Consider the following 60948-nt stretch of genomic DNA (forward strand, 5'->3'; position numbering starts at 1 on the left):
TGATCATGTCCAATGGCCATGTGTGGAAAGAACAAAGGAGATTTGCCCTGACAACTCTGAGGAACTTTGGTTTAGGAAAGAAGAGCTTAGAGGAACGCATTCAGGAGGAGGCTGCCTACCTCATCCAGGAAATAGGAGAGGAGAATGGTAATCAGGTCCTAGGACAGGTGCACTGACTATGGTTTATTCATTCACTAATCAGACGCTCAGTTAGAGCCTATGTGCCTGTCCTGTGCCCGGCACTGTGTGGGCCACTGAGGGAATGATAGTGAACAGCTAACCATGACCTGCCCTCGTGGGGGTCAAGAATGAAGAAGAAGAAGAAGATGGGTATTAAACTTATTATTGGTTTTAAATCCTGGTCATCACTTTGACTTCCCAGACAATGACTAAGTACTTGCTGTGTGTCAGACCCTGTGTAGAGGGCTGTGGACACAGTCTCAGATGTGATTCTGTAGTTAATGTGTCATATGTCACATAGAGTAGACTCTCTGGAAAATAGAAACCTATCTGAAGGCTCCATCTCTTCTTCTGACTCCAGGACAGCCTTTCAACCCTCACTTCACAATCAACAATGCAGTTTCCAATATTATTTGCTCCATCACCTTTGGGGAACGATTTGACTACCAGGATGATCAGTTCCAGGAGATGCTGAGGCTGTTTGATGAGGTCATGTATCTGAGGACATCAGTGTGGTGCCAGGTAAGCCTCTTCTCACTTCCTCTCTTGGATAAAGACTTTGAGCTAATGTCAGATACAGATGAGATGGTCTTCCTTTTGTTTTAGGGTAAAATGCAACCTTTGAAATTGACTTCACCACAAACTTGTTTACAATCATTCTGTTGACTTTAGTGTTTTTGTCCCTGGAGATGGTAAAAAAATCTACCTGCAATGTGGAAGACCTAGGTTCAATCCCTGGGTTGGGAAGATCCCCTGGAGAAGGGAATGGCAACCCACTCCAGTATTCTTGCCTGGAGAATTCATGGACAGAGGAACCTGAAGACCTATAGTCCAAGGGATCGCAAAGAGTCAGACACAACTGAGTGACTAACACACACACACATTAAATATTTACTGTTGATAAAAAACATTTCTTATGTTCATTTAAAGTACAGAACTTTTTATGATATACACATATGCACTTACATTCTTTTCCTTAAAAAACAGTATTGCCATCACTTTTGAGTCTCTCCTCTCCACGTTCCTCCCTAGCTCCACACCTCCATGATCCTCAGATGTGTATTTCTGTGCCTGATTCCCACTCAGCACATTGCTTTGATTCATTTGTTAGTTCCTCATTTTATTCTGCATAGTTTTCCACTTCATGAATGTGACACTGATTGTTATTCTCTTGAATAATGGCTTGGGGGATTAATAAACACATTTCTAATTAGAGGGATTTCTAATTTGAGGGATATTATGAATAAAGCTGCCATGAATATTCTTGTTTTATGCACACTCAAAGATACACACACACACACCAACACACTAGAGACAATTGCCATGAACAAAATAATAAAACAATATAAGGGAATAGGAAGAGGGTCCCAGGGGTGCTGCTAATTAGAGGATACCAGGTAAGACAGGTCCAAGTAAGTGACACTTATGTGGACATGAATGAAGTAAAAGGCTAGTGTTGTACAGATTTCATAGGAAGACCAATCTGATTGTATGAATAGCCAATGCAAAGGACTAAACATTATCACAGAGACCAATGGGGCTGGACTAGAAAGACAGAGAGAGTAAGATGGCAGCAAGTGATAGCAGAAGAGGGGACAGGAGGGTGAGAGGCCAGCTCATGTGGAGCTCCAGATCAGAAGGATGTAGAACTTGTCTAAATGTCATGGAAAGTCAGTGAAGTATTGAGGGATAAGCAGTGATATGATTTATTAAACTGTTAAAAGATCCCTCTGGCACCTCAGTGGAAAATTGACTGGGAAGGGGGTTAAGGAGAGAATCAAGGAAAATGGTGGAGACTTTACAGCATCCAGGTGAGAAATGTTGGTGCTTTGTACTAGAATGACAAATACATGGAGTAGTGAGAAGTGGTCTGAAATTGGTTATATTTTGGAAGAAGTGCTAAAATACTTTGCCAAGAGAAAAGAAGAGGATTGAGACAGAGAAGATGAATCAAGGGTGGCTCAAAGGGTTAAGTGTAAGCAAAGAAAATATATATAAAGATACTATGGTTTCTTAGTCTTCAAGAATGAAAAACTGGCACCCTCTTGTCTTCATGACTGTTTTGTTTTCTCCATCAGCTCTACAATGTCTTTCCAAGGATAATGAATTTCCTTCCAGGTCCCCAGCAAACACTCTTTAGTAAATGGGAGAAACTTAAAATGTTTGTTGCTAATATGATTGAAAACCACAAGAGAGACTGGAATCCTGCTGAAGCAAGAGACTTCATTGATGCTTATCTCCAGGAAATAGAAAAGGTGAGAGAACCTAAGTGTTTTCCTGAGTAGTGTTCTTAAAGAACAAGTGAAAGGATTCTGGTTTCCTATATTGCTGTAACAAATCAAACTTGAGGGGCTTAAATAGACCCACATTTATCAAGGTAAGGTGTTGGCAGGCCTGGCTCCTTCAGTGGCTCTAGGGCAGAATCTGTTGAATCACTTCTCCAGCACCTAGAGGCTGCTGTACTCCATGACTCAGGGCCCCTTCCTCCATCTTCCAAACCATTGATGTATCTTCTCTGCCACCATCCTCATATGGTCTATGTTCTTGCCTCCTCTTATAGAGACTGTTGTGATTATAATTGAAACACTGGGATAATCCAGGGTAATCTTTCCATGTCAAAATCCTTAACTTCATCATTTCTGCAAAGTTCCATCTGTCAAAAAACATTCACCAGTTCCAGAGATTAGAACATGGACGTTTTTGTGGCTTATTTTTCAGCCCACCACAGGGGAAGGATATAGAGTTTAGAAATATCATGACGTCAGAATTGATGATACAATTAGAAATAAAAATATTAGTTTAAGAGTAATTGACTTAAGGTCTTTGAAAAACCCAAATACTGCCTTTTCATTTTTCAATCTCTCTCCTCTACCTGAGTGTGAAGTACCTATGCACAAAAGGAAAGAGAACCATTGTCTCACTATTACTTGGGCCAGTACCCAAACTCCTACCCCTTTCTTTAGCTCCCTAGTGCAGAACACAAAAGTGAAGCTGAGTCAGAGGCCAGAGTTAAGCCTCAAGTGGAGGGACATTTGCCTTCTTCCCTCATCCTCATGTCATCCACTTTCCAATATTATATAGGAGAAGCAAGAAAAAGGCCAAATTGGTTGTATATCATTTAGCATGGTGAACCCGCTGGTTATTACTCATCACTGCATCAGTGTTATCATTTTTGTCTCATTAGATTGTTCATTTCTTCTCCTGGAGTTGAAAGAATGGTGCATTTTCCCATCTCCTCTCTTATTTCATCTTACTCTTATAACGTTAATAGAGGCACTGGCTCTTCCTGAGAGAAAGAGACTTCACTTGCTGTGAGGTGTGCGGGTGTGGGATCCCACACAGGGCAACACTGGCACACTGCAGCTCCTGGAGGAAGGTGGTGAAGAGGCTGGAGGGCCATGAGGAAAGGCTGTGAGAGAAGGTTACCCGGGCGATGTGAGAATTGTTGTACACTAGAGAAGTACATTTTATTCTCTCTGGTATCAGTACACACATTTGTTGAAAATTTGTTATGTGCCCTTTCAACTCACATAATTTATAATATAACTTTCAGGGGTGAGTGTTGTTATTTCTATTTTATGAATCAGGAAAGTGAAACATAGACAGGCTGATAAGTTTGAGGTTTAGTAACCTGGCCAAGTTGTACAGGTAGTGAATGATGTGGCTAATATTGGAACTCAAGACTGTTTTTCCAATGTAATAATAGATTCTCCCAAGTTACGGAAGTAAAATAAATTTATTGTCTCGATTTTCATCCACCAGAGCTAACAGAAGATTCTAGCACTTGGGGCAGGGGGATGCTAAGTATACTGGAGTAATAAGTCTCTGCCTCCTAAGATGACCAAAGGGAAAGCCATTTCTCCTGGGGAGGGGGTGGTCTCTCGTTTCATGTTTTGTCTAGGATGAAGCCCCCTGTGTTGTGGCAACTAAGAACAGTCTCAATAAACCAATAATCACTGTGCTTTCTAGCATAAGGGCAATGCTGCTTCATGTTTCCATGAAGAAAACCTTATCTACAATACCCTGGACCTCTTCTTTGCTGGAACAGAGACAACTTCAACCACCTTGCGCTGGGGTCTGCTCTACATGGCGTTGTACCCTGAAATCCAAGGTGAGCACATCAGGGGGTAGGCCTGGGTCAGATCAGAATACTTCCCTAAATTAGTTCATGTAAATCTCAGTATTCCTAAATGGTGCTATTTGATCTATCCTCACTATTAAGAAGAGGAACCTGAGACTCTAAGAGCTTCAGAAACTCACAGCAGGAATGTTGTCGAGCAAGAATTTGCCACCAGATTTGTCTCACACCAGGGCCTATTTCCTACTCACATAACCTCCCTGAAGAGCTAGTCTGGATAACCTAACATAGCCATTTTGATCCTGCTTATTCCATTCCTTAGCTTAACGAGGCTTAAGAAAAATTGTGGAATATTAGAATAATACAACCTCCTCTTATTTTCCAGAAAAAGTCCAAGCTGAGATTGATAGGGTGCTTGGCCAATCTCAGAAACCGAGCACGGCCGCGCGAGAGTCCATGCCCTACACCAACGCTGTCATCCACGAGGTGCTGCGAATGGGGAACATCGTCCCTCTGAACGTGCCCCGGGAGGTGGCAGTGGACACCACCCTGGCCGGATACCACCTGCCCAAGGTAATTAGGGGCTCTCTCATAGCCTCAGGTCTCCAAGTTCATATTTGTAAATGGTTGGAGTCTCATTGGGAAATGTGAAGTGTTTTCTTGTCTTAGGAAAGCACTTAAATAGGGAGAGAGATATATTAATATTATTGCTGATGTCATAGAATTTTTTCTTCCTGTCAGATTTTTAGAACGTTAGTTCAAGAAAACGTGAATAGGTGTTGTGGGAAAATAAGGGGATTCCTAGGTGAGACATATTTAGGCAGAGACTTGCTGTTTTAAATTTGCGATGTCTCAGTGTTTTAATACCTGACGTGCATTGTTAACTCCCGTGGGGATACAGCTGCAGCAATTCTCAGTCAGCCTTTGCCATGAGGTCATTTTCTTTGCCTTGGGAGAACTTCTCACAGGATGGGGACCTGCCACACTTGGGTTGGAAAATTCTGCTTCACAATCCTGGTAGTTTAGAATATTGAAATATGAATAAATATTTGAGACCATCTGAGCCAAAATCACATTAAAGTGATGTTTGTAGCGTAATATCCCCAAGTGTATTGTTCCAGCTTTGAGATACACCCCTTTGATGGGACTGCTTCACAGGGGAAAACAATCCAAGTCCATGCAGTACTAAATATCAGAAAAGGAGAGAAAGGAACCAGTGCTTTTGAAACAGTGATTATGTGCTATCGGTCTTCCCTGGTAGCTCAGATTGTAAAGAATCTGCCTGCAATGCAGGAGACCCAGGTTTGATCCCTGGGTTGGGAAAATCCCCTGGAGTAGGGAATGACAGCCGACTTCAGTATTCTTGCCTGGAGAATTCCATGGAGAGAAGAGCCTGGCAGGCTACAGTCCCTGGGGGTTGCAAAGAATTGGACACAACTGAGCAACTAACATACATGCACTATGTGCGATTGACTGTTCAGGTTCTCTCAAAATATCTTTATTGGTCCTCAGAATAATGTTGTTATCCTCATTTTACAAATTTGAACTTCAGGCTGAGAGAGTTACTAGTCTTTTAAAGAGTTCTCAACTACAAAATGACCACAGTTGGGTTCCAGAAACAGAGTTTTTCTGATTCCCAGGCTCATCTTTTTCTGTTCTACACAAAGCTCTCTCCTCAGGGGTTACTTTATTTTGCCTTTAAAAAAGACTCCCTGCCATTGTTCTCTGTGGGGCCCTGTCCTCACAAAGACAATTCTGCTCTCATTCTGCCCACCACCCTTAGGGTCTCAGCAGACAGCTCTCCTGTGCCCCCGAGTGTCCTCTCTGCATTCTGCACATTCATAGTTCTTTCCTTTCTCACCCCTTGGTCCATCTCTGTGGATCCATTGCAGTTTGTCTGAGTTTCTCTGTGTGTGGAACGTGGGGCTGATATCAAAGCAAAACAGTAGGGACTTCCCCACTGCGTTTCCCCTTTGTCCCCATCCTGCAGAGCTGGGAAAAGCAGCTATTCCTGCAATGATTGTATTTACCATGTTCTTGCTGATTGACCATTTTGTGGGTGAAATCTGAAGCCTAAATGACTTCACAGGGTATCTTTGTATATTCATAGCAATTAATTTAGCTCCCAATAACCATTCTAAGTCAATAGACTGGTTATAACAAGTTTTCTTTTCTAATGTAGTATTCTGCAGGCCCAGGGAGCCAAGTAAAACCGATTTTTAATAGCAGCTCGAATAGTCACCCTGAGGGATGGCATGTGCAGTGCTTCTCCACAGAGCCCCAAGCTGAGGAGTTTTGAAGTGCTGGCTTCCAGGCCTCCGCATGCAACCCTCTATGAGAAAGTGATACTACACTAAATGCAGAGGAAAAGAAGATGGGGCACTGGGTGCTGAGGAAAGGCAGGTACTTGCTGAAGGATACACAATGAGAATGCTCCTCAAATTGGGTAAAACTTAGGTCACAGAAAGCTAGGTCCTGGTTGATTATTAGCTCACGATGGTGGAGTAGAAGGGCTTGAACTTAACCTTCTTATGCAAACACAAAAACCACAAATATCTTCTGAACAACCATTGACCAAAAGAAAAAAAAAGGAAGCCTACCAAAAAAAGATACCGTACATCCAAAGATGAAGAAGCCACAGCAAGATGGCAGGAGTGGCGCAACTGAGATTAAGTCAAGTCCCTTACTCAGTGGGTGGGCAGTGTGCAAGCAGGAAGACAATTACATCATAGAAATTCTGCCACAGAAGTGGAAGTCCCGAGCCCCATATCAAGTGCCCCAGCCCGGGGGTCTGACAACAGGAGGATGTGCCCCCACAGAATCTAGCTTTGAAGACCAGCAGGGTTTGAGTACTGGAATTCCGGGGGTAACAGAAGCCCCACTCTTGGAGGGCACACACAAGGTGGTGTGCACACTAGGACCCAGGGGGAAGAAGCAGTGACCTCGTAAGAGGCTGGACCAGACCTACCTGCTAGTATTGGAGGGTCTCCTGGAAAGGCGAGGGGCAGCTTTGACTCACAGCAAGGACAAACACACTGGTAACTCCAGCAGGTACTCATTGGCATGAAGACACCCTGAGGCTGCCATGCAAAACAGCATGGAAAGGAGTGGGGACACATGACAGACTGAGAAATTGAAAGAGGCTTGATGCAGTGGAAGAGCAGGTAGAAGGACGGTGGCTCCAACAGGGGCAGGTGATGTGTCCTTAGTCTAAGAGTGATGGGAGCTCCTGAAGGCTATCTGTCAAGTGCCAGGTGTGGTGGGTGGAAAGGACTAGCATGATTAAATCACGTCCAAAGCTAACTCTGCTTTCATTGTGTTGAGAACAGTGAAGGGGAAGAGAGGATATAGAGCTGTAGTCAGAGCTACCGTATGAATGTGTGGACAACCAAGGTTGCCCTTGGACCTGACAGTGGGGGGCATAATGCAGGTGACAGAATCAAGAGAGATTTCAAGCAAAATTGACCAGCCTGCCTGAAGGACTGGAGGAAGGCAAAATGAGGAAAAGGGGGGCACTAAGGAGGACTCCTGGGTTTCTTGCTGTATACTAAAAAGGATAGTGGTCCCTTCCACTGGGTGACCTATCATTAAACCTTCTGTGGAATGTGCTAGAAAATGGAGGGAAGAGAATGGAGGGAGAAACTTAGACGAAGGAGACATTTTTTTGTTATGCAAACTGCCATAGTTACCACTTCACTGAGCAGTTGGGTTGATTTTGATCCAGAACTTCCTGCCTACTGTCACATGATTCATACATGTTGCATACATGTTCACTGATTCATATGTGTTCCCTCCCAAGTTCAACACTGACACGTCCCTGCAGAGATACATTCTGCACTAAGAGTAGTCATACGTTCCTGATCAGATTCCCAACAGACAATTTCAGTCCACAGTTTTAAGCTGACTCACAGCAAAGAGCTGGATCATAGGGATTGTACTCTGAAGTTACTTGGTTGGGGAGTTTGAGGGAATTTGGGATGCTATCAACATTAATGTAGGAGCCTGGGGGGCTGCTGCCCCATTGCACACGTGTGTTGTGTGTGTCATGTCTTGCACGAGTCTTTTCTGCCTTCTCCAGGGCACCATGGTCACGACCAACCTGACTGCACTGCACAGGGACCCCGCAGAGTGGGCCACCCCTGACACCTTCAATCCAGAGCATTTTCTGGAGAATGGACAGTTTAAAAAAAGGGAATCCTTTCTGCCTTTTTCAATAGGTGAGTAGCAAAAAACAGGAGTGCGGGAACCCAGAGTCTCTCTCTTTACCCTTCCCTACTCTTCTGCTTGTAAGGCTTTGCTTTAGTTGGAATGTCTCTAGATCGCCCTGCCCAGCGTGGCTCACTCTTGCTGTGGTTGCATCTTAGGATTCCCTGGGTGGAGCATCACCAGGACTCATGCCCTCACTTCCTAAGCCCTGGCTTGACTTGATGGAGATTTCAGCATCAAGTTGTTCTGTCCCCAGAACACCAGAGACAGAAGCTTAGCCTCTGCCTGTTACCCACAAGGAAGGTTGGAACCTCACCATCTTCATAGAGCTACAAATGTTCCATGATCCTTTTAGGGCTGCCCACTCGCATAAAAATAAAGCTATTTCCTAAGAAAGGCGTGGAGGAGGTTCCAGTAAAGGGGCTGCTTCCTTATCATTATGGTTATCACAAGTGACTCTAGGTGCCATGGACTTAACTAGATGAGGTTCTACTCCATCCATTTTCTGATGAGGTCCCTTTGACTTTTAAAATTCTAATAACCCTTTAAAAATCTAGTTAATACATTTACATGGTGCACAACTTGAAATGTACAAAAGCAAATGCAGAGAAAACTCTTTCTTTCATGTTTCCCAGCCTGCCTGTTGGAAAAGGGTGTTTTAACTCATAACAATGTGAAATAAGTAACAAAATTCTCCATATACCAGATAACAAGTATGCTGCTAAAATCGTTTCAAATAAAAATTTCCCAAATCCTTAATTCTATAAATGTTTCCTGAGCGCCTATTTTGTGTCAAACATTCAGCCTGGAGGATATGATGATGTTTAGGTAGGGGGGTAAAAACAATGCAACTCTCATGGACCACCTGTTGTAGTATAACCTTACATGGTTCAAATTCCTATCACCACATTGGGGATAAGGAAGGAAACTGAAGCTTAGAAGGGTGAACTGTGGTATCTACAGTAATAAAGCTCATAGAAGCAGAGCTAGAACTCAGTGTTGAACATGTTTATCAAATACTGAAGCCTGTGCTCTTCCTAGCAGTGTCTTCTTTAAAAAGTAACTAAATGCTAGTGAGTTAACACTCTGAAATTCATAGTAGTTTTCTAATCAACAATTTAAAGTAAATATAGATTGATTATCTGCAACAGTATAATTTTGCTTATCATGATGCAAAGGCACAATAAGGGAGGGACTGGAATTTGAACCCACATAGACGTGATGCAGAGCCCAGGTTTCCTGCTATAGGACTCTGTCCTACGTGTATCTAGACTGATTCTGATTAGATCTTCTATGTCTTACTCTCATTCTATGCTACCGTTGCTCACTTTGACAAGTCACTTTCTAACATGAAAGCAGACATGAGATGTGGGGAAACCTTTCAGTCTTCCTGTCTGCAAGAGCTTCTGATTTCCTATTATAGTACAAAGCTGCAGATGCTTTATTTAAGTATAAAATTATTCTCTCCTCACTGGTTTTGTTGTTACTGTTGTTTTTATTCAAAGTTGTACTACACCCTTCTAATTATAGATTTCATTGGCAAGCAAATTGTTTTACTTACTACTTACAAAAACCCAATTATTAGCAGTTAAATATAAAGGGATCAGTATCTAACTCTCAATGTAAGGAAATTAGGATTCAGAGAAAGTTGTTTCTCATCCAAGGTCATCTGCCCAAGGAATTGGCAGGAAAGGGCAAAAGACTCAAGTTTCTGGTTTCTTTTTAAATTTTTATTGATGTATAGTTGATTTACAATATTGTATTAGTTTCAGGTGTATAGCAAAGTGGTTCCGTGGTACATCCATGTTTACCTTTTTTCTCCTTACTGGTTATTACAAAATATTGAGTGTAGTTCCCTGTGCTATACCGTAGGTCCTTGTTGGTTATATTTAAGTTCTAATCTAGTGCTCTTGCTAACACAATTAGAACGTTACTTATATTCCTAAAGTAACTTCCATTTTAAGATTCACTGAGTTCATATTTATATGTATTGATCATTATATTACTACATAACAAAGTCAAGAACTCAGTTACTTAAAATAATATGTATTATTGCTCCGAAGTCTACAGTTGAGCTTGGGAGCTCGATTGATCTTAGCTGGGCTTTTTTGCCTGTTTGGGAGATCAGCTGGCTGAAGGCTGATCTAAGATGACCCCGGCTGGGACAACAGGGCTCTTTTCCAGGTTTTTTCCTCCAGCAGGTTAGCCCAGTTGGTGTACTTGTAGAAGATACGACCACAGGTGGGAGAACAGAAGCACACACAGTGCCTCCAAAAGGCCTCACTGGGAACTGGAGACTGTCACCCCCACTGCCTTCTGGTGCCCATGCAGGTTATAGCCCCAGGTCAAAGGAAAGGGAAAACGGCACAATTTGAGGGAAAGGGCTATGAAATCACATTGCAAATGACGGGGGTATAGGGAGAGGGTGGAACTTGGAACCGGTGTTGCAATGAAGAGTTCCCACAAGCTGTCTTTCTGCCTAAAAGTCAAGTCCAGAAATAGGCAAGCATTTGGGGGATACTCTCAGCTATTACAGAATGAGGGCTGGCCGGACACAACAGGATATAGAAACCTGAAAAATGCACTGAGTCAAAAAGTCAACACAGCGTCAGGTTTTTTCCCACCCCACTCCTGTCTTCGGCGCACTGTTGCTTTGCCTCATTCTTGATCCAGCACTTTGTAAAGAAAACGTCATTGAAGGAATGGGATGTGGAAAGCTCCTTCCCTTCTCTTGGAAAGATGATCAGGTGTGGAATTAGGATGTATGCACAGTCAGGGGCAGATGCCAAAACTATTATTGCAGACTTGTATTTTCTTCATGTGAGGTTTTCCCCTTTGATCCAACAAAACAGCAAACAACTTCTTGAAAAGCAAGAGACTGAATCCTCATTTTCAAAAAAGAAATAACTGGATCATAGGAGATAAGATTAGAAAGATCTTTTTTTGAAAGCCCTTGGCCGGTTCTCTCATTCCTAATGAGGCAATTGATCTGGTTAGTGATGGCCAGCTGACGGAAGCACCAAGGAGAAGATCTATGTTTCCTGTAGTCCAGGATGAAAACTTGAAGTAAAGTAGCCCTACTTTTCATGATTTGTAAATCATGTCTCCTGTCTTACTGGTATCCTTTCCCAGCCACATACTGTGATTAGGAGAAAGATTACTTCACAAGTTTGACAAGTGAGAATTATTTATGTCAGTGAGAATAAACGATTTACTCATAGCCCAGAGTGGGTACTGATGGAACCAGTACTGTAACCCTGGTTCCTGACTCTGTGGGTCCAATTTTGTCACAATATCTGGATTCTTCTAGGAAAATCTTAGGTATTTACAATACAACTGATTTGGTATCATTTGAACCAATTTCTTCACTGTTCCATTAGTTATGGATAAAGAAATCAGAATGAGAGGAACAGAAATGATTAGGCATGTGCTGGTGGGAAACATAGAAACAGAATTATATAAAAATGGCATAATTCTGAAGCATATTTTGGTTTATTAAACACTTTTGCAGCTACTCTCTAATTTTATTTCCTCAACAAGTTGTTTCAGGCAGAGGACACAATGGAAGCATGCTACATTACTGCTTTCCAAGAACACTTCATTACTTGAGGAAACATGAAAAAGTAGCACCCAGAATTAACTACAGAGAGTAATGCCAGTGAGGGTGTACAGCAGAATCTTTTCAAAGACAGCTAGGCAATATGTCAAAATGTTAACAAGGGTTTTGTCTGGGTTATAGGATTACAGACATCTTTTATTTCTATTTTTCACACATTTTCTTCATTTTTGCAGTAAACATGCATTACTTAGGGAGAAAATAAGTTATTAAAACACCCACAAGAGAGATGGTGGTAGAGCCCTGTTTGGGGTGTTGTAGCCCAACTCAGGGAGGAAAACATCTTGAAGGAAGGGGGTGGGTGAGGGAAGCCTGGAGCAGGTGACACAGGTGGGATGAGATGGAGTCTTACTTTTGTCCTATGGGCAGTGGGGGTGGGGTCCTATGGCAGTGAGATTCCCAGTTATTAAGGCAGGAAACCTGCCACAGGGAGAAGGTGCCTCCTGCTTGAGAAACTTTGACATTCATTTGCTTATACTTTTCATCAGTCTTTTTTTGAAAATTGAAAAAAATAATGCAAAATTTTGCTTTTTGTCTGCTTTTGTCCTTATCATTTGCTAATGGATTTTTGAAAGATTTTTGACTTGACAACATTTGTAGGTCGACCCAACCCCTCACTTGTTTCATCACACCCTGTACCTTCATCCTGTGCCTCACCAGTCTGACCCTTGAAAGTACTGGAGTGTGTGATTGTGGAATGAGCTTCCTGGACTTAGGATACACCAGGTGGTTATGATCAAATAAACAGTGCATAAAGCCCCAGAACCAGGCAGGCCCTCACCTTGCTCAGGTTTTACAAGATGTGGTGGAAGATTTCCATCCTTTCAGGGCACAGATACCATCTGAGGAGGTAACTCATCTTATATTTTTGTCTTTTAGGAAAGCGGATGTGCCTTGGAGAACAGTTGGCCAGGACTGAATTGTTTATTTTCTTTACTTCACTTCTGCAAAAATTTACTTTCAGGCCTCCAGAGAATGAGAAGCTAAGCCTGAAGTTCAGAATGAGCATGACCCTCTCCCCAGTCAGCCACCACCTCTGTGCTGTTCCTAGGGCGTAAAGTTGTCGGGAGGGGGAGAGAGAGGGGGAGGAAGGCAGGAAGAATGGGCGTGTCCCCCCAAGGCAGGGAGCCTGCTCAGAAGTGAGGGAGCAGCATCCAGTGCCTCTAGGACAGGTCACAGGAGCTGGACTCAGAAGGAACTGGATCCAAACCCCAGCTTTGTCATCTTCAGTGAAGCCTTAGGAAATCAGTTACTTTGTGAGTGATTTGCCATTTCATCTAGGAGATTTAATCAATCTTGAGCACTCTTTGGAAGGACTGATGCTGAAACTGAAGCTCCAGTACTCTGGCCACCTGATGCCAACTACTGATTAATTGGTCATTGGAAAAAACCCTGATGCTGGGAAAGAGTCAGGGCAGGAGGAGAAGAGGGCGACAGAGGATGAGATGGTTGGATGGCATCACTGATTCAATGGACATGAACTTGGGCAAACTCTGGGAGATGGTAAGGGACAGGGAAGTCTGGCATGCTGCAATCCATGGTGTCTCAAAGAGTCAGACACAACTGAGTGACTGAACAACGAATAACAACAACTAGGAGATTTGAAGTGGACAACAATTCCTTAGCTAAGCAAAAAACTGCTATTAAGATCAGAGGAGTAAGGAGGAGACTTATGGAGAAAGGAGGTGAAAGAGAGGGTAGAACTAATTGAGGAAGTAGCATTGCCATATATACACGACCATGTGAAAAATAGATATTGGGAAGATGCTGTATAACACAGGGAGCTCAGCTGGTGTTCTGTGACCACCTAGAGGGGTGAGATGGGGTGGGAGGATTGAGACTCAAGAGGGAGTGGATATATGTATATCCTTGGGACTTCCTGGGCAAGAATACTGGAGTGGGTAGCCATTCCATTCTTCAGGGGATCTTCCTGACCCAGGGATCAAACCCAGGCCTCCTACATTTCAGGCAGATTCTTTACCATCTGAGCAACCAGGGAAGCCGTATATATCTGTGTGTGTGTGTGTGTGTGTTTATGTCTGATTCACACCGTTGTATAGCAGAAACCAACATGACATTGTAAAGCAATTTTGCTCCAATTAAAAAAACAGATCAAGGAAAATAATGGACTTTAAGTGGTTTGTAAATTGTAAAGCACATCATAAAAGTTATAATCATGATCTGCTTTTCTGTGCCCTTCCTGAGAGGGAAATTTGCTTCTGGCCTGTTGAGATGGCCTGGGTCAAAGAGGTGCCAAATGATGGATATGAGTTTCAAGTTGGGCCTTGGGGCAGCCACGGAGGTCAATCAGAAAGGCCCTCATACTTGGTAGCCCTGGGCAAACTTATCCTGCTTCTGCCTCAGACTGGCCCCTGGAAAATCAGTAGGGCAAGGAGAGTCTTGATTTATAGGCAGATTTCTATGGAGAAGCAGTTTTACTGGTTTACCTAAGAATACACTGCCTTGGCTTTGGAAACCAGAGCCAAGAAGGACATCACTACATATAACCAAACATGGAAATCAATTTATGGAGAAACAAATGTGGGAATATTTTGTAATTATATTGTGCCTACTTACCTTAAATCCTCTCATGCATTTATACCTAACCCCCTTATTGGTATTAACAACATGGTAGTTGTGATCTTTTCTTATCTATTGATTGTCAGCTTTTGACTGACAAATATTCCCAGCCTAAACACAACTGATGAGCTCTGGTAAAGTATAGTATAGAAGGAAACAGAAATGCCAGAATCCTGATAGCCCTCCTGTATGTGGTCGCTGAGGGGCAAAAATGGCATCAATGGGAAGGCCAGGTCCCACTGAGAGTCCATGGGGTTTTGATGCCAATCCCCATGCAGACAAACACCAGCAAACCTGGTAAACTGGACTAAACCTTGTAGTTTATTTTTCTCATGTTAGAATTAAGAAATTTAAAATATCTCAGAACAAAATGGAACTTGAGAACATGGGCCTTTTCATCCCTGTTGCTTGGGATTTAGAGAAAAGCTAAATCATGGCACCATTAGAAAGGGAATCAGGAAGAGAAGGCAAGAGGAGTGAGAGAGTCTGGCTGGAGCTAGCCTGAGCCTGTCAGAGTCAAGAGTTAAGTCTGGGAGAAATGGTTGCGTGTCCTGAAGAGCAGGGAGATGATTTGCTCTAGAGTAGAAAATGAGAACCCCAGCTGCCCACCAGAGTGCCCTTTCTCTGTATCCTCTTGAAAAGTTGCATCTCTAGAAAACACCCTAAATGATATTTCTGAAATGAAACCAATCAAACCAGACCTTGAACTTCCCGAGCATCTGAGCCCTTGTCATCTGCTGTGTTTTCCTGCAGTCAGATCATCCTCATAGGAGACTGAAAATTGGCCAAAATACTTTTGCTTATCTACTCAGTCTCCTCAACTGTTAAATGAACTCCATTGAGTCATCTCCAAGGTCCATTCATGCTCTGCTGTGCATTTTCCATGATTTACTAAAATCATGTATACTAGAGTCAGTAGGGCAGGCATTTACCTACTCCCTGTGGAATCAGTGGAAAACTCCTGGACACTCATCCTGCCCTAATAGAGGCAGTGGGACCCAGACCCAAGTATCATGTGATCGCAATTAACCAGAAAGCTACAGGACACAGGGCTGGGAGTAGCTGAATTTCTGAACTTGCAAAATGTCTCCTTTTTTCCTCAAAGCTCATATTTCAGAGACCATTAAATATGAATTCTCTACTGTAAAAGCATTACACAAGGATTTTGTTTTCTGTCCTTTTGTAGCTCTTATTCCTCATCTATTTTGGAAGCTCCAGGTCATCTTTCCCTCTTCCTTTGTGTCTGTATCTGAAACCTAGTGTACCAGCATATGACATGTTCTGTGACGTCATGGATGAGATGCAGATTTTACTGGAAAGCACCCAGGCTGTGAATATTCCCTTCACCCTTGTCCTCCCTTAGAGACACTGACATGCACAGGCTGCTGTGTTATTTAAAGTCAGGTTGGAGGCTGGCCTTTTACAAGGAGACGAGGAGCAGAGCACTCAGGATACCCTGAGTTGCATAGAAACATATTCAGGTCAGGCATGACTGGAGGACATGCACCAGAGAGGGGGCCCAGCAGAGGAGCCACTTTCCATGCCCCTATGTTTACAGACAGGAGGCAGGAGCTGGCAGATGACTAAAAAACAAGGACAGTGTCCTAGGTGAGTTTCTATGTTTGCCCTGGGAACCTGAGAGCCTACCTCCATGACAAGCTCTTCTCCCTGTGATCTAACTCAAACTTGCTTATTGCTAAGCTACCAAGAAGGAAGGAGGCGGGCACTGAGGATGAGTGTCCAAGGACATCGGTCCATGTCAATCATCCCAAATTCCAATGTATTTTCTCTTCTTAGCAAGATGACACTACTGTGTTGCAAATTCTCTCACTCTTGTAAAGGATTCAAGTCAGTCTTCCAGGGAGCCACTTATGGTTCATATTTAACATATTTTGTTTAATATAATAAATATTTATATATATAATATATATTAGAAATAAATTATATATTATATAAACTTTTTTGTAGTATAAATATATATGTAATATATCTATATTAAATCAAGTAACAGTTTACTTTGCATATAATACACTAAAGTATAGTTGTAGTCTTAGAAAAGTACAACCCACCAAGTATGAACCAGAACGAAATAGAAATTATATACAGACCAATCACAAGCACTGGAATTGAAACTGCAATCAAAAATCTTCCAGAAAACAAAAACTCAAGGCCAGATCGCTTCACAGGCAAATTCTATCAAATGTTTAGAGAAGAGCTAACATATATTCTGCTCAAACTCTTCCAAAAAACTGCAGAGGGAGGAATACTCCAAAACTCATTCAATTAATATGACGCCATGATCACCCTGATACCAAAATAAGACAATGATACCACCAAAAAAAAAAAATTACAGGCCAATATCACTGATAAACATATGTCAAAAATCCTCAATAAAATACTAGCAAACAGAATCCAACAACACATTAAAAGGATCATATACCATGATCAGTTGGGGTTTATCCCAGAGATGCAAGGATTCTTCAAAATATAAAAATCAATCAATGTGATACACCATATTAAGAAACTGAATGATAAAAACCATATAATAATTTCAACAGATGCAGAAAAAGCACTTGACAAAATTCAACATCCACTTATGATTAAAAAAACTCTCCAGAAAATGGGCATAGAAGGAACCTACCTCAACATAACAAAGTCCCTATATGACAAACCTACAGCAAACATTATTCTCAAAGGTGAAAAACTGAAAGCATTTCCTCTAAGATCAGGAATAAGAAAAGATTGCCCACTCTCACCACTGTTATTAAGTATAGATTCGGAAGCCCTAGCCATAGGAATCAGAGAAGAAAAAGATATAAAATGAATACAGATTGAAAAAGAAGAAGTAAAACTAACTGGTTGCAGATGAGATGATGCTATACAAAGAAAACTCTAAAGATGCCATCAGAAAATTACGAGAACCAATCAATGAATTTAGTAACACTGCAGGATACAAAATTAACATAGAGAAATCCCTTGCATTCCTATACACTAAAAATGAAAAATCAGAAATAAAAATTGAGGAAACAATCCCAATCACCATTTCAACAAAAAGAATAAAATACCTAGTAATAAATCTAAGGAGAAAAAAGACCTGTATGCTGAAAATTATAAGACATTGATGAAAGAAATCAATGATGACATAAACAGATGGGAAAATATAGCATGTTCTTGGGTTGAAAGAATCAATATTGTGAAAATGACTCTACTACCCAAAGCAATCTACAGATTCAATGCAATCCCTATCAAATTATCAATGGCATTTTCCACAGAACTAGAATACAATTTTACCATTTGTGTGGAAACACAGAGACTCCAAATACCTAAAGCAATTTTGAGAAAGAAAAATTGAACTGGAGGAATCAGGTTCCATGACTTTAGGCTATCCTACAAAACCACAGTCATCAAGATACTATGGCATAAAAATAGAACTGTACCTCAATGAACAAGATAGAATGCTCAGAGATAAACCCACATACCTATGGACACCTTATCTTTGACAAAGGAGGCAAGTATATACAATGGAGAAAAGGCAGCTTCTTCAATAAGTGGTGCTAGTAAAACTGTACAGCTACATGTAAAAGGACGGAAGTAGAACATGTACTAACACCATACACAAAAATAAATTCAAAGTGAATTAAAGATATAAATGTAAGGACAGAAACTATGAAATTTCTAGAGGAAAACATAGAACACTCTTTGACATAAAGAGCAGCAAGATCCTCTTTGACCTATCTTATAGAGTAATGGAAATAGAAACAAAAGTAAACAAATGGGACCTAATTAAACCTGAAAGCCTTTGCACAATAAAGGAAGTTATAAATAAGATGAAAGACAACTCTCAGAATGGGAGAAAATGATTACAAATGAAGCAACTGTCAAAGGATTAATCTCCAAAATATACAAGCAGCTCAGGCAACCCAATATCAGGGAAACAAACAGTCCAATCAAAAAATGGACAGAAGATCTAAGCAGACATTTTTCCTAAGGAGACACACAGATGGCAAATAAACACATGAAAATAATGCTCAACATTGCTTATTACTAGAGAAATGCAAATCAAAACTACAATGAGGTATCAACTAACACTGGTCAGAATGGCCATCATCAAAAAATCTATAAACAATAAATGCTGAAGAGGATGTGGAGAAAAGGGAACCCTCTGGCATTGCTGGTGGGAATGTAAATAACACAACCACTAAAGAGAACAATATGGAGATTCCTTAGGGGAAAAAAACTGGGAATAAAACTACCGTAAGACTTAAAACTCAACATTCGAAACACTAACATCGTGGCATCCAGTCCCATCACTTCATGGCAAATAGACAAGGGGAAAATGGAAACAGTGACAGACTTCATTTTCTTGGGCTCCAAAATTACTGAAGACAGTGACTGCAGCCATGAAATTAAAAGATGCTTGCTCCTGGGAAGAAAAGCTATGATGAACCTAGATGGTATATTAAGAAGCAGAGACATCATTTTGCTGACAAATGTTCATATAGTTAAAGCTATGGTTTTTCCAGTAGTCATGTACAGATTTGAGAATTGGACCATAAAAATGGCTGAGCACTGGAGAATTGATTCTTTAGGACTGCAGTGCTGGAGAAGATTCTTGAGAATCCATTGGACAGCAAGGAGCTCAAAAAGGATCTCCTTTGGTCTGACTAAAGGATTTCCTTTAGTCAATCCTAAAGGAAATCAATCCTGAATATTCATTGGAAGGACTGATCATGAAGCTAAAGCTCCAGTACTTTGGCCACCTAATGCGAAAAGCTGATTCATTGGAAAAGACCCTGATGGTGGGAAAGATTGTGGGCAGGAAGAGAAAGGGGTGACAGAGGATGAGAAGGTTGGATGGCATCATCGACTCAATGGACATGAGTTTGAGAAAATTCTGGGAGATAGCAAAGGACAGGGAAACCCGGTATGCTGCAGCCCATGGGGTGGCAAAGAGTTAGACAAGACTTGGCGACTGAGCAGCAACAATAACCCAACAAATGCCCGGTCCTGGGCATATACCCTGAAAAAAACATAATTCAATAAGACACATGTACCATAACGTTCATTGCAACACTATTTACAATAGGCCATGGAAACTATCTAGATGTCCATCAACAGATGAATGGTAAAGAAGTTGCAGTGCATATATACAATATAATATTGCTCAGCCATAAAAGGAATAATTTGATTCCATCGAAATGAGGTGGGTGAATCTGAAGGCTGTTATACAGAGTGCAGTAAATCACAAAGAGAAAAACAAATATTATATATTAATGCATACATATGGAATCTATGAAAACGATGTGGATAAACCTATTTGCAGGACAGGAATAGAGACACAGATATAGGAAACGGACTTGTGGACACAGCTGGGGAAGGGAAAAGTGGGACAAACTGAGAGTAGCATTGATATATATACACTACCATGTGTAATATAACTTCCCAAATAGTTACTGGGAAGATGCTGTATAACGCAGGGCACTCAGCCAGTGCTCTGTTACAACCCTAGAGGGGTGAGATGCAGGACGGAGGCCCAAGAGGGAGAGGATATATGTATAATATAGCTGATACATGCTGTTGTCTGACATAAACCAGCACGACCTTTTAAAGCAATTATCTATTTAAAAATAAATTTAGGAAAGAAATCACAAAAATCTGAGCAGAAATAAGTGAAAAAGAAATGAAAGAAACAATAGTAAAGATTAATACAACTAAAAGCTGGTTATTTGAGAAGATAAACAAAATTGACAAGCCTTTAGGCAGACTCATCAAGAAAAAGAGAATAATCAAATCAATAAAATTAGAAATGAAAAAGGAGAGGTTTCAACAGACAAGGCAGAAATACAAAAGATTAGAAGAGACTATTATGAACAACTAAATGGCAATAAAATAGATAACCTGGAAGAAATGGACAGATTCTTAGAAAAGTTCAATCTTCCAAGACTAAACCAGCAAGAAATGGAAATTATGAACAACCCAATTACAAGCACTGAAATTGAAGCTGTGGCCAAAAATCTCCCCAAAAACAAAAGCCCAGGATCAGATGGCTTCACAGGAGAATTTTATCAAACATTTAGAGAAGACCTAATGCCTGTCCTTATTTTAGCAAACAGAATTCAGCAACACATCAAAAAGCTCCTACATCATGATCAAGTTGGGTTTATTCCAGGAATGCAAAGATTCTTCAATATACACAAATCAATCAATATGATACACCATATTAACAAATTGAAAGGTAAAAGTCATATGATCATCTCAAAAGATGCAGAGAAAAACCTTTGACAAAATCCAGCACCCATTTATGATTAAAACTCTTCAAAAAATGGGCATAGAAGGAACTTACCTCAACATAGTAAAAGCTCATATATGATAAGCCTACAGCAAACATTATTCTCAATGGTTTGAGAATGAAAGCAGTCCCCCTAAGATTAGGAACAAGACAACGATGTCCACTTCCACCACTATTAATCAACATAGTTCTGGAAGCCCTAGCTACACCAATCAGAGAAGAAGAAGAAATAAAAGGAATCCAGTTTGGAAAAGAAGAAGCCAAGCTCTCACTGTTTGCAGATGACATGATACTGTACATAGAAAACACTAAAGGTAGTATCAGAAAATTACTAGAGCTAATCAATGAATTTAGCAAAGTCACAGGATACAAAACCAATATACAGAAATCACTTGCATTTCTATATAATAACAATGAAAAATCAGAAAGAGAAATTAAGGAATCAATCCCACTCACCATTGCAACAAAAACAATTAAATATCTAGGAATAAACTTACCTAAGCAGACAAAAGAACTGTACACAGAAAATTATAAGACACTAATGAAAGAAATCAAAGATGACATAAACAGATGGAGAGATATTCCATTTTCCTGGGTAGGAATAATTAATACTGTGAAAATATCTGTATTACCAAATGCAGTCTACAAATTAAATGTGATCCCTATCAAATTACCAATGCCATTTTTCACAGAACTAGAACAAAAATTTTCACAATTCATATGGAAACACAAAAGACCCTGAATAGCCAAAGCAGTTTTGAGAAAGACTGAAGGAAGAATGGAATTGTAGGAATCAAGCTTCCTGACTTCAGATTACACTACAAAGCTACAGTCATCAAGACAGTATGGTACTGGCACAAAAGCAGAAATATAGACCAATGCAACAAGATCAAAAGCCCAGAAATAAACCCATGCACCTATGGGTACCTTACTTTTGACAAAGGAGGCAAGAATATACAATGGGGCAAAGATAGCCTCTTCAATAAATGGTGCTGTGAAAACTGGACAGCTACATGTAAAAGAATGAAATCAGAACACTTCCTAACACCATACACCAAGATAAACTCAAAATGGATTAAAGACCTAAATGTAATACCAGAAACTATAAAACTCTTAGAGGAAAACATATGCAGAACACTCAATGACATAAATCAAAGCAAGATCCTCTAGGACCCACCTCCTAGAGTAACAGAAATAAAAACAAAAGTAAACAAGTGGGACCTGATTAAATTTAAAACTTTTGCACAGAAAAGGAAACTATTAGCAAGGTGAAAAGACAACCCTCAGAATGGGAGAAAATAATAGCAAATGAAGCAGCTGACAAAGAATTACTTACCAAAATATACAAGCAGGTCATACAACTCAAAGCCAGAAAAACAAACAACCCAATCAAAAAGCAGGAAAAAGACCTAAACAGACATTTCTCCAAAGAAGACATACAGATGGCTAACAAGCACATGAAAAGATGCTCAACATCACTGATTATTAGAGAAATGCAACTCAAAACCACAATGAAATATCACCTCACCAGTCAGAATGGCCATCAACAAAGTCTATAAACAATAATTGCTGAAGAGAGTGTGGAGAAAAGGGAACACTCTTGCATTGTTGGTGGGAATGTAAGTTGATATAGCCACTATGGAAGACTGTGTGGAGAGTCCTTAAAAAAACTAGGAGTAAAAACACCATGACCCAGCAATCCTACTCCTGAGCATATATCTTGAGGAAATCAAAATTGAAGAAGACACCTGTATCCCATTGTTCATTGTAGCACTATTTACAATAACTAGAACATGGAAGCACCAAGATGTCCATTGGCAGATGAATGGATAAAGAAGTTGTGCTACATATACACAATGGAATATTAGTCAACCGTAGAAAGGAACACGTTTAGTCAGTTCCGATGAGGTGGATGAACCTAGAACCTACTATACAGAGTGAAGTGAGTCAGAAAGAGAAAGATAAAATATCATATTCTAACACATATACATGGAATCTAGAAAAATGGTACTGAAGAATATATTTACAGGGCAGCAATGGAGAAACAGACATAGAAAATAGACTTATGGGCATGGAGAGAGGGGAGGAGAGGGTGAGGTGTATGGGAAGAGTAATGTGGAAACTAACATTACTATATGTAAAATAGATAGCCAGCAGGAATCTGCTGTATGCTCAGAAAACTCGATCAGGGGCTCTATATCAACCTTGAGGGGGCGGGATGAGGAGGGAAAATAAATAAATAAACAAATTTAAAAAGTAAATAAAGTGTAATTGTAATGCTGTAATACTGTCTCAGACTTAGCCTTTAGTTATTTCTATACCTTTTTTCTATGCCATTTGATCTCTTCCTCACTGGGTTCACAGAGCAATTACTGTCCTTCCTATAGACCATAGGAAATGGAGGTCTTAACCACAGTTATCTGAACAGTTACTCTCTGAAGGAAATATGGCATACACTTCCTTCAATATTCAAAAGTGCACTTGCAGATAAGTAGGATTTTTTAAATATTAATGAAGTATAAATTAATTTTTTATTTCATAGAACATGCATTTGGTATTTATTGAAAATCATTGACAAGTGCTGGATGTCATCTCGATGTTTTCTTATGTTATCTCCTAGGAGTTTCTGTTTTTAATTTTACACATATGTCTGTGATCCATTTTGAGTCAACCTTTGTGAAAAGTGTAAGGTATGTGTCAAGATTCATTTTTGCATGGGCATATCCAGTTGTTCCAGCACCACATGTTATGAATATTACCCTTTTTCCATTGAACTGCATTTGCTCCTTTATCAAAGGACTATATTTTTATGAGTCTGTTTCTGGGGGTTTTATTCTTTTCTAATGATCTATGTGTCTATTCTTCCACCAGTACCACATGCCCTGATAGATGCAGCTTTATAGTAAGTCTTGAAGTCAGATGGTGTCAGTCTCCCAATGTTGTTCTTCTTCAATTTTGTGTTTACTATTATGGGTTTTTGCCTTTCTAAATAAACTTTAGAATCAGATTGTCAATTTTGTTTTACAAATTTACAGAAAAAACAAGTGAAAAGTAGAAAGTTCCCATATACCCTTTCACTAGTTCCCATACATTCTTCGCTTACTCTTAATATTTTGCATTGAATAGTAAGTTTTAAATTTCAAACTCCAATTATTCATTGCTGATACTTAAGAAAGAAATTACCTTTTTTTGTGTTAATCCTTTTTTTAACTAGTGCTTTTATAGTATAATCCAATATTCTGTCTTACAACCTTGAAATCATTGTTCACTATTTCCAGGAGACATTTCATTAATTCTTTGTAATTCTCTACATAGACATTTTGTTCCTTTCTTTGTAATATAAATATAGCTTTTGTTTCCTTGTCTTTGACATAGGGTATTAGCTAGGACTACAGGTACAATGTTGAATAAGGTGGTGAAAGAGGCCATCTATCTTTTTACTGATCTTATGGAGAAAACACCTGGTTTCTCAGATTTGACTATGATGTTGGTGGTGGCACTTTAGTCGCTAAGTCATGTCTTGCAACTCCATGGACTGTAGCCCACCATGCTCCTCTGTCCATGGGATTTTCCAGGCAGGAATACTGGAGTGACTTGCCATTTCCTTCTCCAGGTGATTTGCCCAACACAGGAATCTAACCATGAGTTTTTTGTAGATATTCTTTTCTAAGTTGAGGAAGTTTCCCTCTATTTTTCATTTGCTAAGAGTTTTTATCATGAATGTATGTTGGAATTTGTCAAATACTTTTTTTTGCATCTATTGACTTGCTGCATCTATTGACCCTGTGAACAGTATGAAAAGGCAAAAAGATAGGACACTGAAAGATGAACTCCCCAGGTCGGTAGGTGCCCAATATGCTACTGGAGATCAGTGGAGAAATAACTCCAGAAAGAATAAAGGGATGAGGCCAAAGCAAAAACAACACCCAGTTGTGAATGGGACTGGTGATAGAAGCAAGGTTCAATGCCGTAAAGAGTAATATTGCATAGGAACCTGGAAGGTTAGGTCCAGATCTTCCAGACCCTGAGACTGACCTGGGTCTCTTTGCATCTCCTACATTGGCAGGCTATTCTTTACCTCTGTGCCACCTGGGAAGCCCATCTTAGTATCTAGAAAACTCTAATGATTATACACATACAAAAACTGTTACAAATAATAAATGAATTCAGCAAAGTCTCAGGATCCAAAACCTACAAAAATCAGTCATGCTTTTGCATCTTAATAATGAACCATCTGAAAGGAGTCTCTCTCTCTCTTTTTTTTAATGGACTCTGACAGTCTTTTAACAAGTGTGTTCAGAATATAAATATTTAATGTGGTTACTGATACAGATTATTATCTATCATAGTCATTTTTTTCTATTCATTGCTTTTGATTTGTGTTTCTTTTTTGTCTTTCACACTTTTTCTCTCTCCTTTGGTTTTAACTGAGTATTTTGTATAAATCCATTTTCTCTTCTGTCTGAGCATACAGTCAGTTATATTTCTTTTTTAAAACTTCAGTGGTTGCCCTATAGTTCACAGTATACATTCCAACTAATTCAAATCCACCTTCAAATAATATTACACTGCTTATTTAGAAGTTCAAGTACCTTATAACAGAATTTTCCTAATTCCTTCCTTGTCTCCAACCAACATTGCATCTTTCATATTACCTATCTATATGCTAAAATTACCAAATTGTTGCTATTTTTTGAACAAACTTTTATTATCAGCTAAATTAAGAAAAAGCAAATAAGACTCAATATGCTTTACTTGTTTCTCTAATGTTGTTTATTTATATTTGTGTTTCTGACCTATATATCTTTCTTTCTGAAGACCTTAAATATTATTAAGGCAGGTCTACTAGCAACAATGTCCATCTAGTCAAGGCTATGGTTTTTCCAGTGGTCATGTATGGATGTGAGAGTTGGACTGTGAAGAAAGCTGAGCACCAAAAAATTGATGCTTTTGAACTGTGGTGTTGAAGAAGACTCTTAAGAGTCCCTTGGACTGCAAGGAGATCCAACCAGTCCATCCTAAAGGAGATCAGTCCTGGGCATTCATTGGAAGGACTGATGCTGAAGCTGAAACTCCAATACTTTGGCCACCTCATGCGAAGAGTTGACTCATTGGAAAAGACCCTGATGCTGGGAGGGATTGGGGGCAGGAGGAGAAGGGGACGACAGAGAATGAGATGGCTGGATGGCATCACCGACTCGATGGACATGAGTTTGAGTAAACTGCGGGAGTTGGTGATGGACAGGGAGGCCTGGCATGCTGCGATTCATGGGGTTGCAAAGAGTTGGACAAAACTGAGCAACTGATTGAACTGAACTAGCAAGAAATTCCTTCAAACTTTGTTTGAAAAGATGTTTACTTCTCCTTAATTGCTAAATGGAACAAAGAATGAATCTGCATAATTTTGTCACTGAAGTAATTTATACAAAGAGAAGAGTTCAGTCCCTTGTTAGAGAGTACCTCACAAGAAATGTCTGGTTCCGTTGTTGGCGGGGCTCCAATCCTTTGGTGAGAAGGTGACTGAAAAACACAAAGCTCAAGTGTCTGTGGAGCTCTCTGAGATGCAATGAGACCATAAACCTTAGTACACCCTTGGTCTCAGACTGACAGACTCTCTAAATAGAGCAAAACAATAAACAAAACAACAAATGAGAATTGGAATATTTCCTGTTGTGTTAGTAAACAAAGTATGTCAAAGTCATCAGCGACTGCAGTAACTGCAGATGGTGAGCTGATGATCCTTGAGGGAACTCAGGAAAGAAAGAATACTTGCCACCTAGGAGCCATCAGACTGCAGCTACGTCCTATGTTGAGCCCTGAGAAAACTCAGAATGTGATGACACAGGATACTGGCCCCAGATAGGTGAGGTGCCTATCAAAGGAATCATTTCAGTGAGCCCAGATTCTTGCATCTTCGCATATATAGAAAAGCGCTAAATTCCTTAACTTGAGATATCTGGTTTTACTTTAATTAACAATAATCTTTTGCCACTCAGACTACCTGTCCGCCCACCAACTCCTCTGAGCAGTTCTCTCACTGTTACTTGAAATGCTGCCACCGTAGCTGGTGACTGAAGTCATGAAATTAAAAGACGCTTGCTCCTTGGAAGAAAAGCTATGACCAACCTAGACAGTAAATTAAAAAGCAGAGACATTACTTTGCTGACAAAGGTCCGTCTAGTCAAAGTTATGGTTTTTCCAGTAGTCATGTATGGATGTAAGAGTTGGACTTTAAAGAAAGCTGAGCTCCAAAGAATTGATTCTTTTGAACTGTGGTGTTGGAGAAGACTTGAGAGTCCCTTGGACTGCAAGGAGATCCAACCAGTCAATCCTAAAGGAAATCAGTCCTGAATATTCATTGGAAGGACTGATGCTGAAGCTGAAACTCCAATACTTTGGCCACCTGATGTGAAGAACTGACTCCTTGGACAAGACCCTTATGCTGGGAAAGATTAAAGGCAGGAGGAGAAGGGGATGACAGAGGATGAGATGCTTGGATGGCATCACTGACTCAATGGACATTATATGAGCAAGTTCCGGGCACTGGTGATGGACAGGGAGGCCTGGCATGCCACAGTCCATGGGGTCACAAGGAGTCGGACACGACTGAGCAACTGAAATGAACTGAACTAACTTGAAGTCCTAAACTTCTCATGGAATAAAACATAACTCTCCATGTTTAGGTTGTGAGTATTCTTTCAGTGCACACAAAAAACCTCCCAGCCTAGCCTTTTCTCAGATCCAAGTATGTTCTCCAGGGAATCCCATGCCTGACATCTAGTGGGTAGCAGGCAGGCTGGGCTCCAGCCCAGAGAAGGACAGATACAGGTGGGGGAAAGTTGGGGCGAGGGGAGGAGGAGGCGGGACTTCAGGAAGAACAAGGAGAGGTAAGGGGGACCAGGTGCCACATGGAGCCAGGGGTGGGGCTTAGCGGAGCGCTGGGGGAAGGGAAGAGCAGTGGTGGGAGGAGGGAAGGGCCGGGTGAGACGGTAGGATGGGGCGGGGCCTGGGAACGCGGCTGAGCGCACAGAGGCACAGAGCCTCGGGGACTTTTGCCGCTCAGAGCACAGAAGAGGGACAAGACATCGCAGCCATGTTGGAGGTACTGGGCTCCCTGGCGGCGGCGCTCTGGGCGGCTGTCCGTCCTGGCACTCTCCTCCTGGGGGCTGCCGCTTTTCTCTTCATTGCTGATTTCCTCAAAAGGCGGCGTCCAAAAAACTTCCCGCCAGGGCCTGCGGGCCTGCCCTTTGTAGGAAACTCGCTCCAGCTGGACCCTGAGAAAGTGCACCTGACGCTTCAGCAGGTAGGCCTGGGTGAAGGTGTCAGAACCGCGACCTGACCCTACCAGCAGGACAAGGGCCATCCCGGGTACCGAGGACTGGAGCATGGGGGTTTCTGAAAGGGAACCGGGTACACCCTGCTTTGAGCTTCTCTTTCCTCACCATCAACTGGAATGATTCCAGCTGCGCTTTCTAGGGATGAACTCTTGTTAACTGTTTACTATTTAAGTGTCCCGACACGATCTGCTTTGGGGGAGGTAGGGGCTGCAGGTTTATTGTACAAAACAAAAAGTGTTTCTTGATCCATATAGCTGATGGAAAAAAGTGTAAATATTGAACCGTAGCTCTCATCTGAAGCCTCACATACTTCCAGGAGCTTAAGCATCTGCGTATTTTCTCTCATGTCAGGGATCCTTGGATAGAATATGGTTCAGAATCCCCTCTATATGCTCACTAAATGTTTTTGACTGGCCAAGTGACTCTTTGTCTCTTCTGTTTCTTTTATTAGAGTCTGGAGTGTGACAGACACATATTTTAAAGTCATTTCAAAAATAATAATAATAAAATAAAGTCACTTTGTTGTGTCTGCTTACATACTACTGGGACATTCTCTTTATAGTATGATCACTTGTCTTTTCAATCATTTTACTCTTGACGTGGGTAGGGGTGAATGCTGTACTTCCCCTCTTGGAGGTTCCGTTTTCCATATGTAAAATGAGGATGTATGTTCATGTGCTTAGTCGCTCAGTCATAGCCAACTCTTTGTAATCCCATAGACTGTAGCTCACCAGTGTCCTCTGTCCGTGAGATTCTTTTCAGGCAAGAATACTGGAGTGGGTTGCCATTTCCTTCAGGGGATCTTTCAGAATTGGGGATCGAACCCGCGTCTCCTTTGCCTCCTGCACTGCAGGTGGTGGACTCTACCTGCTGAGCCATCCTACCTAAATCCTCACGATTTTTCAACTGCATTGCTTCCATCCACATAAGGACAGAGTTCCTCATCTTCAGGTTCCTCCATCTGCAATTCACTCTCACTAAAGTATTCATTTAAGAATGTCATCCTCTGCCTAGATTGTCTTAGTGCTTTCTGCTGCTTGCTAGAGTTCCTATTCCTTAGGGAGCCACATGGATCCCTTCTTGTAGCCTCTTTCCACTTTATAGTCATATCCCATCAAGGCTCCCTAACTGTGGCCGTTCTGAACTCCTTAAAATTCACTTCATCACTCAACACTGTCTCAAGAATCAACTGCCTCCCTGCCTCTCAGCACAGGCACCTTCCTGACTGACAACACTGTGGTAAGTGGTTGTGGTGATTAAATAAAAGGAATGCTCAGTGTTAAAGTAGCTTATAGTTGGTGCTCAAAAAAAGTAGTTCTAGTTCCTTAGAAATTCCTGGAGCACTTTCAACACAAGCCTATATTACAAACTCAAGCTCAGATGGAGATGGCTTCATCACTTTCTGGGAGAAACACCCAGTTGGTTGCACCAAGTGATAGGATGAGTATATAGAATTTTAAAGCTAAGATGCCAAGATTCTAAACATGTGCCTTTCTTTAAGAATTGTGCTGTTTAATTTCCAAGTTTTGGAAGATCTTCCTGATTTCTTCCTGTTAATGATTTACAGTTGGCATTCATTAGGGTCAGAGGATATATACTGTATTTCAACTTTGAACTGATATATAAAGATTGGTTTTATGACCTAAAATGGAGTCCATGCATACTTGAAATAATATCTTCTGCTGTTGTTGTTGGAGCATTCTGTACTATATATCAGACAGACTTGAAGAGGTGAGTGTATTGTTTAGTGCTTCTATACCTTTGTTGACTTTTTATCTGCTAATTCTGTCAATTATTAGGAGAGGCATGTTAAAGTTTCCAACTGTAATTAGAATTTTAATTATGTGTCAAATCAGTTCTGATAGTTTTACTTTATATATTTGGCAGCTCTTTTTATTTGGCTCATGCCCATTAAAATTGTTACATTATCTTGTTGAATTGGCTCTTTAGTTATTACATATTCTTCTTTATCCCTGATGATTTTCTTTGCCTGAATGTTATCTGATATAATAGAGCCACACCAGCTCTCTTTTAATTAGGATTTGCATACTATATGCTTCTCCATTCGTTCACTTTTAACCTACTTATATGATTATACTTGAAATGAGTTTTTATATAGAACATATAGGTGGGTCATTTTTTCATTGTGCCAATATCTCTTTTAATTGGTGAATCTCGATCATTTGTATTTAGTGTAACTTTTGATGTCTGAGGGATTCCCTGGTAGCTCAGCTCTCCTGCAATGCTGGAGACCCTGGCTCGATGCCTGGATCAGGAAGATCCCCTGGAGAAGGGAAAGGCTACCCACTCCGGTATTCTGGCCTGGAGAACTCTATGGACTGTATAGTCCATGGAGTCACAAAGAGTTGGACAGGATTGAGAGACTTTCACTTTGATGTGTGAACACTTAACTATGCCATTTTACTACTCACTTTCTATTTTTCACTCTGTTTTTTGTTCCTCTATTTCTCCTGTCTGGTCTTCCTGTGGGTCACTTGAACATTTTTAAGAATTCCTTTCTAATTTAACTGTAATGTTTTTAGTACATTTCTTTGTTTGGTGCTTTAAGTGTTTGCTCTAAAGTTTACGTGCTATGCATGCACAGCTTATTGTATCATCTGAGGTTGTTTCTCCATTTTAAGGCTAAGGAAACTGAAAGTTAAGTGGTTTGCCTAAGTTACTCAACACTGAAAATGGCCAAAGAAGGACTTGAATCTTAATCTGGTCTCTACTTATGCTACTTGACATTTCATGATATAGTTAGCAGATGATTGATTTGTCCAGGGTTGCATTTATCCAACAGGCATTTAGGAAGTGCTTATCATATGACAGCTGTAATACAAGAAGAGTATATGGTGAAATGTGTGGTATAAATTTTTGGTAACCAAATGAGATGTCATTAGGTGGGTTCATTGTGAATGGGAATCCACAGGGATACCCTCCATAGAATGTTGAAATGAATTTGGCTGAACTTGAACAGAGGTAAGTGGCTCTGTGGAGTAAAGTGGACAGGAGATTTTAAATTGGAGAAGCAACTTGAGCTAAAACAAAATAGGAAGGCAGTGAAGAAATGAACTGATGTGTTTAGCATGATTTTTCCCCCATTTTCTCAACATTCTCTACCATAGCTATCTGGCTTATTATAGAACATTCATGTGAATAAGAAAAATTTCTTATTGGACTAAGAAGGGAAAATGGTAGATAAGGTGGTTAAATGCACTGTGAGGGTTTATATAGAGTTGCTTGTAACAAAAACATTCCAAAATACACTGGTGTAAAAAAGATTGAAATTTATTTGTCTCTCACAAGTTGAGATGTAGGCAGGAAGACCAGGATAGAAAGACTGCTTTGCTTCACAAGGTCATCTAAAACTACAGTGCTTCTGTCTGATTGCTATGGTCCTGCAACAGTGTCATATGTAAGTTCTGTGCCATGAAAAGGGGAAAATGAGAGGTGGTGAGAAGCAACTTTCCTTTAAGAACGCAACCCAGAAGATGCACACGTCACCACTACTCATGTCCCATTGGATTCACGTGAAATTAAGTGAGGGGTAATGTGACCAGTTAATCATTAGGGAGTTCCATCACTCATCAGAAGAGAGAGAGAATGTGCCCATGCTTTCTTTAAGGATGAGACATACAGAGCAAATTAGAAACAGTCCTACTTTATGCCCATCAGCTATGCACTATATCTCTGTGCCTCTTTTTCTGAAAACTGGGCATACATTATAGAGTTGTTATAAGAACCAAATTAGTTGGAATTATCAGCTTACTACCAGGGTGCCTAGCATACAGTTGATGCTCAGTTTATATATCTAACTCCCTCCCCCTCTCTTCAAACATTTATAGTAACCAATTCAAGAAAAAAAAAAGTTTTTGATTGGAAATGAGGCATCACTTCTCTGGCCTGATTGCTGCATGGGCTCCCTTCATACACTCTCTGGCCACTTCCCCTTCATTTCTTTGTCAATATCTTACAAGAAATCTTTTGCTAAAATACACTCCCAAATATATCAATAAAAATACATAATTTTATTATTAACCTTAGTATTATGATTACTAACCCCAGAATCCTAAAGATGAGAATTTGTAAGAGCCCTCATTTTATATATTTGGAAACTGAGACAGAGAGAAGTTAAATAACTTGACCAAGTATCACATAGAAAATAACCAGTGGAAGCTGGATACAAAGGGATTTTTATGCCTTCAAAATCCAAGTACTAAGCACTCACCTTATCTCTCCTATTCAATTTTTAATTGCAAACAATACAAGATATAAAGTGTTTCACTTGACATTAAGACATCCTTGGTCTAGCTCATAGTACGTTTCTGGCCTTGTATCCCATCTCCCTACACAAATGAGAGGTATTCTTTCCAGGAACCTATCCTAGCCCCAGGACCCTTATGTGTGTGTGACACACTCAGACACTCTTCCTTCCACTCGCACTCTTTCTCTCCTCTCCCTGCCCCGTTACTCTCATTCTCAGTTTATCGCTGTCACATCCAGTAAACTCTAAGTTCCCAGTGCTATTTCAGCTTTATGTCGTTGTCCTTAAATCTTACAAATACCTCCAGTCCTTATATCTTTGTCACTTTGGCTGAGTTACTTCTCCATGACTCATTTTCCTTACTAAAACATGAATAATATCATTACTGCCATAGGGTGGATGGATGAGTGGTTAAGAAAATGCACTTCCACCGCAGGAGGCATGAGTTTGATCCCTATTCAGGGAACTAAGGACCCACAGCTGTGTGGTGCAGTCAGAAAAAGATAATCTTCGTCTAGCTTCCCTAGTAGGGAACACACACCGTCATAGGGTGGTGTGAGGGAAATGAGACAAAAGGTGGAAGGTGGTTAACGTGACTCCCGGTAGATGTGGTTGTCTGTGGCCACCAGCGCCTTCCTCCTGTACATCAGCCCTTTGCTCCCTCCTGTCTGCCCCCTTGAGCAACTGCACCTATGCTCCTTTTCTCACGGAGCCCATTCATTCCCCAGAGTCTAGAGTGGCTGTCTGCCAGTATCAGAAAACAAACTGTCTTTCCCATTGCTATTCTCTTTCTTCCTCACAGAAATTTTCTTTCCCCTTTTTCGGGGCTGTAGAGAGCACACTGCCCTGCTTGTGAGATTTTAGTTCCCCGTCCAGGGTTAAACCTGTGTCCGTGGAACTGAAAGTCCAAGTCCTGACCACTGGACAGCCAGTGAATTACCCCTCCCAGAAACTGTAAGCGAAAAATCGTTTTCTCCCTCTTATACATGGGGAGTGGAGGCTCAAAAAAAAAGTGAAACAACTTTCCCGATCTCACAGCTAGCCAACCATAGAGTTAACATGGCTCCAGCTAGTGAGCTCTTTTTTATGACTGGTCCTAGCCCTGTAATGAGATTTTTTGCCACCTAGAACCTGATGAAGAAGGGGACACTGTCTTGTGGTTAAACAGATATGATTTTCTATGAAGTCCATATTTTCTACACCAGACATTCACTAAACATATCTCTGCCTTCTCTGGTGAGTCACATGGGCTGAATTCTCTTCCTTCACTAGACTCTGAGATACTTGAGGTTAGAGACCTTACTTATTTTATTGTATCCTTATGCCTTTTTCTCAGGATACATATGCTCACTCAATCCATGTAAGATGAACGTATGTATGAGTATTTATAATGAATGTCTACATCCTGTAGTGGATTGAACTGAAGTCAAGTTGACAGCAAGAGAAATGGAAACAGGCAGAAATATTTCCAACAGCCCAAGGTACACACACACACACACACACACACACACACACACACACACACACACACACACACACACACACACACACACACACACACATGATTCCCCTCAATATAATCTCCCACAGCTCTACATACCCTCCATTCCAGGACACACAGACATGTGCATATATAACTGTGACTCTTCTACTATTTTTCAGTTTGTGAAGAAATATGGCAATGTTTTTAGCTTGGATTTTGGTACATTTCCTTCTGTTCTTATAACTGGATTAACCTTAATTAAAGAAGCACTTGTCCACCAAGGCCAAAACTTTTCCAGCCGCCCCATAATGCCTCTCCAAGAGCATATCTTTAACAATAAAGGTAAGTTCTTACATTGGTTAGCATATGTTTGATATTCTTATGGTCTGCAGAAAGTATCTCCAACAATCCTAGGAACCAAGCTCCCCATAAGGAACCTGAGTGCCCGCGTTTCCCTGTTGAAGACACTCCCTCAGGACACCTGGCAGAGTCAGCTCTAATGTCAGGGATTTGGGAGAAGCGACATCACCTGCATGAACTCACTCTGGATGTTTTGATAAATAAGTATCCTCATCACTCAGTGATGTGATGTGTTGTTTAAGCAGAGAAAAGGCAATGCATCCTCAGGTTCTCTTTCTGCTTTCCCACTCAGATCTCTTACCATAGAAAACGACGTGGATCAGCTTGTTCCTGTTGATTAACTGATTCCCTTCTTGCCTCCAGTTCCTTATGCTCTATTATTAAGGCTGTGCCCCAAAGGTATCTCAAGTCTTCTATCTATGTTAAAAGAGTTTGGCATCAATAGTTAGCATGGTCACTAAATTAACTTATATTTTCAAAAAACTAAATGAAAAACTTAAATCTATACTTCTACAAAAACACCATTTTTTCAGGTATTTCTCAATCCCTCTTTGAAATACTTCACCCATTATTCTACATCCATTCACTCGATCATCTGCCATGAGAGCCTAGGACTAGAGGCACCAGTGACAGAGTAGTGAGTAAAACAGAAAAAAATTATTGATTTTTGTGTAATTTACATGCTATTAAGAGAGACAGTATCAAGTACACTAAAATTTAACGCCTCAGCTTTATGAAGATAAGAGCAGGGTTCACTTAGTATGGGTATCAAATCTGGTCCTGAGACTCAGGAAAAGCTATTTTAAGTAAATAACAAATAATAAAATGAAGAAGCAATCCACTAGAGGGGATAGAATATGAAAAGTTTCTAAGATGGGAAAAAGGACAGTGAACTGAAGAATTGAAAGGTATCCAGTGTGAGAAGAACAGAGTTTAAATGGAGATAATTAAATGAAGATGAAGATGCTAAGTTTGGCCAGAAATAGTTCATGTTTAAGGATATAGCTTTTTATCCTAATCACAATGCAAGCTTCTGAATGTTTAAGTAGTAAAAGGAATCAATATACTTACATGGTAAGTTTTAAAGACTTCTCTAAGCTTCAATGTCAAGAATGGATTAAAAGGACCAAAAGACTATTGTAGAATTTTAAGGGAGAAGAGGTGGTGGCCTGAACTAGGGAGGTGGCAAGAAATGGCAGTCCAGTAGATTACACTAGGAGAGTGACTGTGAAGACAAGTTGATTTAAGCTATTCAGGAGGCATATTCAATAGGACATGATGACCTAGATGGAGGGAGAATGAGGTAGACACCCAAATGGGTAGGTAAAGGAAAAAAGGAGGATGTGGAGGAGAACAAGGTGTTTGTTGGCCTGGGTGGTGAGTTGTATAGAGCAAATCATTAACTGAGTCATGAATATGCTGAGTGTGAAGCCAAGAGAGTCAAGCAGAAAATTGGTTACATGCCTGCTGCTGAGGCACAGATATAGACATTCACATCAGTAGATGTCATTTGAAATATTTGGAGTTGCTAAGATTTAGTAAAAATGGAGGATAAGGGTAAGAAGAGAAGAGGCTTTGACCCAAGCTTGAAAAGGTCCATCATTTCAAAATTTGACAGGAGATAAGTTAACTGAAGGTATGATGATTTCTGTGAAGTCAGAGAAATAGCAGAAGAGTCTGGAGAGCGTGGTGTCCTGAGCACCACTGGAAAAGACTTTTAAGAAAAAAGCGTCTCATGCTGTTGACACATCAACCTGAGGCTGAAAAGGATCCTGGACTGAACAGCGGGGAGGGCCACTTCACTAAGGTGGTGGAAGTGAAAGGGAGATATTGGAAGGAGTGGAAGAGTGTACTGGAATGAAGAATTGAGAGGGTGGTGGTCTCCCCTGTGTTATAAAATAAATGAAGTTCTCTGCACCCCTCATGATGGATTTTTTTATCCTTTGCCTGTGATTTTCTTTCTGCACACCATTCACAATTCTTTGTTTTCTTGGGTGATTCATCTATCTTTTTATATCTTTAAGCACTTTCTCCTTATGAGTTTTGATTTTGTCTAGTCAATTAGTGCATACTTAGTATGTAGCATAACAAATATAGTATGTGACAAGTAATCAAAGCATGGGCATCAGAGTCAGGCTGACTTGAAAATAAATGCCTGTTCTGCTGCTCCACCTCTGTGACCGTGCAGAGTGTACTTTTATCTCCTGTGCCTCAATTTTCTCATCAACAAAATTGGGGTGCTGGTTTGGCAGTAGTGATATATATAGAAGTATATCAGAGAGTAAGTACTAAATCCCAGAATGCATTAAAAATACTGTCACCAGCATTGCAAGCAATCAGTAAATTCAACCCATTATATCAAGTGCTTTGAAATTATTTCTCCGAATAGTTTCAACCATCTTAAAGCTCTTTTTCTTCCTTTTGATACATCATGGGTCTTGTTGGCTTTTTTGCATAATGTTGGCTTTCTTTTCCCAGGCTTGATCATGTCCAGTGGCCACATATGGAAAGAACAAAGAAGGTTTGCCCTGACAACTCTTAGGAACTTTGGTTTAGGAAAGAAAAGCTTAGAGGAACGCATTCAGGAGGAGGCCACCTACCTCATCCAGACGATAAGAGAAGAGAATGGTGAGCATGTCATAGGACAGGTGCAGGGACCGTGGCTCATATATTCATTAACCAGATGTTCATCAGTGCCTACCTGCCTTTCCTGAGCCCAGAATTGTGTAGGGCTCTGAGGGGATAACAGGGAACAGCTAACCATGACCTGCTCCCGTGTGGCTCATGAATTAAGAAAAAGATCGGTATTAAACACGTTATTGGTTTTAAATCCTGGTCATCAGTTTGACTTCCCAGGCATTGACAGAATACTTGTTAGACCCTGGGGTTGTCAGACCCTGGGGTCACAGTTTCAGAAGTGGCTCTGTAGTCGGCGTGTCTTATGTCACACAGAGTAGAATCTCTGTAAAATAGAAACAATCCTATCTGAAGGCTCCATCTCTTCTTCCTCCTCCAGGACAGCCTTTTGACCCTCACTTCACAATCAACAATGCCGTTTCCAATATTATTTGCTCCATCACCTTCGGGGAGCGGTTTGATTACCAGGATGATCAGTTCCAGGAGCTCCTGAGGCTGCTGGACGAGGTCTTAAATCTGCACACATCAGTGTGCTGCCAGGTGAGGCAGTTGTCACCGCCTATCTTTCATAAAGACTTTAGGCTAATGTCCATCACAGATTAGATGGGGTCTTCCTTTCCTTTGTAGCTAAAAGATAACCTCTTGAAATTGACTTCAGTACAAACTTGTTTGAAATCAATCTGTTGTCTTTAATGATTTTTATAATATTGTCAAATATTTACTATTGATAAATAACATTACTAACATTTGTGTAAAGTACAGTACTTTACATGACTTACAGGTAAACACTACATTCTTTTCCTTAAAAAACAGAATACTGCCATCACTATTGAGTCCCTTCTGTCCATGTCCCTCCCTAGTCCCACACCTCTGTGACCCTCAGATGTATGCTTCTGTGCCTGGCTTTAACTGAGCTCATTGTTTTGAAATTTATTTATTGGGCCTTCTAATTTACTCTGTGTAGTTTTCCTCTGCATACAGGTGCCACTGATTGTTATTCTCTTGAATAATGCTTGCAGATTTATTGAACATATGAGGGATTTGTAATTTGAGGATGTTATGAATAAAGCTGCCATGAACATTCCTGTTTTATTGTTCATGTGGACACATCCACTCATTTCTGTTGCATATGCACCTGTATGTAAAAATCCTTAATGGTTTCCACCTGTTGGTCTATTTCCATGTCCATCCACACTTGTTACTACCAGTTTTCTAAATTTCTAGGATATTGATTTAAGGGATTCAACCCTCACCCTGTCCTTGGTAGTCCCTACTGTCTCCTTTTGTCCTGCTAGGGTTTTAAGTCTGTCAAAAACTCTGCTCATCTGCTTGGTCTCTCAGCCCCTTTTGTTTATTTGGAAGGCACTGTTATGGGAAAATCAGCCCTAAGTGTTGGGGTAAACCCTTGTGTATGTAAAGGAAGATTTACTTGTAATCATTTTTAACAAGTAACATTGCCTGGAGATTTATGAACCCATCTCACCCAAACTCATAAAGCAGTTAGCATGAATCCTGGCACAGAAAATGGACATAATGAGTGTGAGCTACTATGATTATTATTGTATTATTTTTGAACAACATTTCTTATTGTCACTTCTAATCATGGCATCCCCTCCATTCAGTAATTCCATTTTTTTCCTTACTATTAAGACAGAACTTAGGAAGTCTGGGACCTCAGTGAGCATGTGTTGACTATTCCCAGGGAAAAGAAATTCCTGAGAAGGTTGGATGAGGCAGTGAGGCAGGGGGTAATATGCATTTTTTAGAGACCCAAAATAGATCAGGCAGTATTGACTGACAATTTCATGCACTTTATTTCAGTCAATTTTTACAACTACCCTTTAAAGATGAAATGGAGCATCCTAAAGTATGCAAGTAGATATGGGAATGCTTAAGCATATTCACATAGTGATCCACTGGCTGTGTGTTAAGTGTGGAATAGAACTCATGTGATTGAGTGATGAAAATAACCCTGGTGCCCCAGTGGCAGCAGATTATACTAAGCCCGGACAAATTACATCTTCATCTTCATTATTGTCATTATTACCATTATTATTATTCCCAAAGCCTTATAGCTAGAAAGCAGTAGAGCTAGTATTCAAAGGCATGTATGTTTCATTTTAAGTCTAGGCAATTTTCCTTTATGTTGGGCTATCTGTTTTCTACCAGATATTTTTAGGGAAAACATATCCAAAATACACTTAATTTTATTAAAAATGTCTTAGCCACATGAAGAATACATCATAATGTATTCTCATCATAATGGTGAGATAGATAAACACATATCTATGTTTAACATAACTAACTAGCTAGCTAGAAAGAGGTGTTTCATACACAAAGATATATACACACATATTAGAGGAAAATGTCATGAAGAAATATAAAATAAGGGAATGGGAAGAGGTTCCAGAAGTACTGCATTATAGGATTATCAGGTAAGATATCTCCAAGCAAGAGCCAACCCTGAATGAAATAAAAGGCTAGGATTATACAAATTCCAGAGGAAGACCAATCTTCATTGAAGGAATAGTGAATGGAAAAGACTAAGCATTGTCATTCTTGATGTTGTCACAGAGACCAATGGAGCTGAACTAAGAGAGAGTAAGATGGTAGCGAGTGATAGCAGAAGAAGGGACAGGAGTGGAAGAGGCCAGCTCCTGTAGAGCTCCAGGCCAGGAGAATGATGTACAATTTGTCTAAATGTCATGGAAAATCTTTGCAGGATTGAAAGATAATAGTGGAATGATCTGATTAAACTGTTAAATGATCTCTCTGGCAGCTCAGTGGAATATAGACTGGGAAAGGGGTTGAGGAGAGAATCAGGGAAATTGCTGGGAGGCCCTAAAGCATCTAGGTAAGAAATGCTGGGGCTTTGTCCTAGAATGACAAACACACGGACTACTGAGGAGTGGTCTGAAGATGGTTCTATTTTGGATGGAGTGTTGAAATGCTTTGCCAGAGGGGAAAGAAGAGGGGTGTGACAGAGATGAGTCAAGGGTGACTCCAAGGGTTAATGTAAGCAAAGAAAATACATATAGAGATACAATGGTTTCCTTGTCTTCAAAAGTGGAAAACGGGTACCTCCTTGTCTCCATGACTCTTTTGTTTTCTCCATCAGCTCTACAATGTCTTTCCAAGGATAATGAATTTCCTTCCGGGTCCCCACCAAACCCTCTTTAGTAATTTGGAGAGACTGAAAATGTTTGTTGCCAAAATGATTGAAAACCACAAGAGAGACTGGAATCCTGCTGAAGCAAGAGACTTCATTGATGCTTATCTCCAGGAAATAGAAAAGGTGAAGGAACCTGAGTGTTTTCCTGAGTAGTGTTCTTAAAGAGCAAATGAGGTGATTCTGATATCTTATTGCTGCTGTCAGAGATCACCACAAACTTGGTGGCTTAAAACACCAACATTTATCAAGTCAAGGTTGGGGCAGGCTGGCTCTTTTGAGGCTCTAGGGCAGAATCCACTGATGGGCTTTTCCAGCATCTAGAGGCTGCCTGTACCCCTGAACTCATGCCCCTTTCCTCAGTCTTCAAAGCCATTGATGTAATGTCTTTTTTCCCACTGTCCTCACGTCTTCTCTTAATTTGCTCCTTGTCTCCTCTTATACTCTTCTGATTACAATGGGCACGCTAGGATAATCCATATCAAGATCCTTAATTTCATGATATCTACAAAGTTCCATCTGTCAAAAAACATTTACCTGTTCCAGGGATTAGGACATGGACATTTTTGTGGGTCATTATTCAGCCTAGCACAAGGTTGGAAAAATAGAGACACTATTTCAGAGTATAGAAATATCATTAGCTCAGAATTGATGATACATTTGAAATAAAGATATTGGTTTAAGAGTATTCAGCTTGTGGTCTTTGGAAAGCCCACATATACTGCCTTTTGATAGTCTATTTCTATCCTCTACCCATATCTGAAAGACCTGTACACAACAGGGAAAAGAAGCATTGTTTCATTATTACTTGTACCAATGTCCAGACCCCTACCCCTTCCTCCGTTCCCCAGCGCAGAGAATAAGTGAAGCTGAGTCAGATGCCAAAGGTAGTCTCAAGTGGAGGACTTTTGCCTTCCTCCCTCCTCCCTATTTCATGCACTTTCAAATGTTGTTTATGAGATGCAGGGAAAAGGCCAGATTGGATATAGGTCCTTTAACATATTAAGCCCTGAGGTTAATACTCATCATTGCATCAGTGTCATCATTTTTGACTCATTTTCAACTTTTAGAGTTGAAAGAATGGTGAATTTTTTTTTCTGTCTCCTTTCTTATTTCACCTTATTGTTGTACCATTAATAGAAGTATTGATTCCTCCTGAGAGGAGGAGACTTCACTTGTTACAAGGTGTGCAGACACACAGAGGAACACTGACACATTGAAGCTCCTACAGCAAAGTGGTGAAGATGCTGGAGTGCCATGAGGAATGATTGTTGGAATCAGAGAAGTTTAACCTAAGGAGGATGTTAATGGGGAATCATGAGAATTGTACTTTAGAGAAATTCATTTTATTCTTTCTGGTATCAATACAAACATTTTTTGAGGATTTCTTATATGACCTTTCCATCTCACATAGTTCATAATGCCAAATGAGGAGTGAATATTGAACACAGAGTGTTTGAAAAGTTTAGTAACTTGGTCAAGTTGTACATATAGTGAAAGGTGTGGCTAATATTGGAATCCAAATATTATTATATTTCCAATATAATAATAGATTCTCCCAAAATATGGAAGTAAAAAGATTCAATTTTCATCCATCTAAGGATGACAAAAGCTTCCAGCACTTGGAGCTGGAAGATGCTAATGATACTGCAATAATAAGCCTCTGCATGCTGAGATGGTCAAAGGAAAAGTCATTTCTCTTAGGGGAATCTCTCCTCCCATGTTCTCTCTAGGGTGAAGCCTCCTATGTTGTGGCAACTAAGAACCATCTGGATAAACCAATAATCACTGTATTTTCTAGCATAAGGGTAATGCTGCTTCAAGTTTCCGTGAAGAAAACCTCATCTACAACACCCTGGACCTTTTCTTTGCTGGAACAGAGACAACTTCAACCACCCTGCGCTGGGGGCTGCTCTACATGGCCCTGAACCCCGAAATCCAAGGTGAGCTCATTAGTGGATGGGCCTAGGCCAGGTCAGTATGCTTCCATAAATTAGTTCATCTATGTCTCAATATTCCTCAAGGGAGTGTTGATTCACCCTCACTAATAAGAGGAACCTGAGGTTCACACAGCTTTAGGAACTCGCAGCAGGAATGTTGTTGAGCAAGAGTTTTCCACCTAATTTTTCTCACACCAGGGCCCACTTCCCACTCTCATACCTCCCTGAGAAGCTAGTCTGGAGAGCCTAAGAGAGCCATTTTGATGCTGGTTATTTCATTCCTTAACTCAACCAGACTCAAGGAGAGTTATGGAAAAACAGAATAATAGAACCACCTCTGCTTTTTTCAGAAAAAGTCCAAGCTGAGATTGACAGGGTGCTCGGCCAATCACAACAGCCAAGCACAGCCGCGCGCGAGTCCATGCCCTACACCAACGCTGTCATCCACGAGGTGCTGCGAATGGGGAACATCATCCCTCTGAACGTGCCCCGGGAGGTGGCCGTGGACACCACCCTGGCCGGATACCACCTGCCCAAGGTAATTAGGGGTTCACACCAACAGCCTCAGATCTCCAAGCTCGTATTTGTAAATGATGGGAATCTCAGTGGCAAATGTGATGTGTTTTCTTGTCTTAGGGAAATGCTTAATTGGAGAGGGAGATATATTACCACTGATGTAATTCTAGATATTTTTCTTTACATGGGGTCTTTAGAATATTAGTTTAAATAAATGTTCATAGTCGTTCTAGAGGAGAAGGGGGATTCCTACATCAAACAAGTTCAGACAAAGGCTGGCTTTTCTCTGCTATGAGATTTCTCATTCTTTTTACCAGCTGACGTGCATTGTTAACTCCTGTGGGGAAACTGCAGGCAGCAATTCTCAGCCAGCCTTTGCCATGAGGTCCTTTTCTTTGCCTTGGGACAGCTTTTCACAGGATGGGGGGACCTGCCAGACTTATTTTGGAAAATTCTGCTTCAAAATCCTGGGAGTTTAGAATGTTGAAACATGAGAGACAGTTGAAATCTCCTGGGTCAACATCACATTAAACTGGTGTTTCTAACATAATATCCCCACAGGTATTGCTTCCAGCCTTGACTTACAGTCCCTTGATGGGACTACCTCACAAGGGAATCAATCCAAGCCTGTGCACATTGAATATCCAAAAGGAGTGAAAGAACAAATGGTTTTTAAGCAGTGACCATGTACTATGGACTATACAGGTTCTTTCAACTTAATCAGTCCTCAGAATAATTCTTTTTTTTTTTTTTTTTACAAATTTATAATGAAGGCTCAGAGCTGATTGATCTTGCATAAAATCTCTGGTGTACAAAGTGACAACAGTTGAGTTAAAGAAATAGATGTGTTCTGGGCCCCAGGCTCATCTTTTTTGTACTATATCATGTTTTCTCCACAGGAGTTGCTCTATTTTGCTTTAAAAGAAGCTCCTTAAATTGTTCTCAGTAGGACCCTGTTAAGTTCCCTGTCCTCACAAAGGCAGTTCTTCGCTCTGCCAATCACTCTTAGGATCTCAGCAATCAGCTCTCCTGTCCCCACAAGTGCCCTCTCTGCACACCGCACATTCACAGTTTTGCTTTCTCAACACCTTAGTCCATTTCCATAGATCCATTTCAGTTTGTCTGAGTCCCTCATAGTGTGTCGAACCTGGTGTTGATTTCAAGATAAAACCAGGAGAGCCTCTTCTTTGGGCTCACCTAGGTCATGGTCCCTGCAGCTCTTGGAGAAGCAGCTATTCCTGCAGCGATTTCATGAACTATTTTCTTGCTGATTGACCATCTTATGGATGAATTCTGAGGTCTAGGTGATATTACAGGTGATCTTCACATATTATTCATAGCAAGTCATTTAGATCCAGAGAATCATACTAGCTCAAGAGATTGGTTTTGTAAGATTTTTTTTTTTTTCTGATGTACTGTTCTGCAAGACCCTTACCCACTGGGTGGGCAACTTGCAAACTGTAGAACAATTATACTACAGAAGTTCTGCCACAGGAGTGAAAGTCCTGAGCCCCAAGGCAATCTTCCCAGCCTGAGGGTCTGGCATCCGGAGGAGCCCCCGAGAATCTGGCTTTGAATGTCACCAGCCTTTTATTGTAGAAATTCCAGTGGACTAAAGGAAGCATCAACTCTACTCTTGGGTCATGTGCACACTGAGACCCATGGAAAAATAGCAGTGACCTCATAAGAGTCTGGACCAGATCTACCTACTAATATTGGAAGGTCTCCTGCAGAGGCAGGGGGCAGCTGGGGCTCATGGCAGGGACAAAGACCCTGGCACTGGCAGGTCTAGTGAGTAGTCACTGGCATGAAGATGCCCAGAGGCTACCATGCAAAAAGGTATGGGAATAAGTGGTATGATAGAGAAACTGAAAAAGGCTTGATGTAGTGGGAGTGTAGGCAGGACTGTGACTCAGATAGAGGGCTGGTGATATGTCCTTAATCTGAGTGATGAGAACTATTTGGAGGGCTTTTATCAAGTTCCAGGAGTGTTGGGTGGATAGGAGTGACATAACCAAATCATGTCCAGAGCTAACTCTGCTTTCAGTGTGTGAAGCACTTTGAAGAGGGGAGAGGATATAGAGTTGTAGTTAGGCCTAATTTAGGAGTGTGGTAGAGTTATAGTTAGGCCTACTTTAGGAGTGTAGACAACCAAGGTGGTATCTTGGACCAGGCAGTGGGGGGAAATAACATGGAGGTGATATAATCAAGAGGAATTTCAAGGAAAATTGACCAGCCTGGAAAAGGATGGAATGAAGGCGGAATGAAGTAAAGAGGGGCGTTAAGGAGGACTCTTGGGTTTCTTGCTGCAAGCTGGGAAGGATAGTGGTTCTTTCCACTGGGTGACCTGATTCTATTATTAAACCTTCTCTGGAATGTGTGAGATAATGGAGGGAAGAGAATGGGAGAAACAGATGAATGAGACATTTTTCATGTTGGGGAGGCTGCCATATTTACCACTTCACTGAGCAACTGGGTTGATTTTGGTCCAGAAGTGCCTGCCCACTGTCACATTATTCTCTCATTAATGCACATAACCTTCCCATTCTGCACTAAGAGTAGTCACATTTTGCTGATAAAATTCCGCGCAGACAATTCTAGTCCATCATTGTAAGCTGTCCCATGGCAAAGAGCAGGGTCCTAGGGGTTGAGCTCAGCAGGTACAGGGGTGGGGAGGCTGAAGAAGTTCAATCAGCCTTGATGTGGGAGCCTGGGGGACTGCTGCCCCTCTGCACACATCTGTCGTGTGTGTCGTGTCTTGCATGAGTCTCCTGATTTCTCCAGGGCACCGTGGTTGTGACCAACCTGACTGCACTGCACAGGGACCCCGCAGAGTGGGCCACCCCTGACACCTTCAATCCAGAGCATTTCTTGGAAAATGGACAGTTTAAGAAAAGGGAATCCTTTCTGCCTTTTTCAATAGGTGAGTATATGGAAATAGGAGTGTGGGAACCCAGAGTTCTTCTCTCAGCCCTTCCCTCCTCTTCTTGTGATGCCTTGCTTTAGTTGGCATGTCTCTAGATAGCCCTGCCTAGTGTGATTCACTCTTGCTGTGGGTGCATTGAAGGTTTCCCTGGGCTAAGCATCACCAGGATTCATTCTCTTACATCCTAAGCCCTGGCTTGACTCTGATGGCGATTTCAGCTTTAAATTGTTCGGTCCCCAGGAACTTTGGGGAGAGGAACTTTGCCTTTGCCTGTTAGCCACAAGAGAAGGTTGGGCACTTGCCATCTTTATAGAACTTAAAGTGTTTCAAGATCTTTTAGTGCCTCCCACTCACAAAAACATAAAGCTAATTGCTAAGAAAGGGGTAGGGGAGGTTCCAGTAAAGGGACTGCTTCCTTATCACCATGGGCATTACAAGTGACTCTAGGTGCCATGGGCTTAAGTAGATGAGATTCTATCTATACGTTCTTCCTGAAGCAGTCCTTTTACTTTTTTTAATGAGATGGTTTGATAGCATCACCAACTCTATGAACGTGAGTTTGAACAAACTCTGAGAGATAGTGAAGTACAGAGAAGTCTGTGTAGTGCAGTAACATGGGGTTGCAAAGAGTCAGACACAACTTAGTGACTGAATAACAGCAATCCTTCACAAATCTAGTTAATACATTTACATGGTGTGTAACTTGAAATATATGAAAGAGAATGCAGAGAAAACTCTTTCTCTCATGTTTCTCAGCCAGCCAGTTCCAAAGGGGTGTTTTACTCATAACTTTGTGAAATGAGGAAGGAAAAATCTTATATATACCAGGTAATGAGTTAAGTATGTTGCTGAGATCATTTTAAATAATTTCCAAAATCCTTAATTCTATAAATGTTTTCTGAGTACCTATTATATGTCAATTATGCAGCCTTGAGAATATGACAATGATTAGGTAGGAAAAAAACCAGTGCAACTTTTATGGACCATGTGTTCTACCTGTAAGTTACAAGGTCCAAATTTTAGTCACCACACTGGGGATAAGGGATAAAGCTTAACAGGGTCAACTATGGTATCTATAGTCATAAAGCCCACGGAGCAGAGGTTGAACTCAGTGTTGACCAGGTTTATCAAATAAAGCCTATGTACTTCCTAGAAACGTCTCCCAAGAAAGTAACTAAATGCTACAGTGAGTGAATGCTCTGAATTTCACAACAGTTTTCTTATCATTAAGTTAAATTAAATGTACATTGACTTTTTGTGGCAGTATAATCTGATTGATCATGCCACAAAGGCACAGAAAGGGAGGGACTGGAAATTGACCCCATGTAGGCATGATACAGAGCCCAGGCTTTTCTGCTATAGGGTGCTGTCCTGCGTGTATCTGGACTGATTCCAATTAGATCTTCTGTCTTTCTTTCTCTGGTTCTATGCCACCTTTGCTCACTTGGACAAGTCACTTTTTATATGAAAGCAGACATGAGATGTAGGAAAACCTTCCAGACTTCTTGTCTGCCTTGGTGCGTACTAAGTCGCTTCAGTCATATCTGACTCTTTGCAACCCTAAGGGCTATAGCCTGCCAGGCTCCTCTGTCCATGGGATTCTCCAGGCAAGAATACTGGATGGATTGCCATGCCCTCCTCCAGGGAATCTTCCCAACCCAGGGTTTGAACCCATGTCTTCTAAGTCTACTGCATTGGCAGGTGGATTCTTATCACTAGCGCCACCTGGGAAGCCTAGACTTCCTGCCTACAAGATCTTTATGTTTCTTATTATAGTAAGGAGTTTCAGCTGTTTTATCTTAAATGTTATAATTTTTCTTGCTTCACTGTATTTTTTGTTAGAGTTGAAACACCTCCTTCCTATTACAGATTTCATTTTCAAGCAAATTATTTTATTTTATACTTACAGCAACCCAATTATTAACAGTTAGGAAAATGATTAGTATCTCCTTTCTCAATGAAAGGAAATTAGGATTAAGAGAAAGTTATTTCTCATCCAAGGTAGTGTGCCCAAGGAATTGGCATAAAAGGGCAGAAGACTCAAGTTTCTGGTTTCTTTTAAATTTTTGTTGAAGTATAGTTGATTTACAACATTGTATTAGTTTCAGATGTACAACAAAGTGATTTAGTTATGTGCTTAGATGCTCCGTCATGTCCGACTCTTTGTGACCCCATGGACTACAGCCCACCAGGCTCCTCTGTCCATGGGGATTCTCCAGGCAAGAATACTGGAGTGGGTTGCTATGCTGTCCCTCTGCCAGTGGGCCTTCCCAAACCCACGGATCAAACCCAGGTCTCCCACTTTGCAGACAGATTCTCTACTGACTGAAAAGCCCAAGAATACTGGAGTGGGTAACCTATCCCTTCTCCAGGGGATCTTCCTGATCCAAGGATCAAACTAGGGTCTCCTGCATTGCAGACAGATTCTTTACCAGCTGAGCTACTGACTCACATGGTAAAGATTTAGTTATAGATAATATATATCTTTTTCTTTCTAGGTTTCACCTTACTGGTTATTACAAAATATTGAGTATAATTCTCTATGCTATACAGTAAGTCCTTGTTGGTTATATATGTAGTTCTAATCTAGTGCTCTCCCTAACACACTTAGAAATTCCCTACTTAAAGGCCCTTCCATTTTAAGATTCACTAAATTTATATCATATGTATCAATTATTACATTGCTGCATTACAAAGATGACAAACTCAATGACTTAAAACAATAAGTGTATATTATTGCTCACAAGGCTACAGTTGAACTGAGAGTTCCACTGTTCTTAGCTGGGTTCTCTTGCCCATTTGGGAGGTCAGTTGGCTGAAGGCTGATCTAGGATGACATCAGCTGGGACAATAGGGCTCTTTTCCAAGTTTCCTTCTCTAGCAAGCTATCCCATCTGATGTACATATAGAAGACAAGACCTCAGGAGGGAAGAAAGCACATAGTGCCTCCCAAGGGCCAGGCTGGGAATTGGTGACCATCACTCCCACTGCATTCTGGTGCCCAAGCAGGTCATGCCATGAGCCCCAGTTCAAGGGAAAGGGAAAATAGCACAATTTTTACGGGAAGCATTATGAAATCACATTGCAAATGATGGGGGTACCGGGAGAGGGGGGAAATTGGAGCCAGTATTGCAGTCAGGTGATCTCCCTATCTTTCTTTCTGCCCAAGAAGAGTGATTCAAACCAAGCTAGCAATTTGGGGATTCCCTCAACTATGACTAAATGAGGACTAGCTAAACAGAACAGGAAATAGAAACCAGAAAAATCCACTGACTGAAAGTGTCAACACTGCTGTCAGGTTTTTTCCCACCATACTCCCATCTTTAGGGCTCAGTTGCTTTGCCTCATACTTGATCCAGCACTTTATAAAGAAAGCTTCCCTGAAGGAATGGGGTGTGAAAAGCACCCTCCCTTCTCTTGGAAAGGTCAGGTGTGGAATTAGGAGATATGCACAGTTGGGGAGATTACAAAGGTATTATGCAAACATATATTTTCTTCATTTAAGTTTTCCCTTTTGATCCAATAAAGCAGCAGATATCTTCATGAAAGGCAAGAGTCTGAGTCCTCAATTTTCAGAAATATTACTAAATCATGGAGATACAATTAGGAAGATAGTCTCTCAAAAACCCTAGTATCAGTCCTCTCTTTTCTAGTAACTGGCCTGGTTAGTTGGTGATGGTGAGGTAGTGCATGCACCAAGAAGAAAGTCCGTGTTTCCCATAATCCAGGATGAAGCCTTGAAATAAGGTAGTCCTTCTTTTCATGACTTATAAATCAAACTCAAATCTCCTGTTTTACTGGTATCCTTGAAGAACCATATATTGTGCTTAGGAGAGCAATTATTTTACCAGTTTGAATAGTGAAAATTGTATATGTCGATGAAAATAAGCTGTTTACTCAAAGTCCAGAGCTGGTTACTGATGGAACCAGTAATGTAACCCTGGATCCTGACTCCAAGGGTCCACTTTTATCCCACTACATGGATTATTCTAGGAGAATTTTGGGTATTTATAATAAAGTTGACTTGATTCCATCTAAACAAATTTTCTCATTTGCTGAAATTTAAGCCAATTTCTTCATTTTTTCTGTTCAGTTCAGTTGCTCAGTCATGTCCGACTCTTCGCAACCTCACGGACTGCAGCATGCCATGCCTCCCTGTCCATCACCAACTCCCAGAGTTCACTCAAACTCATGTCCATTGAGTCGGTGATGCCATCCAAACATCTCATCCTCTGTTGTCCCCTCTGCTCCCACTTTCAAACTGTCCCAGCATCAGAGTCTTTTCAAATGAGTCAGTTCTTTGCATCAGGTGGCCAAAGTAATGGAGCTTCAGCATCAGTCCTTCCAATGAATATTCACGACTGATTTCCTTTAGGATATACTGGTTGGATCTCCTTGCAGTCCAAGGGACTCTCAAGAGCCTTCGCCAACACCACAATTCAAAAGTATCAATTCTTCAGTGCTCAACTTTTTTATAGTCCATCTCTCATATCCATACACGAGTACTGGAAAAACCATAGCTTTGACTAGATGGACCTTTGTTGGCAAAGTAATGTCTCTGCTTTTTAATATGCTGTCTAGGTTGGTCATAGCTTTTCTCCCAAGGAGTAAGTGTCTTTTAATTTCATGGCTGTAGTCACCATCTGTAGTGATTTTGGAGCCCCAAAAATAAAGTCAGCCACTGTTTCCACTGTTTCCCCATCTATTTGCCATGAAGTGATGGGACCAGATGCCATGATCTTAGTTTTCTGAATGTTGAGCTTTAAGACAACTTTTTCACTCTCTTCTTTCACTTTCATCAAGAGGCTCTTTAGTTCTTCTTCACTTTCTGCCATAAGGGTGGTGTCATCTGCATATCTGAGGTTATTGATATTTCTCCTGACAATCTTGATTCCAGCTTATGCTTCATCCAGCTCAGCATTTCTCTGCATATTAAGTTAAATAAGCAGAGTGACAATATACAGCCTTGACATACTCCTTTCCCGATTTGGAACCAGTCTGTTTTTCCATGTCCAGTTCTAACTCTTGCTTCCTGACCTGCATACAGATTTCTCAGGAGGCAGATCAGGTAGTCTTGTATTCCCATCTCTTTCAGAGTTTTCCACAGTTTATTGTGATCCACACAGTCAAAGGCTTTGGCATAGTCAGTAAAGCAGAAGTAGATATTTTTTTCTGGACTCTCTTGCTTTTTTGATGATCCAACGGATATTGGCAATTTGATCTCTGGTTCCTCTGCCTTTTCTCAATCCAACTTGAACATCTGGAAGTTCATGATTCACGTATTGCTGAAGCCTGGCTTGGAGAATTTTGAGCATTACTTTGCGAGCATTTGAGATGTGTGAAATTTTGCAGTAGTTTGAATATTCTTTGGGATTGCCTTTTTGGGAAATTGGAATGAAAACTGACCTTTTCCAGCCCTGTGGCCCCTGCTGAGTTTTCCAAATTTGTTGGCTTGTTGAGTTCAGCACTTTCACAGCATAATCTTTTAGGATTTCAAATAGCTCAACTGGAATTCCATCACCTCCACTTGCTTTGTTCATAGTGATGCTTCCTTAGGCCCACTTGACTTTGCATTCCAGGATGTCTGGCTCTAGGTGAGTGATCTCACCATCATGATTATCTGGGTCGTGAAGATCTTTTTTGTATACTTCTTCTGTGTATTCTTGCCACCTCTACTTAATATCTTCTGCTTCAGTTAGGTCCCTACCATTTCTGACCTTTATTGTGCCCATCTTTACATGAAAAGTTCTCTTGGTATCTCTGATTTTCTTGAAGAGATCTCTGGTCTTTCCCATTCTGTTGTTTTCCTCTATTTCCTTGCATTAATACTTGAGGTTTTCTTATCTCTCCTTGCTATTCTTTGGAATTCTGTATTCAAATGGGTATATCTTTCCTTATCTCCTTTGCCTTTTGCTTCTCTTCTTTTCATAGCTATTTGTAAGGCCTTCTCAGACAACCATTTTGCCTTTTTGCATTTCTTTTTCTTGGGGATGGTCTTGATCCCTGCCTCTTGTACAATGTCACGATTCTCCACCCATAGTTCTTCAGACACTCTGTCTATCACATCTATTGCCTTGAATCTATTTGCCACTTCCACTGTATAATCATAAGGGACTTGATATAGGTCATACCTGAATGGTCTAGTGGTTTTCCCTACTTTCTTCAATTTAAGTCTGAATTTGGCAATAAAGAGTTCATGATCTGAGCCACAGTCAGCTCCCGGTCTTGTTTTTGCTGACTGCATAGAGTTTCTTTCTCTTTGGCTGCAAAGAATATAATCAATCTGATTCTGGTATTGACTCTCTGGTGATGTCCATGTGTAGAGTCTTCTCTTGCGTTGTTGGAAGAGGGTGTTTGCTATGACCAGTGCGTTTTCTTAGTAAAACTCTATTAACCTTTGCCCTGCTTCATTTTGTACTCCAAGGCCAAATTTGCCTGTTACTCTGGGTATTTCTTGACTTCCTACTTTTGCCTTCCAGTTCCCTATAAGGAAAAGAACATCCTTTTTGGGTGTTAGTTCTAGAAGGTCTTGTAGGTCTTCATAGAACCGTTCAACTTTAGCTTCTTTAGCATTACTGGTTGGGGCATAGACTTGGATTACTGTGATATTGAATGGTTTGCCTTGGAAACAAACAGAGATCATTCTGTCATTTATGAGATTGCATCCAAGTACTGCATTTCAGACTCTTTTGTTGACCATGATGGGTACTCCATTTCTTCTAAGTGATTTCTGCCCACAGTAGTAGATATAATGGTCATCTGAGTTAATTTCACCCATTCCAGTCCATTTAGTTTGCTGATTCCTAAAATATTGACATTCACTCTTGCCACCTTCTGTTTGACCACTTCTAATTTGCCTGGATTCATGGACCTAACATTCCAGGTTCCTATGCAATATTGCTCTTTACAGCATCAGACTTTACTTCTATCACCAGTCATATCCACAACTGGGTGTTATTTTTGCTTTGGCTCCATCTCTTCATTCTATCTGGAGTTATTTCTCCACTTTTCTCCAGTAGCATATGCACCTACCAACCTGGGGAGTTCATCTTTCAGTGTCTTATCTTTTTGCCTTTTCATACTGTTCATGGGGTTCTCAAGGCAAGAATACTGAAGGGGTTTGCCATTCCCTTCTCCAGGGGACCATGTTGTCAGAACTCTCCACCATGTCCTGTCTGTCTTCAGTGGCCCTACACAGCATGGCTCATAGGCTTGAGTTAGACAAGGCTGTGGTCCATGTGATCAGATTGGTTAGTTTTTTGTGATTGTGGTTTTCAGTCTGTCTGAAACTCTAATTTTATTTCCTCAACAACTGGTTACAGGCAGATGACAAAATAGAGCCATACTGCATTAACCATTTTCTAAGAATATTTCATTACATGGGGAAGCAAAATGTAGCAAAAGTCATGCTCAGAACTAACTTCAGAGGATAATTCCACTGATGGTGTCCAGGAGAATCTTTATTGAGATAGTGAGGAACTATGTCAGATGTTAACAAGGGTTTTTTTCTGGATTTGGGGATTAAAACATGTTTTAATATTTTTATACTTTTCACACATTTTTTATTTTTCATTTTTGCTCTGAACATATACTGATTAGGGAGAAAGTGATCTATTAAAACACCCACAAGAGAGATGATGATAAAGCCTATTGTGGGGTGTTGTTGCCCAAGTTGGGGAAGAAGGCATCATGAAGAGGAGAGGCTGGGGGAAGCCTGGAGCAGGTAAACACAGGTGGGATGAGTTGAGGTTGGCCCTGCATGGGGAACCCTGACAGGGAGATTCCTGGTCATGATGAAGGGAAACTTGACATAGGGAAAAGGTGCTTCATACTTGAGAAACCTTGCTTTGACATTTACTTTCTTTTAATTTTCAACAATTTCTTTTTTAAATTTAGAGAGGTAAACACAGAGTTTTGCTTTTGTCTGCTTTTGTCCTTATCGTTTGCTAGTGGATTTTTGTAAGACTTTTGGCTCGACCACATTTATAGGTCAACCTTGGCCGCTCACTTGTTTCATCCACAGCCTGCACCTTCACTGTTGCTGAACCATCTGACCCCTGAAGGCACTGGAGTGTGTCATTGTGGAATGATCTCTCTGGGCTTAGGTTACCCCAGGTGGTTGTGATCAAAAAAGCTGAGTGCATAAAGGCCCAGGGCCAGGCAGGCCTGCCGTTTGCTCAGGTTTTGTAAGATGTGTTGAAAGATTTCAGTCCTTGCTGGCACAGACCACCTGAGCAGGTACTCATATTTTTGTCTTTCAGGAAAGCGGATGTGCCTTGGAGAACAGTTGGCCAGAACTGAGTTGTTTATTTTCTTTACTTCACTTCTACAAAAATTTACCTTCAGGCCTCCCGAGAATGAAAAGTTGAGCCTGAAGTTCAGAGTGAGCTTGACCCTTGCCCCAGTCAGCCACCAGCTCTGTGCTGTTCCTCGGGGCTGAAGATATTGGGGTGGGGGAGTGAAGGGAAAGTAGGAAGAATGAGTTTTCCCCCACCACCTCAAGGCAGGGCACCTGCTCAGAAGTGAGGGGACAGCATCCAGTGCCTCTAGGTACATCACAGGAACTAGACTCAGAGGAAACTGGAACCAAACCCCAGCTTTGCCATCTCTAGTGAGACCTTGAGCAAATCAGTTATGTTGTGAGTGATTTCATTTTCATTCAGAAGATTCAAGGTGGACAATGATTCCATCTCTAAAGGAAAAGCTACTATAAAGATCAGAGGAAATAATGGACTTTAAGTGGCTTGGAAACCATAAAGCACATCATAAAAGTCATACCTGTGATCTGCCTCCTCCCTACTTCCTTCCTTAACTAGGTTTTGCTTCTGGTCTGTTGAGATGGCCTGGGTCAAAGAGGTGCCACATGGTAGATAAGAGTTAGAAGTTGGGCCTGGGACAGCCATGGAGGTCAGCCAGAAAGGCCCTCACACTTGGTAGCCCTGGGCAAGCTTATCCTGCTTCTCCCTCAGACTGACCCCTGGGAAGTAGCAGGGCAGGTGGATTCCTGATTTGTCGGCAGGTTTCTATGGAGAAACAGTTTATCTGGTTTATCTGAGGAAATACTACCTTGGACAACAGAGCCAAGAAGAATGTCACCACAATAACCAAACATGGAAATCAGGGTAGGGGAAACAAATGTGGAAATATTTTCTGCCATTACTGTGCCTCCTTACCGTAAATCCTCTCATGCATTTACTCCAAGCCCCATGACTGGTGTTAACAACATGATGATTGTGATCTTTTTGTATATATTGATTGTCAGCTTTTGATTGACAAGTATTCCCAGCCTAAACACAACTGATGAGCTCTGGTAAAGTATAGTATAGAAGGAAACAGAAATGCCGTCATCCTGTTAGCCCTCCTGTGTGTGGTCACTGAGGGGAGAAAATAACATCAACATCAACGGAAAGGCCAGGTGCCACTGAGAGTCCCTGGAGTTTGGATGCCAACCTCATGAAGACAAATAACACACCTAGTAAAATGGACTAATACTTATAGAAGGTTATTTTTCTCAAGTGTTAGAATTATTACTCAGCCGTTAAAAAGAATTCATTTGAATCAGTTCTAATGAGATGGATGAAACTGGAGCCCATTATACAGAGTGAAGTAAGTCAGAAAGATAAAGAACATTACAGTATACTAACACATATATACGGAATTTAGATAGATGGTGGCGATAACCCTATATGCAAAACAGAAAAAGAGACACAGAAATACAGAACAGACTTTTGAACTCTGTGGGAGAAGGTGAGGGTGGGGTGTTTCGAAAGAACAGCATGTATATTATCTATGGTGAAACGGACCACCAGCCCAGGTGGGATACATGAGTCAGGTGCTCGGGCCTGGTGCACTGGGAGGACCCTGAGGAGTCGGGTGGGGAGGGAGGTGGGAGGGGGGATCGGGATGGGGAATACATGTAACTATATGGCTGATTCATATCAATGTATGACAAAACCCACTGAAATGATGTAAAGTGATTGGCCTCCAACTAATAAAATAATATTTAGAAAAAAAAAAAAAAAGAAATTTAAATATCTCAGAACAAAAGGCACTTGATGATGTGGGCCTTTCATCCCTGTTGTCTGGGATTCAGAGAAAAGCTAAATCATGGCACCATTAGAATCAGAAATAGGAAGAGAAAGCAAGAGAGATGGGGTGAGAGAGTCTGGATGGAGCTAGCTTGAGCCTGTCAGAGTCAAGAGTAAGTCTGGGAGAAATGGTTGCGTGTCCTGAAGGGCAGGGAGATGATTTGCTCTAGAGTAGAAAATGAGAACCCCAGCTGCCCACCAGAGTGCACTTTCTCTGTATCCTCTTGAAAAGTTGCATCTCTAGAAAACACCCTAAATGATATTTCTGAAATGAAACCAATCAAACCAGACCTTGAACTTCCTGAGTATCTGAGACCTTGTCATCCACTCTGTTTTTCTGCTGTCAGATCATCCTCATACGAGACTGAAAATTGGCCAAAATACTTTCCCTTATCTACTCAGTCTCAACTGTTAAATGAACTCTGTTGAATCATCTCCAAGGTCCATTCATGCTCTGCTGTGCATTTCCCATGATTTACTAGAATCATGTGTACTAGAGTCAGTAGGGCAGGCATTTACCTACTCCCTGTGGAATCAATGAAAATCTCCTGGACACTCATCCTGCCCTAATGATGCAGTGGGACCCAGACCCAAGTAACATGTGATCACAATTAACCAGAAAGCTACAGGACACAGGACTGGGAGTAGCTGAATTTCTGAACTTGCAAAATGTCTCCTTTTTTCCTCAAAGCTCATATTTCAGAGACCATTAAATATGAAGTCTCTACTGTAAAAGCATTACATGAGGATTTTGTTTTCTGTCCTTCTGTAACTCTCTTATTCCTCATCTATTTTGGAAGCTCCAGGTCATCTTTCCTTCTTCCTTTGTGTCTGTATCTGACACCTAGTGTGCCAGCACATGACATGTTCTGTGACATCTTGGATGAGATGAAGATTTTACTGGAAAGCACCCAGGCTGTGAATATTCCCTTCACCCTTGTCCTCCCTTAGAGACACTGACATGCACAGGCTGCTGTGTTATTTAAAGTCAGGTTGGAGGCTGGCCTTTTACAAGGAGACGAGGAGCAGAGCACTCAGGATACCCTGAGTTGCATAGAAACATATTCAGGTCAGGCATGACTGGAGGACATGCATCAAAGAGGGGGCCCAGCAGAGGAGCCACTTCCCACGCCCCTATGTTTACAGACAGGAGGCAGGAGCTGGCAGATGACTAAAAAACAAGGACAGTGTCCTAGGTGAGTTTCTGTGTTTGCCCTGGGAACCCGAGAGCCTGCCTCCATGACAAGCTCTTCTCCCTGTGATCTAACTCAAACTTGCTTATTGCTAAGCTACCAAGAAGGAAGGAGGCGGGCACTGAGGATGAGTGTCCAGGGACATTGGTCCATGTCAATCACCCCAAATTCCAATGTATTTTCTCTTCTTAGCAAGATAACACTACTATGTTGCAAATTCCCACCCCCTCCTTCTTATAAGAGATTCAAGTCAATGCCTCCAGGAAGCCAATTATTGTTCATATTTAACATATTTTTTAATATATTAAATATTCATATGTAATCAATTAGATTTCAATTATATAGTATATAAACATATTTTATTGTGAATAAATATAAATGTAATATATATATATTAAATCAAGTAACAGTTTACTTTGCATATAATACCTTAAAGTATAGCTATAGTCTTAGAAAAGTACAGCTTGCCAATAATGAACCAGGAAGAAATAGAAATTATGAACATGCCAGTCACAAGCACTGAAATTGAAACTGTGATCTAATAACAAACCAAAACCCAGGGCGAGATTGCTTCATTGGCAATTTCTATCAAACGTTTGGAAAAGAGCTAACATATATCCTCCTCAAATTCTTCCAAAAACACTGCAGAGTGAGAAACACTCCCAAACTCATTCTATTAATATAAGGCCACCATCACCCTGGTACCAGACCAAGACAAGGATACCACCAAAAAAGAAAATTACAGGTCAATATCACTGATAAACATAGTTGTAAAATATCCTCAATAAAATACTAGCGAACAAAATCCAACAGCACATTAAGAGGATCATATACCATAATCAAGAGGGGTTTATCCCAGAGATGCAAGGATTCTTCAATCAATGTGATACACCATATTAAAAATCTGAAACATAAAAACCATATAATTTCAACAGATGCAGAAAAACCTTTTGACAAAATTCAACATCCATTTATGATAGCAACTCTCCAAATAAAAACTCTCCAGGGCATAGAAGCAACCTACCTCAACATAATAAAGGCCATACATGACAAACAAACCCACAGGAAACATTATTCTCAGAGGAAAAAAACTGAAAGCATTTCCTGTTAGATCAGAAATAAGACAATGGTGCCCACTCTCATCACTATTATTCAATATAGTTTTGGAAGTCCTAGCAATGGGAAGCAGGGGGGAAAATGATATAAGAGGAATCCAGATAGAAAAAGAAGTAAAACTCTAACTGGTGGCAGGTGACATGACACTATACACAGAAAATCCTAAAGATACCATCATAAAATTACTAGAATTAATCAATGAATTTAGTAACATCACAGGATATAAAATTAAACACAGAAATCCCTTGCAAACCTATAGACCAACAATGAAAAATCAGAATGAAATTGAGGAAACAATCCCAATCACCATTGCAACAAAAAGAAGAAAATATCTAAGAATAAACCTAAGGAGACAAAAGACATGTTTGCAGAAAATTATAAGACACTGATGAAAGAAATAAAAAATACATACATAAACAGATGGATATATATAGCATGTTCTTGGATCAGAAGACTCAACATTGTGAAAACAACTATATTACCTAAAGCAATCTACAGATTTAATGCAGTCGTTTTTTACAGAACTAGAATAAAATTTTACCATTTGTGTAGAAACACAAAAGACTAGAAATACCCAAAGCAATCTTAAGAAAGAAAAATTGAGCTGGAGGAATCAGGCTCCCTGGCTTCAGATTATATTACAAAACTCAGTCATCATTATAGAATGGCACAAAAACAGAAATATAGATCAATGAAACAAGATAGAAAGCTCCAAGATAAACCCATTATGGGCACCTTAACTTTGACAATGGAGGCAAGAATATACAATGGAGAAAAGACAGACTCTTCACTAAGTGGTGCCAGGAAAACTGGACAGCTACATATAACAGAATGAAACTAGGACACTTCCTAACACCATACACAAAAATAAACTCAAATTGAATTAAAGATCTAAGTATAAGGCCAGAAGCTATAAAGTTTTTTAGAGGAAAAGCTAGATAGAACACTCTTTGACATAAATAGCAGCAAGATCCTTTTTGACCCATCTCATAGACTGATGGAAATAGAAATGGAATCTAATCATACTTAAAAGCTTTTGCACAACAAAGGAAACTATAAGCAAGATGAAAAGACAACCTTCAGAATGGGAGAAAATAATTGTAAATGAAGCAACTGACAAAGGATTAATTTCCAAAATATACAATCAACTCATGCAACTCATATCAGAAAAACAAGCAACCCAATCAAAAAAAAAAAAAAAAAAAAAAAAAGGACAAAATACCTAAACAGACATTTAGCCAAAGAAGACATACAGATGGCAAATAAACACATAAAATAAATGCTCAGCATTGCTCATTATTAGAAAAATGCAAATCAAAAGTACAATGAGGTGTCACCTAACACTGGTCAGAATGGCCATCATCAAAAAATCTACAGAAAATAAATGCTGGAGAGGATGTAGAGAAAAGTGAACCCTCTTGCACTGTTGGTGGGAATGTAAATTAATACAACCACTAGGAGAACAATATGGACATTCCTTAAAAAACTAGGAATAAAATTACCATATGACTTAAAACTCAAATTCAAAAAGCTAAGATCATGGCATCTGGTCCCATCACGTCTTGACAAAGAGATGGGGAAAAATGGAAAGAGTGACATTTATTTTCTTTGGCTCCAAAATCACTGTGGACATTGACTACAGCCATGAAATTAAAGATGCTTGCTCTTCAAAAGAAAAACTATGACAAACCCTGACAGCGTATTAAAAAGCAGAGATGATATTTTACCAAAAAAGTCCATATAGTCAAAGCTATGGTTTTTGCAGTATTCATGTATGGATGTGAGATTTGCACCATAATGAATGCTAAATACTGAAGAATTGATGCTTTTGAGCTGTGGTGTTGAAGACTCTTAGAAGTCCCTTGGACTGCAAAGAGAGCACATCAGTCAATTCTAAAGGAAATCAACCCAGAATATTCATTGGAAGGACTGATGCTGAAGCAGAAGGTTCAATACTTTGGCCAACAGAAGTGAAGAGTTGACTCTTTGGAAAAGACCCTGATGCTGGAAAAGATTGAGGATGGGAGGAGAAGAGGACAACAGAAGATGAGAAGTTCAGATGGCATCACTGACTCTGTGAACATGAGTTTGAGCAAACTCTGGGTGATAGTGAAGGACAGGGGAGTATGGTGTGCTGCTGTCCATGGAGTCAGAAAGAGTCAGACATGATTTAGTGACTGAACAGCAACAATGACCCATCAATCCCACTCGTGGGCATATACCCTGAAAAAACATAATTCAAAAAGACATATGTATCCTAGTGTTCACTGTAGCACTATTTACAATAGCCAGGATGAGGAAACAATCTAGATGTTCATCAACAAATGAATCATAAAGAAGTTGGGGTACATATATACAATGGGATATTACTCAGCCATAAAGAGGAATAAGTTTGATTCAGCTGAAATGAGGTGGATGAACCTGAAGCCTGTCATACAGACTGCAGTAAGTCAGACAGAGAAACACAAATATCCTATATTCATGCATGTATATGGAATCTATAAAAACAACACTGATAAACCTATTTGCAGAGCACAGATAAACACACAGATGTAGAGAATGGACTTGTGGACACAGTTGAGGAAGGGAAGGGTGGGACAAATTGAGGGAGTAGTATTGAAATGAATATACTACTATGTATAAAATAAATAGCTAGTGGGAAGCTGCTGGATAACACCGGGAGCACAGCCAGTGCTCTGTGACAACCCAGAAGAGGAGGTGGGGAACTCAAGAGGGAAGCGATATGTGTATACTCCTGGCCGATTCATAGAAAAAGCAGGAGAGTTCCAGAAAAACATCTACTTCTGCTTTTGTGACTACGCCAAAGCCCCTTTGTGTGAATCACAACAATCTGTGGGAAATTCTTCAAGAGATGGGACTACCAGACCACCTTACCTGCCTCCTAAGAAATCTGTATGCAGGTCAAGAAGCAACAGTTAGAACGGGACATGGAACAATGAACTGTTT

General features: G+C 40.6%; 2 protein-coding genes across 2 annotated transcripts in view; both read left to right on the forward strand.

Moving 5' to 3' along the window:
• LOC136163996 (cytochrome P450 2J2-like) overlaps positions 1-14137 on the forward strand; it is a 22375-nt gene extending 8238 nt beyond the window's left edge. Inside the window, exons 3-9 of the mRNA XM_065928812.1 lie at positions 1-147; positions 542-702; positions 2259-2435; positions 4150-4291; positions 4644-4831; positions 8337-8475; positions 12960-14137. The exon at positions 1-147 is cut by the window's left edge and continues 3 nt beyond it. Coding sequence (XP_065784884.1) covers positions 1-147; positions 542-702; positions 2259-2435; positions 4150-4291; positions 4644-4831; positions 8337-8475; positions 12960-13138 — 1133 coding nt within the window. The 3' untranslated portion in view covers positions 13139-14137. The remainder of the gene's footprint in view (positions 148-541; positions 703-2258; positions 2436-4149; positions 4292-4643; positions 4832-8336; positions 8476-12959) is intronic.
• Positions 14138-28002: 13865 nt separating this feature from the next.
• LOC136164004 (cytochrome P450 2J2-like) lies at positions 28003-55235 on the forward strand. Its single transcript, XM_065928824.1, has 9 exons — positions 28003-28252; positions 34216-34378; positions 36875-37024; positions 37413-37573; positions 40152-40328; positions 42004-42145; positions 42493-42680; positions 45443-45581; positions 53846-55235. The coding sequence occupies exons 1-9, from the start codon at positions 28043-28045 to the stop codon at positions 54022-54024; spliced, it is 1509 nt and encodes a 502-aa protein (XP_065784896.1). The 5' UTR covers positions 28003-28042; the 3' UTR covers positions 54025-55235.
• The last annotated feature ends 5713 nt before the right edge of the window (positions 55236-60948 follow it).

The sequence above is a fragment of the Muntiacus reevesi genome, chromosome 1, assembly GCF_963930625.1.
Source record: "Muntiacus reevesi chromosome 1, mMunRee1.1, whole genome shotgun sequence".
Lineage (NCBI taxonomy): Eukaryota > Metazoa > Chordata > Mammalia > Artiodactyla > Cervidae > Muntiacus > Muntiacus reevesi.

Excerpts from the sequence above, each read along its gene's own strand:
- LOC136164004 (XM_065928824.1), top strand. The coding sequence starts at position 28,043 with ATGTTGGAGGTACTGGGCTCCCTGGCGGCGGCGCTCTGGGCGGCTGTC. Across the intron at positions 28,253-34,215 it reads TGCACCTGACGCTTCAGCAG|TTTGTGAAGAAATATGGCAA; the intron begins GTAGGCCTGGGT and ends ACTATTTTTCAG. Across the intron at positions 34,379-36,874 it reads GCATATCTTTAACAATAAAG|GCTTGATCATGTCCAGTGGC; the intron begins GTAAGTTCTTAC and ends TTCTTTTCCCAG.